Source organism: Musca autumnalis, unplaced genomic scaffold (genome assembly GCF_047663935.1).
Source record: "Musca autumnalis isolate F117 unplaced genomic scaffold, ASM4766393v1 scaffold_1, whole genome shotgun sequence".
Classification (NCBI taxonomy): domain Eukaryota; kingdom Metazoa; phylum Arthropoda; class Insecta; order Diptera; family Muscidae; genus Musca; species Musca autumnalis.
In genome coordinates, this window is record NW_027411644.1 from 226,224,667 (window position 1) to 226,296,755 (window position 72,089).

Here is a 72,089-nt window from a genome sequence, read left to right on the forward strand (position 1 = left end):
AATTTTTATCGCATATTTAAATTTTTCATCTAAAGTCGAAAATTACAAAAAAGTCGATTGCGTGGATATGCTACCTTTGATAAAAAGTAATGTAGTACCTCGAAATATTGATCTCTTTCATTGATCAAATCGGATAAAGTCATCAAAACCTAATGCATTTGGTATTTTTTTTCTTTCTAAATACATTTTTTTTTAATTTTTTGAAGAAATATATATGTATGTATATGTAGTCAAAATGGTCTATCTGCCTATTGCGATATAATAAAAATAATATGTAACGGATCGCAATCATACACATATTCCCACAACATCCCTGTAAGAACCATGGAGACTTCGCAATCATATAAATAAATTCCGCGGAAAACTAGTGCCCAGGGGAAGTGGTGTAGGGTATCACATGGTCGGCCCCGTCCGGCTATAGCCTTCTTTTACTTGTTTATAAATTCACTAAAAACTAGAAAATAATTTTTCTCTTAGCCTCAAAAAGTATATTCCTCTTCATGATGGGATGTCTCAAATAAAACGCTTGCACTTAAATTAAAAATTGTGACAAAATTAAATGACAAAAAACAGGACAGGTATCATTTTAGAGATTCCATCATTAAGAAGAATATACTTATTGGATACTCTCGTCGACAGTTATGGTGCGCACCATTTTAGAGAACACTTTTGAAATTTTGTAAGGGAGGCACCGAAAGTAATAGACTGATATGGCCCATTTTCTAACATAAACTATTTACAAAATTTAATTTTTTTTTTGTAAATTTGGATTCCTTAGTTAGCTTTACAGCCTAAATTCCGTGGAGTCATAATAAATTTCTTATTTCGAAGGAGCAACTTTAGTTCATTCCTAAACTAAATTTTGGTCTGGAAAAAAGCTTATGCCCAGGGATAGTGGCGTAGGTTGTCAGAATTTTGCTCACTTGTTCTTTGCTTTTTTTAAAAACATTCAACAATTTTGCATAATTGTTGTATGTCGACAGAATGTTTATTCGTTGTCCGATGCATACAAATCTCCTTCTGTTCTTACCAACCAATGAACCAAATGAAGTGCATGTGTGTCCTTGTCGTTGACATTCATACATCATGAAGACACCACTACCGACTTGTCTTTAAAACCAATGTTTCGATATTGTCAGATTTTTGCCAAAGTAAAGAACATGCCATTGTTGTTTTTGTCAGTACTTAAACCTTGACACTGTCGAGATGTAGTTAACATTTACAGGCACGGGACATGTTATAAATATTTAAAGAATAGGTGAACTGTGCATGGGTTCCAAGCCATGTTGTGAGTTTTTTAGGTTTTCACCGAAATGGGATTAAAAAAATTGTAGCTATGAAAATTCTCTACAAGATTGACCTTTATTTTATTTTCGTAGGTTTTACCGTTATTGAGATATAGAAATGGGAAATTGCAGTCATGACATTGTTTTATAAGGAGACGGTACTGTCAATGCATTGTCCCAATTTGAACTTCTATATCTCAATAACGGTAAAATCTACGAAAATAACATAGGGGTCAATCTTGTAGAGAATTTTCATAGCTACAATAGTTTCTTCAGTCCCATTTCGGTGGATCTTGCGCTTTCCAAGCAAAATCGTGAAAACCTAAAAACTCCTAAAAATGTCAACTGGAATCGCGATTTAATTAAGAAACGCTGCGGCGTTTCCCAGGTGTAAGCACCTTCTATCTAAAATTGGTTTAAGAGCACCGTGATAACCAATGGAATTAACATCCCAGGAAAATGTTCGATGACAAATCATGAGTTGAATCATAGGTGCAAGTGACATGTCATAGGTGAAAATTTAGGTGAATCACCAATGACATTTACAAGGGAGTGACACATGATTTCACGAATTCATTGTCATAGCATTTGCACCAGTTCATTGTCATAGCATCTTACACCAGTTCATCGTCATAGCATCTTGCACCAGTTCATTGTCATAGCATCTTGCATTAGTTCATTGTCATAGCATCTTGCACCAGTTCGTTGTCATGGCTTCTTGCACCAGTTCATTGTTATGGCTTCGTGCACCAATGCTTTGGATCCGGATTTTCGCCAATCAGAAATAAAATTCGCAATACAATTATATAATTTGTTGAATTAATAAGAATACAAGGCGCAGATGATTTGTATCGCCAGATGTTATTTTTCTTTATTTTGTATGTAATTTTCAAAATTATATGTATATTATATTAATCTGCAATACCATATTTATCTCTTCCGATGGCTGCAAGATATTTCTTTCAACTTGGGGGGTTCCGTTTTCCAATATTCGATAAATTATGTGTCAATCTCTGAACCAAGCTCATCGTTTGGGAAATCTAGTATAAATTTGAATTCTGTTATTTTATTTCAAAAGAAAAAGCTTATCCTGTAATAGTTACCATGTTATGGTCTCTTTTATACTTATTTTACCGATCTTCTACTTTGCTTCTCTAACTTTGCATGCCATGTTTTGTGATATCGTGATCTTTCCATTGGAGTTTTGTTCCCTCGGGTCGCATAACGTCAAATGGCTCGTATTCATATGCCGGTGGCATCTTTATCCATCCTGTTAACATGGCCCAACCAACCCAATAATTGCAGCTCGATATGTTTTACTATATCGGTGTTGGTCGGCTGGGGAAGCTCGTGGTTTATAGACCGGGTCTTTTTCATACTTCTTTTTAATATCCACAAAACGAAACAGGTTTCCAAACACAAAATATATTTTTCTTTTGTTTTATATCAATTTACATTGTATTTTTAATTAAAATATATAAATTTTGCCACTATCGACCACTTTCATCTGACTTTTATTTTAATTTTAACAATTACTTTTGCAAGTACACAATTATTCGGGTATATGAGTATTTGATAATTTATTGTGCGGTTACTTATCAATTTATTTGAACTCATGACAATATTATGACAAAGATCGGATCTTTCACCACTTCAATTTCATTCATGAAAATTCGACGAAAAATATCGGATCTTTCACGACTTCAATTGCACTCATGCAAAAGAACCAGTGAAATCATGATTTCACATGGAATCACTTCCATTTAATTTTGCTGGGATTTGAAACCCAGTGGGTTTTTTAAATCCGGTTATATACATATAAACGTAATATTACTTAGTTACCTACTTAATCATTAAGTATGAATTATAGATGATTTGCATGGATTCTAGAGGTGCATCCATAAAAGGTATACCAATGCTCCGAAGCATTCGAGCCTGTGGTATAGCTTGCTGTTATAAGGTCCATATCTAAATGTAGAATGTGCATGCTCGTACTGGTCGAATGTCTGTTACAATTCAATGACCCGATACATATCCTACATAATTGTACATATCACATTGTTGTTTTTGCCATTTCTCTCAATATAAGGTTGAATATACACACACGCCCTGAATGGATGGAGCAAAACATAACGATTCCATGGAACACTGTCAACACCAAAAATTACACATGTAAATTTTTGCAAATAGCAAAAATTGTATTGTAACAAACTTCCTCCTTGCTGCCCTATTCTGCCAACATTAGAGTCCTTGAGGCAACGTCTGTTATACTCTTCAGAAAGTCTCGTCCAGCTTTGTACACATTACGGATAACTACAACGATGGACAAATGTCAATGCTGATAATTTTTGAAAACAACACAATTCGTCGTCGTAACATCATTCACTACGAATGTCCATTTCCATTTGCAATGGAAATTCATTTCGATTTTTCCGCAACATCTTCCTTTTTGACTTTGATTTGATTACATGTAACCATTTAAGGAAGAATTTTGCATGTCATGGAGCTGTTGAGATACTTACGTATAAATGAATGTATGTCTCTGAAGGATTACAATGGAATATGTGTGGTCCTAATGTGAAGGAGTTCATTTGCCCATAGGCAACTATAATGACATTTAAATAACCAGATCATTTGCATTGTAATGTCGATAAAAAATTTTAATTGAAAGAAAGAAAAAAAAAAAACAAAACAGTACAATTGTCATTAAATGATGTCTCTGATAAATGCGAGGATTGTTTTATTGGATTTTGTTGCTGTTTTAAAGTGAAGGGTTCGGATTTATGTTATGAAGAAATATTATAATGCCCAAAGTTTGGATCAAATTCGAGAGTTATTGTGCAAAGATTTTTTATAGACTTTGGTCACTATCTCAAAAAGTGTGTAGTAGCTAACGGCAAAACGTTATACATATACTGTTTATACGAAACAGACTTTATTAATACCAAAACGTATGTGGGTACTAAAAAATTATTTCGCTTAGACATATATTCTTATTACTCATAAAGTTGAGGATACAACAAATACAAAATCGTTAAGATAAAATATTCTAAACTAAATTGGAATAATTAGTTTTTTTTCCTGTCACAATTTTAGATGCAGATATTTTATGACCCCGGTTGCTAAATTAGGGCAGACAAGTAAAAAAGTATCAGTGGGCTTCGTCGACAGAGATATACCCGCATTTGAACTTGCCGACAGAAAATTAATTGAAGGCATGGTCCGGCATACTCCATTATGGAAGTGGATCTTATTTTGGGGGAGGACCGATATGGGGCATTTTAGAAGTTAAGCTAAATTTGGACAAAATCTTAGGAGATCCAAAGTTTGTACCAAATTGGTTTCCCCGTTCAAGACACCTGAAGTTATGTATCGGTATTTCCGATCTTCGAACTGAAACTAAGTTTGGACAAAATACACTCCCGATCATCGATCGTTCTTTTGCTAATATTTAAATTTTTGCCATTTTGAAGTTACCCAGAAGATGCTGTTGCATCATTTTTGAAACAATATGAACAAAATCGGTATATCCCCCTGATAGCGGTACCTCCAGATTTTCGGAATTTTTTGGACTAATTTCACACCACATTTTTCTACTAATTTAGCTATAATATGGTACATAGGGTTCCTGGTGGTCACAACACTTTTCCAACCAAAATTGTGGACTTGTGTCCACGTTTGGGTATAGCCAACATATAACGGTACCCCACTTTTTTCAGGATTTAAGCTACATTTACCGAAAATTAATTATTTCGCCTGAAATATTTTATAATTTAATATCCTATATGACTGCAAGACACGCGTGTGTCATCCAGAATAAAGAATAAGCAAAGAAATATTGATTTTTTGTTCCTTAAATTGGGGGGTGCTTAATTTTTTTTACTTATATTTGCGACTTAAAATGTCATAAAATGACTCTAACATAATATAACTCTGCTAAACACGCTCCAATTTTTTGGATTTTTTTTAATATAGGTGTAATTTCGCTCTTCAAGGAAACATATATTTTTTGGGGTGACAGACCCGGATAGTCCAGTTATTTTAGCCGTTTCATCTGAGCATATTTCCCTTATAAGTGCATATAAATGATGTGTTTTTTAGAACCCCTATATTTAAAGAATGGTTCTTTCAATTTTTGATTAAACCCACTGTTTTCAGGAAAAAACCCGAAAACCTAAAAAATCCCTCAATTTTGAGCATTTACCCTGAATAACTCTTTTTGTACACATGGGATTGATGGCGACTTTCAGGACATTGCTTCTAATGGCAAACTCTCCACCATAATTCAGCTTTGTTGGAATTTTTGCTATTTCAATGTCTATTTTGATACTGGACTAGAAAATCGCGGTTTAGTAAACGGATTTTTCGTAATATATTTTTACAGATTTTCCTATTTTCATGTTATCTATATCCACCGGTTTAGTGGATGGTAACTAAATTAATGCGGGGTTCCAAGGAAATTGAATGACATTTATAAATATTACTCGCATGAAATAGTTTATTTAAGGGATTTTTCATTATTATTTATTTTCATCTGAAAGATCACCTTGAGCTACTTTTGGCTTTTTTTTGTTGAAAAATATTGCACAGTGTTCTGACAAATGGCCGCCTACGAAACACTATTTTTACTGTAGCAATATGGTGTTCCCACTGTAGCTCGAAAAGGAATAAACCGATCAGCATATGTGTTTGTGGGATCATTAAGAACCTAATATTCTTGTCAGTAAGCGAAAGGGAATAAAAAATATCCGTTTAAAAAATATGGTCAACTGTTTAAATCAAAATTTCAATTTAAAAAAATATAGGTTTCCGTCATAAATCCGTTAATTTTTTTAAAGCCTCTCGCTTAAATAAAATCTTTTTATATGTATAATAATCCCACAAAAACATATGAAGATCGGATCATCCGTTTTCGACCCAGCAAAATGTTCGATGACAAATCATGAGTTGAATCATGGGTGCAAGTGATATGTTATAGGTTAAGATTTAGGTGAATCACCAATGACATTTACAAGGGAGTGACACACACTTTCATCAATTCATTGTCATAGCATTTTGCACTAGTTCATTGTCATAACATCTTGCACCAGTTCATCATCATAGCATTTTACACCAGTTCATTGTCGTGGCATTTTGCACCAGTTCATTGTCATAGCATTTTGCACCTGTTCATTGTCATGGCTTCTTGCACCAGTTCATTGTCATGGCTTCTTGCACCAATGCTTTGGATCAGGATTTTCGCCAATCAGAAATAAAATTTGCAATACAATTATTTGTTGAATTAATAAGAATACACTGCACAGATGATTTGTATCGCCAGATGTTATTTTTCTTTATTTTGTATGTAATTTTCAAAATGATATATTATATTAATCTGCAATATCATATTGATTAGGATTAAAGATCACAAGTTTTGCGGAGGATATACTAAACGGAATGGATCGATATTGACCAATATGGAAGTGGATCTCCAGCCACTACATATGGTGCCATATGGGGTTTTCACACCCTTCGGGCTGTTTGCTCAAGAAGTATGAACTTGCCCCTGAAAAAAACTTTTACCATCGTAATTGAGGCAGCGAATGCAAGTTGCTTCAACAACTAGTAAAAAAAGTATCAGTCGGCTTTGCCGACAGCCTATGTGAATTGAAATATTAATCTACGGACAGATCGAAGATATTTCGGGTCTTTTCAGATTTTTGTGGCCATTTTTTACTTTTGAACTTGCCGACGATAATGTGGATTAGGATTAAAGTTTTGCGGAGGGGCTAATTAAAGGAATAGGCGACATAGGAAGTGGATCTGATTTTGAGAGTCATATCTTTTTGATATATATTGGGCACACTAGTCATTCCAGTGGGTCATCTTATAACTTTTGGAAGTGGAAACATTTTTCCGAACATTTTTGAACTTTTGTGGTGGAGGTTCCTGAAGGAGTGGACCGATATGGCTTATCTTCGAACCGGCCATTTTCTCAGGAAGTATGGACTTGCCCCTGATGAAGCTTGTACCGTCGTATGGGGGGAAGTGAATGCAAGTTGCTAAAACAAAAATCAAAGCTATTCGAGAGCAGGTCCTAAACTGAACTCATCCGAAATTTTGTGTGAGAGGTACCCGAAGGAGTGGGCCGATTGAGTCCATATTCGAAACTCATCTAAGTCTTGTAGAAATTTCACGATGTGCAAAGTATGGTGCCCACAAATTTTCCGAAAATTTTGGAATTTTTGTGGGGGAGGTACCGGAAGGAGTGGACCGACATAGCTCATCTTCGAACTTAAACTAAGTTTGGACAAAATATTACGAAAACCATAATTTGAACCGAATCGGTTCATCCGTTCGAGAGTTATCGTGCGCACCAGCCAGACGGACAGAGAGACGGACGGACATTGCTAAATCAACTCCAAACTGTCTGAAACACATTTCGTCCAAACATACTTGGGGTCTAAAACCATTATTTCGATGAGGCACATTTTGCCCGTATGAAAGTGTATATACCCTTTCTAGGCTAAAGGCTGAGGGTATAAAAACTTATCCTGTAATAGTTACCATGTTATGGTCTCTCTTATACTTATTTTACCGATCTTTTACTTTGCTTCTCTAACTTTGGATGCCATGTTTTGTGATATCATATTGAACTTGATCTTTCCATTGGAGCTTTGTTCTTCCCTTGGGTGGCGTAACGTCAAAAGGCTGGTATTAATATACCGGTGGCATCTTTATCCATCCAGTTGACATGGCCCAGCCAACCCAATAATTGCAGCTCGATATGTTTTAATATATCGGTGTTGGTCGGCTGGTGAAGCTCGTGGTTTATAGACCAGGTCTCTTTCATACTTCTTTTTATATCCACAAAACGAAACAGATTATATTGTTCCATGAGCCGAACTAAGAATATATTTCCAAACGCACTGATCTGCTACTTTACTTCTCTAATTTAGGATGCCATGTTTTGTGGTATCACATTCAATTTGGCCTTTCCATTGGAGTTTTGTTCTTCCCTCGGGTCGCATAACGTCAAATGGCTCGTATTCATATGCCGGTGGCATCTTTATTCATCTTGTTAACATGGTCCAACCAACCCAATAATTACACCTCGATATGTTTTACTATATCGGTGTTGGTCGCCTGGTGGAGTTCGTGGTTTATAGCCCGGGTCTTTTTCATACTTCTTTTTAATATCCACAAAACGAAACTGGTTCCCAAACACAAAATATATTTTTCTTTTGTTTCATATCAATTTACATTGTATTTTTAATTAAAATATATAAATTTTGCCACTATCGATCACTTTCATCTGACTTTTATTTTCATTTTAACAATTACTTTTGCAAGTACACAATTATTCGGGTACATGCGTATTTGATAATTTATTGTGCGGGTACTTATCAATTTATTTAAACTCATGACAATATTATGACAAAGATCGGATCTTTCACCACTTCAATTTCACTCATGAAAATTCGATGAAAAAGATCGGATCTTTCACGACTTCAATTGCACTTATGAAAATTCTATGAAAAAGATCGGATCTTTCACGACTCCTTTCGCACTCATGCAAAAGAACCAGTGAAATCATGATTTCACATGGAATCGCTTCCATTTAATTTTGCTGGGGAGCTACAGTGGGCACCTCTTTCAAAAATGTCATTTCGAGAAAACGGCGTTTTAAACTTCGATATTAGATACAAATATATAACAATGAATTTTAAATAAAAAAATAATAAATAAAAAACTTTGGATTTTGTAAAATTTGCAAGTGGCCACAACCTCTTAAGAAAATTTAAGCATTAAATTTTGGCATTTGGACTTCAATTAATAGGATGCTGTACGGAGCACAGTCATGTGATATACATTAAACATACTTGGGTTATTTCGATCAGACACATTTTTGCTCGTAGCAAAGTGTATAGGTATAAAAATGCAAAAAAACCCGAAATTCAGGCTTCAAAGTGCAATCATCACTTTTAAGTAGATGCAGCGGATATAAATGTGAAATGTAAGGATAAGCCAGAAATCGGAAAGGAACATAAAACAACTTGTTGGCTTCAACCCATTTTTACACTTTTTTTCTACATTGAAGCCAGCGCAGCTTCCACGTAAATTATTTTTAATTAATTAATTTAAATAGAAAATGTCAACAGTAAGCGAATTCTGAAAGGGTGAAACTCGGATTCATAGATTGCATTTTTTTTCACCGAAAACAAGGACGAGATATATTTTGCGCTTAGAAAAAATATGAGCTGTGCCTAAATTTGAAAGGAGAATATCTTTGGCGCAACAGTCGGGAAATTCAGCCTACAAAAAACATGGTTGTTAGCAGCAGCTGGTTATCACCAGATCAGAAAAAGAAACAAATTAATCATGTTGTGGTAGATGGAAGACATTCATCGAGCCTGTTGGATGTACGATCGTTCCGAGCAGCAACATCGACCCGGATCACTACCTTGTTGCAGTAAAGATACGTAGCCGATTAAACGTAGCAAATAAAGTACGAACAAATACATCACGGAAACTGTACATCGAGAAGCTGCAATCACAATAAATAACCGGAGCATTTTCCACTCAACTAATCTACAGTGGCAAAGTATTGCCCATTCCATGCCAGCAGTTGTAAAATCCTTTCTTGGATGAGTGATTTTCAACTACCGAAGAAAAGTATGCGACCGAATATATTTTTGTCATGATTGACAACTAAAAAATATGATATTTGTTCTTTTTTTTAATTTCCATTAGAGTTTTTTCATGTGCAATAATATATTTTTCACATTTTAAGTTAAAAAATGTCATTACTGACTGAAGTTAAATAAAACAATTTGAAGATAAATTGAAATAAATAATTATATGTTATTTCAAACAAACAATCATGTAAACAATTATTTGTGGGTTTAACCTAATATTTTATTTGAAATAAAACAATCGGATTTTACACTAATTGAATGTTTGGCACTACCACATGTAATTGAGGAAAAGGGCGGGTGGGTGTGTTTGATTTTAAACTATTTTTATGATTGTAAACGCATTACCGTTTGTTTGTTTGTTTCATGCATTTACGTCGTGCATCATTGCTTTCGTTTTAACAGTATGCTATCGATAGCTGCGCCGTGAAGTAGAGCTGGCCGTGAACAAAGTTTTACTGAAGCGATGAAAACGATAGTCTGACTATCGATAGTTTGCCAACTCTACCGTGAAGTCACTAAAGCTGGGTACACATTGTCAGTTGAATGTGTTTGTTGGACGGTTGGATAGCTGTTGATAATTGCGAAAAATCGACAGTCAAAACCAGGGCTTCAAAGTCGAGCCATTTTTGGTCAGACTCCGACTCCAGTCCATGTATTTTTCATTACTCCGATTCGACTCCAACTCCGGAGAAATTGCTGTCCAATAACACTGTTTGAAATGTTTTGAGCTTGAAAATAACCCCATTGTAACATCGCAGCATGATAAAAGACCAAAAAAAGAATATGTGTGTCCCGGCGTATTTCCCCATCACATGCACATTCACCGTTATTAACCCATTGAAATAGCATACATTCGCACAAGGCTGAATTTTGGTGGAGAATTAGGGTTTGCCATTAGAAGCAACGTCCTAAAAGTCCCCATCGATCCCATGTGTGCAAAAAAATTTATTCAGGGTCATATGTCAAATTTAAAGGGTTTTTTATGTTTTCGGATTTATTTTTTGAAAACGGTTGGTCTAATCAAAAAGTGACTAGACTAAATATTGTAGACAGAAAAATTCTCTACAAAATAGGCCTGTATATTTTTTTTCTTAAAGGAACCATTCTTGAGATATAGCGATTCTAAAAAACACATCACTTTTATGCACATATAAGGGAAATATGCACATACGAGAGTCACTAAAAAACCTTCTGGCCTAGGCAACAGGCAGTGTCGACAGACGTCATTTGACATTTTTTTGGAAAGCTTGACAGTTCTTAGCCTAAGCGTAATCAGGACAGTTTCATATAAGAACATGTGTTGTGTTCTTTACAGTGACTTGAAAAAATCACTTGGCATAAAAAAGCAAATTTACTGGTGAACATTTTCGTCCGATAATGTTTCACAACTTTCGACGTGGATAATCACGGTAAGAGTGGTTGATCAAATTAAACTGGTCTAATGAATTCAATCCTTGCCGACACTCGCCAAAAAAACGAAGTTGGTGAGGGTCGTCTAAAACGGTCGTTGTGCCAGACAAAATTAAGCCGAGCGTGAACGGATAATGCAAGATCGCCATGTTATGTACCGTGAGATAGAGGCGTCCATGGGTATTTATTTATTTTTCATGATTTTTTTACAAGAAATCTACCAATTGTTTTTTTAGAAGATTTTGTTTTTCATCTGATGGATCACACCTTGAGCTACTTTCGGAATTTTTTTTGTTGAATAATATTGCATAGTTTTCTGACAAATGGCCGAATACGAAACACAGTTTTTACTAAAGCAGTTTGCGGTGCACACTGTAGCTCGAAAACGAATAAACCGATCAGCATAAGTTTTTGTGGGATCATTAAGAACCTAATAATCTTTTACTTAAGCGAATTTCGATTTTTGCTATTAAAATGGATAGTTTTTCGCCATAAAAAAATATTTTATTAAATAAAGTCGCTCGCTTAAGCTTTTTATATGTATAATAATCCCACCAAAACATAAGAAGATCTGATTATCCGTTTTCGAGCAACAGTGGACACCACGTTCCAAAGCGCCATTTTGAGAAAACCGCGTTTCAAACTTCGATGTTACATACAAATTACAATTAATTTTCTCTTTCTAACGCTTATATCTAAGCTAATGTTTGTCCGATCGACTCGAAATTTTTGCAACATATTCTATTCTTCCTGTAGTTTAAAATAAGCCAATAAAAATTTTTCGATTTTGTAAAATGTGTAAGTATAACCCTTTAATTTCAAAAGGGATCATTTTGTTCAAACCGTTAAGAATTTTGATTTACTATTGGAGGCAAAGTTGTAGCTCTTCATCTTCAAGGTCAAAATCGCCAAAGTCAAATTACTTTAAAATTTTTCTGGGATTTTGGTCTGTAGAAACGGGTTTTAAAGGTCAAAGTAACAAAATATAACTACTAAGTCCATACTTACATTAGGCAATTTTCCTTGCGGCAATTGTCAGTTTGTCGGTGAGAGAGGGTGTTGAGAGACAAAGGGTTACCACATGCCTCACCTCTCTCTGCTTCAAACTGACAATTGCCGCAAGGAAAATTGCCAAATCTAAATATGGACTAAGCGATTTTGTATTTAACAAGAAGAGCATAATTTTTGAATATATATGAACAATAGGGCTATAACCAAAAAAATACCACCACATTGCCGTGTAGAGCATGGAAAACTATTATGAAATATGGTGTTAATTTTTCTCTATCGCGAAAAAAGTTTCCGCACCAAATGCATGGAAGTTCAGAAATGCATTTTTTAATTTTATCTGTTATAACAACATATTTGCTTTTGATTAAAATTTTTATTTTTTAGTAATCTAATTTAAAATCATTATCAAAGCGTTCTGGACCAATTTGTTCTCAAATCGCGCCATTTCGGACCATTTTAGGATTTTTTGACACTATTGCAATTTTTGGTTTTTCTTTATAAACTCGTGAATTTTATGTTTATATTTTTTGTACCTATCGGACAACAGAAATTGGGGTCATTTGCAACGAATTCGCGAAAGTTACAGGCTGTTTTTGTTGACCTTGCCTGTGAGAATTGTATTTCTTTTCTACAAAAATACAACACCAGTACCATGTGGGGAATTTTGTCCTAATAATGAAAACGCGTTTCTAAGATCGATTCGATGAAAAACGTTTCAGCACCGACCGCAATTACTAAAACTCTTTTGATATTTTGTCTACTTAAAATTTTAAATTTGCTTTGTTTGAATAAATATTTATAAACAAAAATACATTTCTCACAGGCAAAGTCATTAAAAACGGTCTGTAACTTTCGCGAATTTGTTGCAAATGAGACCATACTCTCTTGTCCGATAGGTACAAAAAATATAAACATAAAATTCGCGAGTTTATAAAGAAAAACCAAAAATTGCAATAGTGTCAACAAATCCTAAAATGGTCCGAAATGGCGCGATTTGAGAACAAATTGGTCCAGAACGCTTTGATAATGATTTTAAATTAGATTACAAAAAAATAAAAATTTTAATCAAAAGCAAATATGTTGTTATAACAGATAAAATTAAAAAATGCATTTCTGAACTTCCATGCATTTGGTGCGGAAACTTTTTTCGCGATAGAGAAAAATTGACACCGTATTTCATAATAGTTTTCCATGCTCTACACGGCTATGTGGTGGTATTTTCGATATCTGCAAAAAAGTGCAAAAAGTTATATCCCTAATGAACAATATCGGCTACTACTGTTTTGGTATAGCCCACTTATGCCCGTAATTTCTAGCCCTAGGTAACCGGGTAGGTAGCTACCTATTAGTTATATTTACCTACGCGTTTGGTAATTTCTACGTCCCATTTACCGAGGCGTGTAAATTTTGAAAACATGTGGTAAAATGGGTGATTTTCATTCATGAAAACATTGCCACATATAAGTGTTTTACAATTTTTAACACATTGGCAACGATCAACCAGGCAAAATCCTTGGTGTAATGCCCGTATTTTCTACGCGTAGTTATCTATGAGTTCATAGATATTCCCCGTGTAAGCAAAATTTCATAATTTCAATCCATAGGTAACGTTACCGGGTCGAAAACGGCCGTGTTACTTACACCAATGATTTTGCCTGGTTGATCGTTGCCAATGTGTTAAAAATTGTAAAACACTTATATGTGGCAATGTTTTTACGAAATCATGAATGAAAATCACCAATGTTACCATATGTTTTCAAAATTTACACGCCTCGGTAAATGGCACGTAGAAATTACCAAACGCGTAGGTAAAGATAACTAATAGGTAGCTACCTACCCGGTTACCTAGGGCTAGAAATTACGGGCATTATAGCGGTACCTCCCGATTTTCGGAATTTTGAGGATTTAAGCCAAATTTTCCTACAAAATTAGCTGTAATTTTGTACTTAGGGTACATAGTGGTCACAAAATGTTTCTACTATAAATATTGGATCCACGTTTGGATATAGCCCGCATATAACGGTACATCCCGATTTTCAGGATTTAAGCTACATTTTCCGAAATATAATTATTTCACCTAAAATATTTAATAATTTAATATCCTCTATGCCTACAAGATGTGCGTGTGTCATCCAGAATAAATGATACGCAAAGAAATACTGATTTGACTAGTTTTTTTGTTCTATAAATTGGAGAGCGCTTTAGTTTTGTCCCCTTATATTTGCGACTTAAAATGTTTTTTGAATTTTAACTTTTTTATTAAATTCAGAATTCCACTAATAAGGATATAAATAAATAACAAGTAAGAAAAGCGTTAAGTTCGGCGGGCCGAACTTTTTATACCCTCCACCACGAACTGTATTGAAGTGAATACGAACAATTAGTTTTATTTCGTTTATAAAAGTACTCAACTCTTCCTTTTATTGCAGGAGTAGTACATACATATATCTCAACTGAAAATAAATATAAAAACATGAAACAATACCGGAAATTTTCAGGTGGGAAATTTTATAGCACCAACGGAGATTAAATATTGAATTTCATTCGTTTCTATGGGATATTGATGACACAACCTTAAAATACCGAAAATCGGGAAGTACGCTTCTATGGGGTTATTTGAAGAAAAAGGTTTATAATGATAATTCTCTTCTGCAATATTTTATACACCCATGGCAATTTAAATACTAAATTTCAGTCATATCGGTGGTATATTGAGGCCACAACTTTCAAAATACCGTAAATCGGAAGGTACGGTCCTACGGTGTATTTGAGGACGTCGTCCTATACTGGCACATATCAGCTATTTTGGTTGAGAACGAGTTATATGTAGAAAATCGGGAAGTACAGTCCTATGAGGGCTCAACGAAGACTAAGTACCATCTTGCAGCCATTTCCGTGTCATAATGAGGCTAAAACCTTCAATATACCGAAAATCGGGAGATGTCGTCCTATGGGGTCTATATCAAAACCTGGACCTATATAAACATTTTATGGTAGAAATATTTCTTAGCCTGTAGAAACAGACAATACAAACTTACAACCGATTATGTGGACAAATGGGACTAATACATTCAAAGATTTTAAAATGACGCGTACTATATAAGGGGCGTTATATGGGGGCTATACCAAAAAGTGGACCTATGTAAACATTTTATGATAGATATGTTTCTTAGCCTCTTGAAACACAAAATGCAAAGTTACGACCGATTCTGTGGTCAAATGGGACTAATACATTCAAAATACATATCTTAAAATGACGCGTGCTATATATGGGGCCTTATATGGGGGCTATACCAAAACGTGGACCTATATAAACAGAATATGGTAGAAATATTTTTTAGCCTCTGGAGGCACAAAATACCAAATTACAACAAATTCTGTGGTCAAATAGGACTAATATCCTAAAATTTCCTTAAAACGACGACGCGTCACTTTGTATGGGGACTATATGAAAACGTGGACCTACATAGCCCGCTTTCAATACCAAAAGTCCTACATACATATGATAGATTTTACCAAAATTTCATCCACCTACTTCAATCCGTTCGGAAGCTATAGTGATTTCCACAGACGGACAGACGGACGGACATGGCTATTTCGATGTAGAATTGCACGCTGATCAAGAATATATATATATAGTTTGAGGGGTGTATAATGATTATTTTGAGTAGTTACAAACGGTATGACAAACTTAATATACCCCCCATCCTATGGTGGACGGTATAAAAAGAATAATACAACATTGTTTTCTTACAAAAATATTATTTTAAAACAAGTGATCAAAGGCTATAGTCCGGACGGGGCCGACTATGTAATACCCTACACCACTACCTCTGTGCATAAGCTTTTCACTGCTAAACATATTTTAGGGAATATTATCCGACTATTACCAAATTCAATATGGGACCCCCGTAGACCAAACAAATTTCATGACGTCTGATAAAAATTGCGACGTGTAGCGTAATTACAAAAAAGATGGAAAATTGGATGCATTACGGACTATTGCGATATCTCCCTTTTTTGACCACCTACCTACTTTGCACCACGGTGCCACCGTGGTGCAATGGTATGCACGCCCGCCTGGCTCGTAGAAGATCGGGGGTTCGATTCCCCGGCCAGGCAACATCAAACATTTTTCAACGGTGGCAAAATACCCCTCAGTAATGTTGGTGACATTTCCTGAGTATTTCAGCCTTGAAAAACTTCTCCACAAGTGGTGTCTTATGACACGCTGTTCGGACTCGGCGATAAACAGTAGGTCCCATATCATTGAGCTAAATATGAATCGGGGTGCACTCATTGATATGAGAGAAGTCTCCCTTGTCCCATATGGGATGTTGTGGAACAATGTTTTTGTTTTTTTTATACCCCATTAGAAGCCAAGATATTCGTAAAATAATACAACATTCAATTTTTCTCCAGATGCATTTTTGTGCATTCCGACCTCTGCATATTATCCGACCATCACCAATAGACTTCTTCCTCTGTGGCACTAGCATCAATTCCCAAAATTTCGTGACGATTCGATCAAAATTTTGAACTATAGAGTGATTAAAAAAATGGAAGAATGGAATTCACTACCGACTTTTCCGATATCTCAATCTTTTGAACACATACGCCAACCTAGTTTACATCAATGTAAAGGAGAACTTTTCTTCTTCCATTGACGAGCTTTCCTTTTAGGATACCCTACTGGAAGCGGAGATATTCGCATATGAATAAAACTTGGAATTTTCTACACATAATTTATTTACCCACTCCGACCCCTGAAAATTACCTGAGCATCACCAAAATCAATAGGGTTCTTCCTCTGTGAGACTCCCATCAACGTCAAAAATTTCGTGACTATCCGATCAAAATTCCGACTTAGCGTGATTACAAAAAATTGAAAAATGGTATCTATTACAGACTATTGTGATATCTCCGTTATTTGACCACCTACTTCGCATAGTTGTATACAGTTTGACAAGAAATTGTTTTCAAACTGAGAAAACGAACACTTTTCATGCATTAATTACTAAAAAATGACAAATAGTTGTGATAAAAATGTCGGGTTTTTTGCAAAAATTAGTTGGTCGACTTATTTAAGACCAAATGGAATGGATAAATAAAAAATTAACCCGCTTAGTTCAACAATAATAACACTGTGATACAAAAGTGGACAAATTTTTTTGCAGTATTTCTGATGCACAAATTCGGTTTTGTGGGAGTCCATAGAAGACGAAAATACCTTTGGTTTCTTTGGGTCACTTCGGGTTTTGATTTTATAACGGTAAATGTAGTGAAAAATGGGCTTTCTTGGATTTTCAAATTTAAACGGACATTACTTCTTTTTTCCACAACCGATTTGCACACACTGTATTTCATTATAAAGGGGAGAGTAAAGCATTTCGAACAAGCCATAGATTTTTAAAATCGGTTAACAAATGGCTAAGTAATAGTGGTTTAAGTGTGACAAAAACGCATTAAAAAACAGTAAAATGTTTTTCCTTGTGCTCTAGGCTGCGTAAACGACATCTAACAGTACAATTATTTACTGTTAGCAAGTAGGAAATTTAGTTGGCTTTCCAAAATGGAGAAAACCAACGAAATCGGTTGAAAAATGAATGCGTTATGGCATTTTTTGTGTTTCAACTTTTTGGTTTTTTTCATATTTTCCTTTATAAAAGATGGGTAGCTTAGCATGTATGATTCTAATTGTGATTATCCTGCTTAACAATTACGCACAAGGTATCAATGTTTTATAAAGGAAAATATGAAAAAAATCAAAAAGTTGAAACACAAAAAATGCCATAACGCATTAATTTCTCAACCGATTTTGTTGGTTTTTCCCATTTTGGAAAGCCAACTAAATTTCCTACTTGCTAACTGTAAATAATTGTACTGTTAGGTGTCGTTTACGCAGCCTAGAGCACAAGGAAAAGCATTTTACTGTTTTTTAATGCGTTTTTGTCACACTTAAACCACTATTAATTAGCCATTTGTTAACCAATTTTAAAAACCTATGGCTTGTTCGAAAGGCATTATTCTTACCTTTATAATGAAAAACAGTGTGTGCAAATCGGTTGTGGAGAAAAGAAGTACTGTCCGTTTCAAGTTGAAAATCCAAGAAAGCCCATTTTTCACTACATTTACCGTTATAAAATGAAAAACCGAAGTGACCCAAAGAAACCAAAAGTATTTTCGTCTTCTGTGGACTCCCACAAAACCGAATTTATGCATTAGAACCCCTGCAAATTTTCACTGTAGCACAGTGTAATCAAAAGAATAATTAACATGTAATGCAAGGTGCCAAGAAAATGTTTTCAAAATTGAATTAGGGTTTCAAAATACCCCATGTTTTCGGTAAATGCTTAAAAATCATGACATTTTATGAATTTTATTCTTAACAAGGATTAGTTTCTAACAAGTATCAACAATATTAGGCATGAGATATCCCCACTAAGATGGTTACCATATGGACCAAGGGTGTATCAGATCATATTGCATGTAAACAATGTCCTATAGGTCTCAAGCCGAGAATATCTAAAAACTAAGAAGTTTTATGAGTATTTTGGTTTTCCAAGATGGTATGACATCAATGACAATGAATATTACCTACAGCAGAACTTGATCAGGAGGGTTGCCAGATCGACTAAAAATGTACCAGGTCTTAATAACAGTAAACTGGACCACCTAGGCCCACAATTAAATCTTAAAAGTGGTTAATTTAACTAAAATTGAATTTAGGGATAAGGATATTCACTAAAACAAACCAAAATATAACCAAGATGTACAAAAATCGGTTAGAAATGCATATGGAAGATATTGCTAAATTATACTGAGCTTGCTATAGACATCCGATTTTATCTATTAACAGCCAGATTGAGGAATTATCGTAAGCTTTTTGGCTTTGATGGTATACCATGGTAACATTGTAGCATTATTTCCCCGTCACTTAGAAATTTTTGTCACAGTATTGCTTCACAGTACACGAAATGTCTCCAGTAGATCATAGTAACCATTTGTGAAAATTGTAGAAATCTGTACCCCACAAATTCCTAAGGTATATTAGTCTCCAAATGTGTTATTTTTGACTGTTTCATGAAATATTCTTATCTCTTAATTGATTTAGAGTTAAATAAACCACCTGTAGGCCCTGGTTGTGAGCCTAGGTGGCCCCGTTTACTGTTAGTAAGACCTGGTACTTTTTTAGTCGATCTGGCAACCCTCCTGATCGAGTTCTGCTATTGGTAATATTCATTGTAATTGATGGTAGTCCATCTTGGTAAACCAAAAAACTCATAAAACGTCTTAGTTTTTAGATATTCTTGGCTTGAGACCTATATGACATTGTTTACATGCAATATGATCTAGTACCCCCTTGGCCCATATGGTAACCCTCTTAGTGGGGATATTCCATGCCTAATATTGTTGATACTTGTTAGCAACTAATCCTTGTTAATAATAAAATTCATAAAATATCATGATTTTTAAGTATTTACCGAAAACATGGGGTATTTTGGAGCCTTAATTAAATTTTGAAAACATTTTCTTGGCACCTTACATTACATGTTAATTATTCTTTAAGTTATTATTGTTGAACGAAGCGGGCTACTTTTTTATTTATCCATTCAATTTGGTCTTAAATAAAACAACCAACTAATTTTTGCAAAAAACCCGACATTTTTATCACAACTATTTGTCATTTTTTAGTAATTAATGCATGAAAAGTGTTCGTTTTCTTAGCTTGAAAACAATTACTTGTCAAACTGTATATGGAATTTTCTACTTTCTTGATCATACTTTGTTTTTGGAAAGTCCCCAACCAAAGCTGTGATATTCGTCATTATAATTAAAATCTCATAAATGCAAAGTTGGGTTTTATTTGCGACTATTGTGATATCTTCGTTGTTTGACCACCTACGATAACCTACTTCACATTGTTAGAAAGGTGATATTTTCTACTTTCATTGTCATGCTTTTGTAAACCCCTTATAGAAGCTGAGATATTCGCTTTAGAAAAGAACGATGACTTTTTTCCATTCAGCAGGTTTCTTCCCCATCAACACCCAAAATTTGGTGACGATCCGATCAAAATTGTGACCTGTAACGTGATTACAAGGTTTAGATGGACAGACGGACGGACGGACACACATAGCCAGATCGACTCAGCTCGTCGAAACAATAATTTTGGTATATGTATATAAGTACGAGGCAACGACCATTATTTCGATGCGTTAAAAACTTTTTGGCCAAAACCAACTTATAATACCCTCCCCACATAGTGGTGTAGGGTATAAAAATGTACTGAGGCGGCGCTTTAGTTTTGGTCGACACTGTAGCATGCTGGCTTCAATTTTGTTTCAGGGTAAAGTTTATTTTAGATATACATTCGTTAATTGTTGTATCAATTAAAAATTGCATGGAGTTGGAAATCCATTGTCAGGAATGAATACCTATTCTAATAATTACAGCTTTATTATATAATCATGTGTTGAATGTTGAAAAAAAATAATAACAAAAGAGTTATGAACTTTTAATTACTACGCATTTTGTTGCTGTAAGAAAAATGATAATAATGATCTCCCTATGTTTTACAAAGTGGGAACAGTATAATTCTCTGATACACATTCACAGTAATGTACCCTATATCATCAGTTGGAACATGATTTTTGAAATAATTACATTTTGACTAGCAACAGCAATTACAGCATCAATATTTCACCCTTAACAAATTTAATACCGTTTCCACCTCTAAATAATTTGCATAGCTTACTTCAAAATAAATTGAACACTTTGGTATTTACAGCACTTTAGATAAAAGCTTTTGGGATGCACCATGTGAAGATTCAAATAGTAGTTTTTGAAACAATAGGGTGAGGTTAGTTCTGCCCATACAATTAACTTAGTAGTCTGCATCATGCGTCCATGTAATGTAAGTGTGTGTTGGTTTGTATCAGTGAATTAGCAAAAAGTCATAAACAATGGAAAATCAAATAAAACAAAACAAATGACCATTTAAAAAAATCAGTACAAATTGAAAAACATTTAACAAATTGTCAACACACACCTTACAACTTGACAATGTGCATTACCAACAAACCGACCAACTAACTAACTGACAAGCACAAGTCATACACAGCGATTTCGTAGTCAATTGTTGTTGGTATTTTATTTTTTTATTTTTTTTTTATCTCGTAATTGTATTAACAAACAGTGTATTGTAAATACCGGAGTGCAACAACAGCAAAAACACGAAGCCAGGATAACGTCATTGATCAGTAGGAGCCCGTCCGGGTGAGTGGTAAAAAGAATGATGAAATTAATTTGAAAAACTCAGTAAAAATGAAAATGCTGATGAAGTGAATAAATTCTGTTGATTTTTGTTTGTTTTTATTTAAATATGGAAGTTTGTGCATCAGCAAGAATAATGCAACATTTCGAATGTAGAACAATTAAATGTGGAATGTGAAATTTGCGAATAAAACAAACGTAAATTGGACCTAAATATGTTGTTATTGCTCTAAGCGTTGGTTACTTTTTAATATAATTAAAAAAATAGAACATCAAAATAATTCAAATTTCATCTATAGAAGGTCATAACCACAAGCAAATCAAGTAAATATTTAATGCATTTGTTGTGGATTGTCATGCTGCTGGGAAATATTTGTATAATATGTATGTATATGCATAAGTTAAGAGATTCTTCGTTTTAAATGAAACATTTTGTTAGTTTTTGTAGGTGGCCAAATAACGAATAGTCGGTAATACATCCCATTTTTATACCCTCAGCATTTATGCTAACGAGAGTATATACACTTTCATACGGGCAAATGTGCCTCATCGAAATAATGGTTTTAGACCCCAAGTGTGTTTGGACGAAATGTGTTTCAGAAAAAAATTTGCGTTGATTTAGCCATGTCCGTCCATCTGTCTGGCTGGCTGGAGCGCACGACAACTATCGAGCGGATAAACCGATTCGGCCCAAAATTTGGCTTTCGTAATATTTTGTCCATACTCAGTTTAAGTTCGAAGATGGGTTATATCGGTCCACTCCTTCCGGTACCTCCCCCACAAAACTTAGGAAATGTTCGGAAAATTCGTGCGCACGATTACTCTTGAAGGAATTAACCGATTTAGTCCATACTTTGCATATCGTGAAATTTCTATCAGACTTAGATGATGTTCCAATATGGACTCAATCGGTCCACTCTTTCGGGTACCTCCCACACAAAATTTCGGAAAAGTTCAGTTTAGGACCTGCTCTCGAATCGTTTTGATTTTTGTTGTAACAACTTGTATTCACGGTCCCCCATACGGCGGTACAAGTTTCATCAGGGGAAAAACCATACTTCCTGAGAAAATAGCCTGAAAGGTTCAAAAACCCCTACGACACCGTGTGTAGTGGTTGGAGCGCAAGATAACTCTCGAACGGATCGGCCGATTCGATCCAAAATTTGTCCTTTCTAATATTTTGTCCAAACTTAGTTTAAGTTCGAAGAAAAGCTATATCGGTTCACACCTTCAGGTACCTCCCCCACAAAAGTTCAAAAATATTCGGAAAAATTGTGCGCACTATAACTCTTGAAGGGAAGGACCGATTTAGTCCATACTTTACACATCCTATGATATCTACCAGATATAGAACAGGTTTGAATATGGACTATATTTACCCATGCCTTCAGGTACCACCCCCACAAAATTTCGGATAAGTTCACTTTAAGACCTGCTCTTGATTAACTTTGATTTCTGTTGAAGCAACTTGCAATCGCTGCCTCAATTACAACGGTAAAATTTGTTTTCAGTGGTAAGTCCATACTTCTTGGGTAAACAGCCCGAAAGTTGTGAAAGCCCCTATGGCACCATATGTAGTAGCTGGAAAGCACAATAACTTACGAACTGATAAACCGATTTGGTCCAAAATTTGGGCTTCGTCATATTTTGTCCAAATTTAGTTTAACTTCTAAAATGGCCTATATCAGTCCACTCCTTAGGATACCTCCCCCACAAAAGTTCAACATTTGTGTCCAAGTGCAGTTTAGTGTCTGTTCGGAGATCCTTTGCAAATTTATACCGATGATGTTTTGTGTGATCCTGTTTACAGCCATATATGTTTTAGGTGGACAAATCCATGCTTCCTGGCATACTGGTCCAACAGGTGTACAATAACCCACAGAAATGACTAGTTTGCGCGATATCTATCGAAAAGATATGACTCTCAAAATAAGATCCACTTCCGTTATGCACTATGTCGGTCCATTCCCTCCTCCGCAAAACTTTTGAACTTTAATCCAAATCGGCAAGTTCAAATGTCCAAAAAGTGCCACAAAATTCTGAAAATACCCTAAATACATTCGATCTGTCCGTAGATGAAAGTTCCAATTCACATATGCTGAGGGTATATCTCTGTCGGCAAAGCCGACTGATACTTTTTTACTTGTTTTATATAAATTTTCTGACCAAATTTTCGCATTTGGGGTATCCGTGGTCACGAAATATCTTAATCTAAAAATGTGGACAATACTGATAACTAATTATTCCTTTTAAATTCATAATATTTTACGGTGGAGTGTAAATAAGTTGAGTCCAGCCGAACTTAACGATGTTTCTTTATCATAACAGGATGCTTTTTGTAGGTGTGAGTTACTAATCTTATTAACAACCGATGCTGTTATAGTACGCGCGACTCATTTTAGCTCACACCCTTTAACTGGTTATGAAGTCAGTTCATTTAAGATGAAGGAGAGACCAAGAAAAGTCGTGGGCTTTGTTATGTTAAAGACGGACAATATGGTTCACTGATATCTTTCGTTCCATACGTCTCCTGATGACGACAAAACGATTTCACTTCCCCAAAAAAAATATGAACTACTCAAAATAAAATGTCTAAAAAATTACAATTTCGGACCGGGGAACCCGACTGACTACGTCGTTGCATTATGCCAATATACATGCCCATCACAGCAAGTGTGGATTGTAGTGTGTTCAGGAATGTGGAGAGATAGAGCATACGGACATGCCTTTGGAACTTCCGAGAGATAGCAATTAATGCTGCACTGACGCAATGCAATTTCCAAGCGGGAAAGAATTGAATAATGGATCGTCACTGACGGGTTCTGATTCTTGGGTTTGTACTGAGCAAAAAAGTCCAATGTGCCCGTTTAAATTAAATCGAAAACTCCATTTTGAGTTTCAGTTTTTTTTTTTTTTGGAAAATTTGCAAATGCTTATATTTCGTAAACTATTTCGAATTTTGATTCATTTCGAAAGAAGTGTCGTAACGATTGTCTCAACATAGAATTTCTGTGAACATATTACTTATTGCCTGTTTCACTAAGACGATTCGAATTTCTTCCAAACTTCTGTTTTTTTTTTTTTTTTAATATATTTGACTCATTTGTGTTTTCAGTCAAACACTTCATTTTCATGGCACAAAAGTCGAAAATGTTTAAAATTCACAATTTTTTCACGTTTTTTATAGTTCGGGCTATAACAGACAAAGCACAGAGATTTTTGATGCAATACTAAGCCAAAAAGCCATGACAATAGTTAAGAACTCTCTAGTGCATCGCAAAAGCATTGAAACGGTCCATTGGAATTATTTGAAATGTTGACTTATTTACAAAAGAAAAGTTGTACCTCAAAAAGTCGAAAATGTACAAAATTCACATTTTTTCACTTTTTTCATATTTGGGTCTATAACAGTCAAACCATTGAGATTTTCGATCCAATACTAAAACGAAAATTGTAGCTAAGACAATAGGTAAGAACTCTCTAGTACAACGCAAAAGCATTGAAACGTTGCTTAAGACAGTTTTGGCCTTGTGAAAGTGCAAAAGTTGCGTGAAAATATTGATAAATTCCAATATTTATACTTTCACAATGCCAAAACTGCCTGATGGTGGGTTCCAATGATTTTGCATTGTGCTGGACAGTTCTTATTTATTATCTTGGCTACAATTTGTTTCTTAGTATTGGATTAAAAATCTCAATAGTTTGGCTGTTATAGACCCAAATATAAAAATCATAACAAAAAGTGGTGAATCACATTTTCGCCTTTTTGAGCTACGACTTTACTTTTGTAGATAAGTTAAAATTTTGAAATAATTTACGTAACATAAGCTAATGAAAATTTGCACATTTTCCAAAAAAAAAAAAAAAAAAAAAAAAACTGCCAGTCATCATCGGGAAGCTCGATTTTTATTCAAGATGTATGGTCTAGTGGACCTTTTTGCTCAGTGCAGTCCCAAAAATCTGAAACGCGAAGGGTCCATTATTACTAACTACACGGTGTAACGACATTTTGGGGCAGAGATAATTCCTTATGAGGATGAAAGCCTTTGGTGAGTATATTAAGAATCTTGAAAGACAGATCCGCCGTGATTCGAAGTTCCGAGTTGTGGCGTGATGAAGTTTCTGCTGAAGACCCTGTAAGGCGTCTGAAATTAGCGTTATATCTTTATTAACTGTTGGTTTAGCTTATTTATGTGATGTCATATCTTCAATCAAATCGAATGAGGATTCATTTCGTCGAGCATTTCGACCTTCTAACACGCTTCCTTCAATGTAATTTTCGTCCCTTATTTTAAGAACCGCTATATAAAGTACCACAAGATGACGTTTTACAGCTTCGAAATGTTCTGCAAAAATGTCGGTCAGATAATTTTAGGTACGACTCTCATTGACGACTAATAGATTTTGTGGCGTTTTCGTGGTCATTTTTGAAATTTACCCTGTTTTGGCTCAGAAAAAACTATGTTTTGTGTCGAAAAGTCGAAAAGTTCTACGAATATAATCCCCATTGGATTTGACTGAAGACATGTCATCTCATAAATAAGCTAAAACAACAGTTAACAAAGATATAACGCTAATTTCAGATGCATTACAGGGTCTTCAGCAGAAATATAATCACGCCATAACTCGGAAGTTCGACTCACGGCGGATCTGTTCTTGGGGATTCATAATACACTCACCAAGGGTTTTCATCCCCAAAAGGAATTAACCCTGCCCCCAGATTTTCACCCCCATTTTGTGACACAGTGTTATTATTAATCGTCTCACACTATTAGAATCGGCGGAAAATATATATTGGAGCTATGTCTAAATTTGAACAGATTCGCATTAAAGGCAATAGTGATAAAGAAAAATTATCGCCTCCAATTTTCAGCAAAATTGGAAAATAAATGCAAACTGTAGATTGCGTACGTACAAGTGGAACCCCTATGCAGTGGATCACCTTTAGAAAAAGCCTCTTTGTATTTACCAAGTACAACCATAAGTCCGTAAATTGCACTTACAGATCGTGACCCTAAAAATGTTTGCGAGGTCGCCAATATTAGGCGTGCCCTTTGGCATTGTTTTCGCATTTTCATAGCAAAATTTTTGTCTTGAGTCGGCACCAATCCAAGTAGTTTTCCGTTCAGGAATATAACCAGAAATACCACCTCAGTACCATGTGCGGAATATTGTCCTGACGATAATGAATTTCTTAGTTTGATTTGGTGAAAAATTCCGGAACCAATTTCTAAAGGATTTTGCGTAATATTATCGTTGTAAAATTATTTATTTTAATTTTTTTAACAAACATTTATATTTTTAAGTATTTGAATTTTAACTTAATCACGTGTTTTATTCCCCGATACGATTTGTACCAAATAAAACGAGGGTTCGTTTTGGATTACGTTTCTACAATGTTTTATTGACGTTATTCACTTCTTCATGCAAGACTTTTTTCTCTCTCACACGCATATAACACTAGTAACTAGTAAGCATACGTCTTTACTCTATTAAGTTTTCTTCTTTATTTCCACTCTAATTGAAGATTTTAAGTAGCGGTTCAAATTACAATTGCCGCTCCCACCGTATTTATATCCGCCTGCGTATAGATTGTTCTAGCATTCTTCATCTGGGAGGTTCTCAAATGTTCAAGAGAGATCCAGTTGCACATAGGTACATAGTCGTACACAAACAGCAAATTACACTGTGCAACACTGGAAATGCAAACAACTTCTAATGGGCATTTTCTGAAAGTACATATTGAAAGTACAAAAACCTTAATTGGGTTTTGTGTTCTTAGATCGGGTTTAGATTTTATGGCCTCATCTAAACCGACCTAAAATGAGCCTTTTTTCCAGTGATCGGACCATTATCTCCGAAACTAATAAGAATTTTGCTTTGCAGTCTTCAGCAATAGTGTAGCCCTAAAGTAGTAGAACTTATGTGTCAAACAGATGAACTAGGAAAAGCTGCATTTAGCGCATCAAACTCGTTAAAATATATAAAAGTATATAATTTCTGAAATTCTGGTCAGTAACAACTAAACTGTTGGAAGTTGAAACAAGTAACCATTCTAAAAATGTTCCAAATAAAGTGACCATCAATTCTTCAGAACATTCTGAAACTCTAAAATTGTTATTTCACGTTGTTTAAGGGGTATTTCATAACATACCTTTTACAAAACTTATTTCAAACAATGTTCACACAGGCTGTTTATTCTCATGTTGGGGATTTCAATGAATTATTGAAATATTTACCAAATTGTTGTTGAAAAATTTGCTATAAACAGGGCGATAGAAGCATTTTACAACAATATAATGTTCCGAAGAGTTGTGTGTTACATTCCAGAGAATATTTTCCCTAAAGGTAACATTAAGATGAATTTAATATTTTGGGAGATACGCTGCGAAATATACGCAAATTATAGAATTTTTAGATAGATTATAAATTTTGAGGCAATAAATGCAGTTTTTCTAGTTCACTATTCCTCCAAATATTTTCTTCTCGCTCTTATCTACAAGTTCGCTGCAAATGTCAAAACAAGATTCGTATTGGTTTCAGAGATACAGCCCCGATTTGTTTTAAAAATTCGATCTTTAACCATGTTTAGATGAGGCCATAAAAACCGAACCCGATCTAAGAAAACAAAACCCAAATATGGTTTTTGCCTATTGGTCCTCTACTTTCATAAAATTCTGGACATAAGTTGTTTGCACGCGATTGGCTCAAAAATGTTGCACAGTGTTATTGTAAACAACTAATAGGGCAGTGTTAATAAATTCGTCAGAATGTAAGCTACAACTGAATGCTCAAAACAAATTAAGAGAGGGGGGAACTGAAAGCGTACAACAAGAACAATCGTTCTATGGGGGCTATATGAAGGACTGAACCTAAACTGACAAATTTTAGGTGGAAAGTGGCTTACCCCCAAGGAAGACTTAATACCAAATTTCAACTATTTCGGAAATACCGGAAATCGGGAGGTACCCTTCCATGGGGTCTATATGAAGACGTGGACCTACACCGACAAATTTCAGGTGGAAAGTTTTATACCCCCACGGAAGATTTAATACCAACTTTCCGCCATTTCGGAGGGATATTGAGGACACAACCTTCAAAATACCAGAAATCCGGAGGTACCATTCTATGGGGGCTGTATGAAGACTTGGACCTACACCGACAAATTTCAGGTGGAAAGTTTTATACCGCCAACGAAGAATTAATACCAAATTTCAGCCATTTCGGAGGGATGTTGAGGCTACAATTTTCACAATACCAGAAATCCGGAGGTACCGTTCTATGGGGGCAATATGAAGACGTGGACTTACCCCCAACGAAGACTAAATGCCAAATTGCCAGAAATCAGGAGGTACCGTTCTATGTGGGCTATATTAAAGTGTGGATCTGTGCCTACAAATGTCACGTTGAAAGTGGTATACCCCCAACGAAGGCTAAATACCAAATTTCAGTCATTTCGGTGGGATATTGAGGCCACAACCTTCAAAATTCCGAAAATCGAGAGGTACCGTTCTATGGGGGATATATGAAGACGTTTCCCTATACCGACAAATTTCAGGTAGAAAGTTTTATAATCCCAACGAAGACTGAATATCAAATGTCAGTCATTTCGGTGGAATATTGAGGTCATAACTTTCAAAATACCAAAATCGGGTCGTAATGTTCTATGGGGCTTATATGAAGATGTAGACCTATACCGACATTTTCAGGTGCAAAGTTTTATACCCCCAACGAACACCAATTTTCAGTCATTTCTGTGGGATATTGAGGCCAAAACTTTCAAAATTCCGAAAATAGGCAGGTACCGTTCTATGTGGGCTATATTAAGGTGTGGGTGGACCTGTGCGAACAAATGTCTCGTTGAAAGTTGTATACCCCCAATGAAGACTAAATGCCTAATTTCAGTCATTTTGGTGGGATATTGAAGCCACAACCTTTAAAATTCCGAAAATCGGGAGGTAACGTTCTATGCGGGATATATGAAGACGTGGACCTATACCGACAAACTTTACTTTCAAAATACATACCGAAAATCGGGAGGTACGGTTCTATGGTGCCTATATGAAGACGAGGACCTATACCGACAATTTTCCGCCGTCTATTGATGTAATAAGACGTAAAGTAATTTATTATGAAGATTCCCAATGAGCGAAGTGATAATATCTCAATTTACTGTTTATTATACAAAACATTTACCCAAAATATTTACATAAATTTCTGCCAAACATTCACACTTGACACCTTATCGAAATCATCTTTTATTTATTTAAAGGAATTTTAGCGGGACATTAATATCAGCACTTCATATCACAACATCGTTTGGAAATCAAGTGGAAAAACGAATTGAAAGAAGGAGAGTTGCGCTCAACAACGGAAGGGAGAACGCTCATCGTTCTAATACAGTGTCGCATTTGAAAAATCGAAATGTCTTTCAATGCCATTTGGCGTAGCGGCGGCCGTACACAATTGTTGTACACAATTTTAATTGTCCTATCGTTGTTGTCCTGTCGTTGCCAAGCTCAACAGCCCAGGCGTGATGCAGAGGTATTGCAAATCAATTGTTACATCTTTTGTGTTTTTTTTTTTGTTGGTGTTGTGTTTGGTGGCATTTGGTTGGGGAATTTTTTATTTTGTATTTCTTTTTTATATTTTTTTATTTGGAATGACGATGATGATGATAACAAAAAATTGAATGTTCTACATTTCTTTTGTTTAGTATCCCCCACCGGCAATTTTGAAAATGGCAAAACCATTTCATGACATATGTGTAGAAAAAACTGGCGTAACTGATGGTACGTACACAAGAACAATCAAACCAGCAAACAAACATTCATACCGATATACACTTACATATATATGTATGTATGGATATATGAATGAATGCCTAAGCCCATGGGTCCAAAACAATTTTATGTTGCTTTTGTTTGTTTGAAACTTATGATGTGCAGCCACCTAAATCGTTTGTTGTTTTGGTTGTCATTGTTGTTGTTGTCGTTGTTTGCACTGCTGTAAATGCTACAATTCATTTTTCGTTTTTGGTTTTTGAAATTTAGCGGCCATTAAGGAATTCAGTGATGGTGAGATCCATGAAGATGAGGCTCTCAAGTGTTATATGAATTGCCTTTTCCATGAATTCGAAGTAGTCGATGATAATGGCGATGTTCATTTGGAGAAATTGTTTGCAGCCATTCCCGCTTCTTTGCGTGAATTACTGGTAAATGCTTCGAAAAATTGCGTACATCCGGAGGGTGATACTCTGTGTCACAAAGCTTGGTGGTTCCATCAATGCTGGAAGAAGGCAGATCCGGTGGTAATTATTTCACACAAAGGTGATATACTTTTTTAATGACATTTCCCCCCTTTGTATTCTTTGTATATTTTCAAGCATTACTTTTTGGTTTAATTGATGCGGACCCATCGTAAAATCGAATCGAATGAGAGGAAATGTAGCAGAAAAAATTGTTTGCTTTTATTTTTTTAATTTTTATGTTTATTATAGCAGTAAAAAATTAAACAAAAAAAAATAACCTGAAAAATATTGTATATGTAGCTTAGATATTAGTATAATGTTACTAACCAATAAATAAAGAAGTAAATTGTGCTCTCAAAAATGTTGTGTGAAATAAATTTTACTTGAACATTTCAAAGTCTTTATTGAATTGAAGTGTTAGCCTAATTCCAAATGCAATTATATAGTGACGATCTTAATAAATCAAACTTTATTCCACCAAGACAAACAAATTTCGGCGTAAAAAAAGTATGTTCGTTTACTGAGTAAATGTTTACGAGTGTCGACCCAACGTTGCCCCCAACTAAATACTTAAAAATATATTATACCCAGAAAGAAGCAGGATTCTTGGTAAAAAAACATAAAATGTTTTAATTCGAATAAATGTGGCTAGCTTTAAGGTTCAACTCCCTGTACAAAACGCAGACTTAAAACGCTAAGCTGTATTATTCATGGCCTAGGCAATTTTTATAACTGTGTAGGTGATACAAATTTGGGCAACGTTCCTTCTGTCCTACCTTTAGGGTTCATGAACATCAAGAAGGGCCTATTGGAGGTTTTATTTAGGTGACTCTCAACTGAACATTTTTCTTCTTCTTCCATTCTTCGTTTTATATCGGCAGAGACCCAAAAAGTACATATATATGTTCTTGATCGGCATAAAATTCTAAGTCGATATATGTCCAATCCGTTCGCTTGTTGAAATCATGATACAACTCGCAATATTTAAGATAAAGGGTTATAATTGGTATAGCCGTTTGATATAGCCGTGTTTGATGACACCGTGTGTAGTGGTTGGAGCGTAAGATAACTCTCGAACGGATGTGCCGATTTGGTTATATGTCGTTATATTTTGTCCAAACTTAGTTTATGTTCGAAGATAAGTCATATCAGTTCACTTCTTCAGGTACCTCCCCTAAAAAAGTTCAAAAATGTTCGGAAAAATTGTGCACACGATAACTCTTGAAGGGAGTGACCGATTCGGTCCGTACTTTACACATCCTAATATATCTACCAGATATAGATCATGTTCGAATATGGAATATATTTGTCCACTCAGTCGGGTACATCCCACACAAAATTTCGGATAAGTTCACTTTAAGACCTGTTCTCGAATCACTTTGATTTCTGTTGAAGCAAGATTCATTCGTTGCCTCATTTAAGACGATAAAAGTTTTTTCAGAGGCAAGTCCATACGTCTTGAGAAAATAGCCCGAAAGATGTAAAAAATCCCTTAGGCACGATAACTCTGGCTGGAGGGCACGATAACTCTCAAACTTATCAATCGATTTGGTCCCAAATTTGGCTCTCGTCACATTTTCCCAAACTTTGTTTCAGTTCGAAGATGGGCAATAAATACCGGTCCACGACTTTCGGACCAAAGTGGTTAAAAGGTGGCAACCACTTTGGTCCAAACTTTGGATTTCCTAAGATTTTGTAAAAATTTAGTTTAACTTCTAAAATGGCCCATATCGGACGTATCCTTAGGGTACCTCCACCACAAAAGTTCAACATTTGTGTCTAAGTGCAGCTTAGGGTCTGTTCGAAGATCCTGTTCAGATGTATACCGATGCCGTTCGTTGTGGTCCTGTTTACAGCCATATTATCTTTCCATATATACTGGTCCCTGTCATACTGGTCCAAAAGTTATACAATGATCCACTTAAATGACTAGTGGGCGCCATATCTATCGAAAGGATATGGCTCTCAAAATAAGATCCACTTCCATAACGGACTATATCGGTCCATTCCTGTAAGTATCACCTCCGCAACAATTTTGAACTTTAATCCTAATCTACATTCTTGTCGGCAAGTTCAAATGTACACAAAATCCTGAAAATACCCTAAATACATTCGATCTGTCCGTAGATGGAAGTTTCAATTCACCTAGGCTGAGGGTATATCTCTGTCGGCAAAGTCGACTGATACTGCTTTTACTTGTTTGATATAACCCCATAGAACGGTATCGCCCGATTTTCGACATATTCAAGGTTTTATCCTCATTATCACACTGAAATGGCTGAAAGCTAGTCTTAGTCTACTTCGTCTTGGGGCTAAACAACTTCCTCCTAAAAAATTGTCAGCACCGGTCCACGTTTGGTAAAGTCCACATAGAACGGGAACTCCCGATTATCGGTATTTTGTAGGTGTAAGCTTCATTTTCACACCGAAATTTCCCCAGAAATTTGTCTGTACTGGCCAAAGCCACGATATATTTTCAAAAAAAAAAAAAAAAAAATTCTAGTACAGGTCAACGGTTGATAAAGCCCCCATTCAACTGTACCTCCCTATTATTTCAAAGGCTTCAGCCTCATTATCATTCCGAAATGTTTGAAAATTGGTATTTTTGTCTTCTATGGGGCCACAAAACTTTTTTCCCCAGAATTTTGTCAGTGCAAATCCAGGTTTTGATATTGCCCCAAAAGAACGGCTTCTCCCAATTTTCAATATTTGTTTTACCCTCATTATCATTCCGAAATAACTGAATATTTGGGCATATTAAATTTTCCCCAATAAATTTGCAAATACAGGCCCAAGTTTTGATATAACCGCCGTAGAACTCTAATTCTGGATTTTAGGTATTTTGAAGCTTTATCATTCCGAAATGTCTGAAATTTGGTATTTAGTCTTCTTTAGGGCTATAAAATTTTCCCAACGAATTTGCCACATACATTTCCGCCCGATGCACAGTGGATCCACTTGTATGGAGAATGTGGCCAAAAATATTTAGAGTGTAAAAATCAAGCCAATGCGCCAGTTACAGCTTTGTGCTGCTGCGAAGAGTGTTTTAAGTAACCACGAGCGTAGCATTCTCCCCCCTTTCCCCTCTGGAGGGGGTATATGGTAAGAATTGTTTTATGCTGTTAATACAAAATGACATAAACAAAGGTCCCGTTTATCTTATGATGCAAAAATAGGCTTGGGGAAACAAATCGTCTCCAAAACAACATAAAAACCAAACAAATTAAGCGGTTTAAAAAAAATCAATATTTTTGTCTGAAAATTGGTAAAATTTTTAATATAGATCTTACAGCGTTCTTCCTGGAAGGCACGTACCGCCAACGTAAGACCAATTTGGAAGAAGATTTCTTTATCTTGTCACTGATGCCAATTATGTTAATTTACGTGGTCAGATGGCAGCTGATTTTAATACTGAATAATCTTAAACCCATGACCTACTTTGGAAAATTATTCCCGAGGTGGGCACTGGTGGGCATCATGACTAAAATCTTAAGTCAAATTTAAGTATATGATCGAATTAGCATTACAAAATACACTAAGAAAATATGCAGCTAACTAGAATTCCACAACACCCTCAAACACTATTTTTTACTGAAAATTAAGCTATTACCTCCTCCTTGAAAATCCACTATAATATTTTGCAATACGTATTAGTTTCGCGATATTTTGAATATATTTACTTGCACTTAAAATTTAGGTTGTATTTACAACAAAAAATATTACTCAAATGTTCTGATTTTTGAAGCTTCCTTAAGAAGTTCGCGTTCGAATGAAACAAAAACTAATATATATATTTAAAAAGGTCCATGTCATAGCTGTCAGAGGTGCCAGATGTGGTACCAAAATTTTGACATTCATTTTTTTATTTTTGGCTAATGGGTGGATCCACTGTGCGATGTATGGTATGTCCCAATTTACATTGGGCGAGTTTACTTGCGGCAATTGTCATTTTGTAGGAGAGAGAGGTGAGGCATATGGTAACCCTTTGCCTCTCAGCACCCTCTCTCACCTACAAACTGACAATTGCCGCAAGTATACTCGCCTAATGTAAATTGGGACTATTTTAAAGGTTTAAACCTAATTTCCCATCGAAATTACAGAAATTTAGTATTTGGATTTCTTTGGGTCTACATAATTTTTCCCCATAGGACGGTACATCGCGATTTGCTGTATTGTAATGATGTTAGCCTCATTATCACACCGAAATGGCTGAAGATTTGTATATAGTCTTCGATATGGGAATACAACATTCTTGCAGAGAATTGTAGGAATGGAATATAGTATACCCCATTTTTGGTATTTTTGAGAATTAAAGCTTATTTTTCATAGAAAAATATCAGTAGTTTGTTATTTAATGTTCCAAGGGATCAGGAAATGTCTCTACAAACAATTGGCGCCATATGTCTATATATAGGTATTACCCCCTCCCCCTATTCACGGTACCAAACCAACCGACCAATATAGCTCTAATTTGTAATTTAAGGTTTGTAGTAGTTAAAACACTTATCCACAAAAATTTTAGGTATACGTAGGTCCACATATAGCGATTCCATCCGACCGATGTTTCTGTACAGCGGGTTCGAAATACCGATACTTCCCAATGTAAAGTCTTTTAGAGGATTTGTCTACTGTCTGTATGTCGGATTTTAAATGGGTAGAGAAGCTATACGCATCAAAATAGGCTTACATTTTTTTATGTAGCCCATAGGAGGGTTCTTCCCAATTTTGCGCATTTTGAAAGGGTATAAAACGTCTATTATTTCTCATTCGAATTAAACCATGTTTAAAAGAAAGATAATTTCTTTAGTTATCATATTCGACTTCCCCTGGGAATATGTCTTGACATGACGGAATACTTTCCATATTACTTCAGTATAACTCGTGGTGGAGGGTATAAAAAGTTAGGCCCGTCTGAACTTAACGATGTTCTTACTGTTATACCCTACATCACCCTACATCACAATGGTATTATTAGTTTATTTTTTTTCGAAAATTTATGTAACACCGTGAAATATTCATCGTTGACCCCCCATGTGGTATACCAAAATTCATATCTCGACGAGATAAAGCGATTTTGAGATGTGTGTCCATCATCTGTCCGTCCATTAAAAATTTTAATGAAACTACAGGCCGCAATTATGGACTAATCGTCACAAAATGTTGTATGGAGTTCGGGTTCTGACCAGAATAGAAACGATTAATTTTTGGTTTGGTGATCGTAATATTAAGGGGGTGGTGAAATGGACCAAAAACAAGTATCAGTCGACTTTGGCGACAGAGATATGCCCTCAGCCTATTTGAATTGAAACTTTCGTCTACGGTCAGATCGAATAGTATTTTGTGGCCTTTTTGGACATTTGAACTTGCCGACGAAAATGTGGATTTGGATTAAAGTTCAAAAGTGTTGCCGATGAGGTACTTAAAGGAATGGACCAATATAGTCCATTAAGGAAGTGGATCTTTTTTTGAGAGTCATATCTTTTCGATAGATATGCGTCCACTAGTCATTTCTGTGGGTCATCGTGTAACTTTTGGACCAGAATGCCAGTAAGCATGGATTTGTCCACGGAAAATATAATATCGCTGTAAACAGGACTACAAAGAACAGCATCGGTATACATTTCCAAAGGATGTTCGAAGACTTTAAATTGCACTCAGACACAAATGTTGAACTTTTGTGTGGGAGGTACCCTGGGAGGTACACTGGGTTTCAAATGTCAATTCCTTTGCGTGTACGTCAAATAAATCCTCATTAGGAAGGTTAACCCTTCAAAAGGCTATAATATAAACATGGTCTTTAACTAAATTTGGACAAAATATTATAAGAATCCAAAGTTTGGACCAAATTTGTTCATTTAAGTAACATTTTTTAAATATTTGGGGGAAGTACCGGAAGTTGTGGACCGGTATTGCCTATCTTCGAACTGAAACTGTGACAAAATATGACGAAGGCCAAATTTTAGACCAAATCGCTTGATCAGTTTGAAAATTATCGTGATCTCCAGTCACTACATATGGTGCCATAGGTGCTTTTTACACAGCGAATGCAAGTTGCTTCAAAAAAATCAAAGTGATTCAAGAGCAGGTCGCAAAGTGAACTTATCCGAAATTTTGTGTTATAAATAACCGAAGGAGTGGACAAATATAGTCTATATTCGAAGTATGGACCAAATCGGTAACTCCTTTCAAGAGTTATCGTGCGAAAAAGGTTTCCGAAGATTTGTGAACTTTTACAGGTACCTAAAGGAGTGGACCTTCAGCTTATGTTCGAACTTAAACCATGTTTGGACAAAATATTACGAAGACGAAATTTGGGACCAAATCGGTTGATTAGTTCGAGAGTTATCTTTCACTCGAACCACTACCCACGGTGTTATAGGGACTTTTTGCACCTTTTAGGCTATATTTTCAGAAAGTATGGACTTCCCCCAGAAGAAACTTCGATGAGGCACATTTGTCCTGTATGAAGGTGTATATACCCTCGTTAGCATAAATGCTGAGGGTATAAAAATATCAACAAAATACAACATAGAAAGTTTTTGTCAGTTTTACCTTTTTTCGCGGGTATATTTTTGAAGAAACTTTTCCCCTTGCGAAAATCTTTACGCCTTCAAAATATGTGAAAATTAAGGGCAATACAAATAAAAAACTACACGCCGTCAATATTATAAGCTATTCATGACCAGGTTTTAAAATAGATGTTAGCCAACATTTTACAGTGCTTCTAGAGCCTTAATGATGACCCCCAGTTGAAAAGCCAGTTTTCGTAGAACTTACGAGTCTTTTTTTGGTAGATTTGTTCTTCACTTGAAAGAGTAAATTAATATGTTTTATGAATGTTTTGTTGAAAAATATATGTGAAGTGTTTTTGACAAATCGCCGTCTACGAAAACCTGCTTCCATAAAAGCTTTTTGTGGTGATAACTTTAGCTCGAAAACTAATAAACCGTTTGTCATACATTTTGTGGGCTTATCAAGGACATACAAACCTAGTCCCATAGCGATCCATTTTGTAACAATTTCTAGATATTACTGAAATGGTGGACAGAAAAAGTCAAAATTTAAATTATTTGTTTAAAAAACTGATGGGCAAACAAATTTGGGAAATAAACTCGATCGACGACTTACTAGATTTTGATGATCTTACTAGCCTTTTTTATACCCTCCACCATAGTATGGAGGGTATATTAAGTTTGTTTTTCCATTTGTAACGCATTGAAATACTCATTTGCGACCCTATAAAGTATATATATTTTTGATCAGGGTAAAATTCTAAGTCGATCTGAGCACGTCCGTCCGTCCGTCCGTCCGTCCGCCCGTCTGTGGTAATCACTCTAGCATCCACAAAAATAGAGATAGGACGCTGAAATTTTGGGAAAATGCGTCTTTTGTTTGCAGGCAGGTCAAGTTCGATGATGGGCTATATCGGTCCACGTTTTCGTGTAGCCCCCATATAAGTGTACCCCCCGATTTACGGTATTTTGACGTTTTTAGCTACATTTTCAGACCGATTTGGCTATAATTTGACATTTAGGGTTCTTAAGGGTCAACAAACATATATAACGAAACTTGTGGACATAGGTCCACGTTTTGGTATAGCCCCCATATAACGGTAACCCCGATTTGCGGTATTTTGACGTTTTTAGCTACATTTTTAGACCGATTTAGCTATAATTTGAAATTTAGGGTTCTTAAGTATCAATAAACTTATATAACAAAAGTTGTGGACATAGGTCCACTTTTTGGTATAGCCCCCATATAACGGTACCCCCCGTTATACGGTATTTTGACGTTTTTAGCTACATTATCAGACCGATGTAGCTATAATTTGACATTTAGGGTTCTTAAGTGTTAATAAACTTATAAATTAGAAGTTGTGGACATAGGTCCACGTTTTGTATAGCCCCCATATAACGGTACCCCCCGATTTGCGGTATTTTGACGTTTTTATCTACATTTTCAGACCGATGTAGCTATAATTTGACATTTGGGGTTCTTAAAAGTCAATAAACTTATATAACAAAAGTTGTGGACATAGGTCCACGTTTTGTATAGCCCCCATATAACGGTACCCCCCGATTTACCGTATTTTGACGGGTTTAGCTACATTTTCAGACCGATTTAGCTATAATTTGACATTCGAAGTTCTTAAATGTCAATAAACTTATGTGACAAAACTTGTGGACATAGGTCCACGTTTTGGTATAGCCCCCATATAACGGTACCCCCGATTTACGGTATTTTGACGTTTTTAGCTACATTTTCAGACCGATATAGCTATAATTTGACATTTAGGGTTCTTAAGTGTAACTAAACTTATATAACAAAAGTTGTGGACCTAGGTCCAAGTTTTGGTATAGCCCCCATATAACGGTACCCCCGATTTACGGCATTTGACGTTTTTATCTACATTTTCAGACCGATTTAGCTATCAATTGACATTTATGGTTCTTAAATGTCAATAAACTTATATAACTAGTGGACATAGGTCCATGTTTTGGAATAGCCCCCATATAACGTTACCGTCCGATTTCAGGTATTTTTAGAATTTTACCAACAAGTTTTAACCGAATTATCTGTAATTTGAACATTTGACATTTGAAATTCTTAGTGGTCACCACACCTCTCCACCAAAAATTGTCAAGAAAGCCCCCATATAACGGTACCTCCCGATTTTCAGTAATTTGATGATTTTAGCTACAATATTAAACCGAACAAGCAGTAATTTGACATTTGAAGTTCTTAGTGGTCACAACACCTCACCATCAAAAATTGTCAACATAGGTCCATGTTCGGATATAGCTCCCATGTAACGGTACCTCCCAATTTTCAGTAATTTGGCAATTTTAGCTACAATTTTTAACAGAACTAACTGTAATTTGACATTTGAAGGTTGTAGTGGTCACCACACATCTGCATCAACAATTTTCAACACAGCCCCAATATAACGATACTTCCCTATTTTCGGTACTTTGAGGATTTCATTTAAAATGTTTAACCGAACGTAGGTCCATGTTTTTGTATAGCCCCAAAACAAACCTCCCGATTTTCCGTACCTTAGCTTTATTTTTTGGACGAACTTTCTGTAATTTGAAATTTAAAAGTCAACAAAAATTCTGCAACAAAAATTCTTCATTTAAGTTCATATTTTCGTATAGCCCAGATACCTCCGAACTAGCTGTTAATGACATTTGATGTTCCCACGTTATGTACCGATTTTCGATATTTTGAGGATTCTAGCTAAATTTTTTAACCGAATTAGGAGTTATTTGACATTAAAGGCTCCCATCAAAAACTGTCAACATAGGCCCATGTTTTATTATAACCCCTATATAACAGTACCTCCCAATTTCTAGCCCACCAAAAATTTTCAACAGTTAGATATAGGCACCATAAAAAAGGGCCTCCCGAATGAAGCATTTTATGTACATTATCTGACATTTTAACGTACTCACTTAAAGTTGGGGACAGGAATGAATATTTTATGGTGGAGGGTATGAAAAGTTCGGCCCGGCCAAACTTAATGCTTTCTTACTTGTTTATTTTTATTCACGAACAACAAACTCTGCTTCTACATCCATTTGCAAGTATTTTCGGACTGTCAAATATAAACAGATAAAAAAAAACAAAATTAAAATTGTTTACTGACCTCGAGCCAAACTAAGCTAAAAAGGAAATCTGAGTTCAAAGATTCCTCATTCTATTTAACTGAAAACATGTCATCTCAAAATGATGAAGCAATATCGTCAAACAAACCTATAAAGCATTTTTTTCAGGCGTTGTTGGGGGCCTATAAAAAATCATTACGTCATAACTCATAAATATCAGCTATGGGATCCTTTGGGTTACTTAATTTACTCAATATTGGCTTTCATTCCAAAAGGGAATTTTTACCCTAGACCTTGACTTCCATTTGGTGTCACAGTGTAATCAGTAGAATGTCTTTGGACGGAGTCCACCAGGTCCTTTAATAGAAGACAAGGATGATTTCTCACAAAAGGCAAGATGAAAAAACCAGCAGACCTTTGTGAGAAGACTAGTAGTTCTTCTGACAGAAGACTTGTAGGACTTCTGACAAAAGACTTGTAGGACTTTTATAGAAGACGTAAAATGTCCCAGCAAAATGTTCGATGCCAAAGATGTCATTCAATCATGGGTGAAAGTGGTCTGGCATGTCATCTTTTTAGCATCTTCATCGATGAATTTTAATGAGCGTGGACCCCAAAAGATGCTATTCATTTTTGGATCCAAAGCATGTCATTTACACCAATGCTTTGACATGTCATTTTCACCACCCTTTATGACATTATCATTAGGATGAGAGTTTTGACAACGTTGGTTGTGATTTCGAGTCTTCGACAACATCAAGCCTATTGTAAACAATTATATTTATATATATGTATATATATATATATATATATATATATATATATATATATAAATATGTATATAAATGTGTATAAATAAAAACACAAAATTCATCTCTATTAGATCGATGGAATGGGTTCAAATGCTGATGAAAAGATCGGATCTTCCACGACTTCCTTTGCATGGGTTCAAATGCTGATGAAAAAATCGGATCTTTCAGGACTTCCTTTGCATTGGTTCAAATGCTAATGAAAAGGTCGGATATTTCACGACTTCGTTTGAACCAATGCAAAATATGCCATGAAATCACGTCATCGCATGGAACCTTTCCTTCAAATTTTGCTGGGGAGTTGAAAGTCTACACTTCAAAGGATAGTAAATATCTTGTGAATCGTCCTCTAACTGCCGTTCGCTTATATGTTTTCTTACAGATTTCCCTTCAAATAAATAATATTTTTAGAAAAATTTTGGTGTGCCGAATTTAGTGTTTCATTTCTATAATGTAGAAAAATTTTCCCGGAGTCGAGTTATTTTTTTCGACTCCGACTCCAAAACCTTGATTCAAACATATAAAAAACATAAAAACACTCATATTTTGATGCCAAAACCAAGTAAAAAAGTATTAGTCGGCTTTGTCGACAGAGATATACTCTCAGCCTGTGTGGATTGAAATATTTTTTTCCAAAAAAATGTATGTATTTAGGGAGGTTTTCAAAATGTTGGACGTATGAACCGACAAAAGTATGGATAAGATTAAGGCTCAAAAAATTGCGGCTATATCGATAGATACGGCTTTTTATCACAATAAAACCTTCGGTAAAAATGTCCAAAGGATCCTCGAACAGACCCTTAACCACACAAAAATGTTGCACATTTGTGTGGGTGGTACCGCAAGGATTGGACCGATAGGGCCCAAATTTGAACACAAACTAAGTTTCGACAATACTTAGAGATCCAAAGTTTGGACCAAATCGGTTGCTACGTCTATGAGAAACCGCGCGTGCCATTTTAGCGAATATTTTCGAACTTTTGTGGGGGAGGTGCCGGAATGAGTGGACTTATAAGCATCACATTCGAATTTCATCTAAGATTCGAAAAAATATTATAACATCCAAAGTTTGGACGAACGTAGTATTCGGTTCGAGCTCTCCAGCCACTACATATGGGCTGTTTTCTCAAGAAGTATGGACTTGCCCCTGAAAAAACTTTTACTGTCGTAATTGAGGCAGCGAATGCAAGTTGCTTCAACATATCAAAAAAATGTTGTCACGGCGTGTTAGCGTTCAAAGCGTTCATAACTTCAAAGGCAGCGCAGAAAAGCATTTGTCGTGAAGAAAATACATTTCAGCGGCCAAATATCCGCGTATATGTATAAAACACATTTGCATTTGAAAAACGAAAAGTTCTAGGACAGAGAAGTCACTACATAGTCGATACGTCCGAAGATCTGTTTTACCACCAGTGAAACCAGGTAACGTAATTTGGAGACTATGTGGGTTCGAGTCCTTGGCTTTCCTTTTTCAAGCTTAACTCTAAACGAGAAAATTAATATAAAATCAAGGTGATTCGAGAGCAGGTCTTAAAGTGAATTTATCTAAAATTTTGTGTGGGAGGTACCCGAAGGAGTGGACAAATATAGTCCATATTCTATACCTGGTAGATATATTAGGATGTGTAAAGTATGGACCAAATCGGTCACTCCCATCACAATGTGCACAATTTTTCCGAAAAATTTTGAACTTTTGTGTGGGATGTTCCTGAAGGAGAGGACCGATATGGCTTATCTTCGAACTTAAACTAAGTTTGCACAAACTATTACGAAGGCCACATATTGGACCGAATCGGCAGATCCGTTCGAGAGATATCTTGCGCTTCAACCACTACCCACGGTGTCATATTGGTTTTTTTTTGTATCTTTCAGGCTATTTTCTCAGGAAGTATGTACTTGCCCCTGATGAAACTTGTGCTGTCGTATGGGTGGCAGTGTATAGAGGTTGCTACAACAAACATCATCGCGGTTCGAGAGCAGGTCCTAAAATGAACTTTTTCAAAATTTTGTGTGTGAGGTACCCGAAGGAGTGGACTCATTGAGTCTCTATTTGAACCTCATCTAAGTCTGGTAAAAATTTCACGATGTGCAAAAGTATGGACCAAATCGGTTACTTCCTTCAAGAGTTATCATGCGCACAAATTTTCCGAACATTTCAGAACTTTTGTGAGGGAGGTACCGGAAGGTGTGGACCGATATAACCCATCTTCGAACTTAAACTAAGTTTGCATAAAATATTACGAAAGCCAAATTTTGGACTGAATCGGCTTATCAGTTCGAGAATTATCGTGCGCTCCATACAGCCAGACAGACGGACGGACATGGCTAAATCAACTCCAAATTTTCTAAAACACATTTCGTTCAAACATACTTTGGTTCTAGAACCATTATTTTGATGAAGCAAATTTTGCCCGTATGAAAGTGTAAAGTGAGCATAAAAACTGAGGGTAAAAATATACTTTGATCTCGTATTTCTTTATATCTACCAGACCGAATTTGATCGTTCTTGATTCATCGGAAAGCTGATTGAGTTATCTGTCGAATCAAAGTTACAGAGTTTTGACCAGGAAAAAAAACGATTCTGAAACACTTTTCGAAGTAATATTTGAACGCAGCATCGAAAAAATTTGAAACCAGGACTTTTGTGCTCGCAAAAAATTGTATTTTTTTAAATGGAATTGTAAAAAAAATTTGAAATTTACCACATGAATGGTATATTCATATGTTCATATATCCACATACATTGTAGGTACATATGTCATATGTTACATTTAATTCTTGAATCGACTAATTGACGAATTTGCAAAAGTTATGTTCTCATAATTTCATCCAATTCAAATGGTTGTTTAACCGAAGTTATATGTTGCCTCAGACTGTTGGTTTGTATAAGTTTTTGCATATTTTATACGTAAATCAATTGTATGTGTATTTTTTGCTATTATTTCATCTGTCACATTTTAAGCCTATTATTGACAATTTTATTTATCTATCACTTCAAATACAGACCAACAAACTTGTGTTTTTTATCTGGACATACATATTTTTTTGGTATTAATAATTCATGCATAAATATGCCGTTTTTTATTATTGATGGCGGAATATTTGTTTGGTTATTTCGATGGGATTTTTAACACGCCAATGTGAGTATTGGCAATTTAACAACATCATTTGTTGTTGCTGCTGTCGTCTCTCTTTTTTTATTCAATCGAAACACAATAATAATCAAATGACTGTAAAACCATAATTTTTATTTTTTTGTTTTGCAAACTCCTCGAATAAATATGACATTACTTTGGCCACTCAATCAATATGGAGTTGTATGGTGGTTCTTCAGTAAGCATTTATAGGAGTTTTTTTTTTTCAAATTTAATATAAATGCAAATTATCTGCCAAAAATGTTTTCCCCATTTCCACACAACTACGTTATAATGAAAGTATAATAAAGTTAAACTAAATATGTATTTCGCTATGAAATATGATCTGCTCTCGCAATACATATTGAAACTTATTCATTGCTTACTTCATCATCACCATCATCTTTGGAGAGTGCGAGAAAAACGAATCTTTAAGCCGCCATATCGAATGCAAAAAATGTTGTGTGTTTTTTCAGCACTTTTAATAACGGATGAGAAGAAATGAAAGGCAACGAACGATAAGTGGCTCCATTGTCGGCAGCATTAGCATTGGCTGCTGTGAAATCTCAAGCAATTTCAGTCATTACAGTCAAAGTAAATGCCACACAAAAATGCGGCAAGCTCAACTATATCTTCGAACCGCAATAAGGACGCAAATAATAAGGAAAGCATATTGTGCCAAAAAGATGAAAAAAAAACATCCCAACACCATACCAAATGTAAAGAAAAACTTTTCACATAAATTCAAGTATAAATGTTATTTAAACTTAATTTATTGATAAATCGAATGGTGGTGGTTGGATGGATGATGTATGAACGACGAGCAACAAGTAAGAAATGGGTTTTCTTTCTGAGCTTTTTGAGAAAAAAACGACGATGAAAAGTAAATCAAAAATGGGCAATTAGGAGGCTGTGTTGAAAAAGTTTGAGAAATTAACAAGCTTTTTGTTGAAGGCAAATGGACTGGAGAAAGGGTTTTCCCTGAGGTTGACTTTAATAAAGACTTATACCTGGTTTATACTTATGCTCCGAAATCCACTGGATTTCACGAAATCCTGAAATACACCCCGTTGTCTACACTTATTTTTGTTGTTGATTTCAAACATATGTATCACAATAATAAAGGTAGATGCATAAGTGCAGCTGATCGAACATATATTTTCAAAACAAGTTCTTGCAATTTTAATGTTTCGTTAAAAAATATACGAAAATATAGAAATTGACTGCTTTATTCCGAGATTCATCGTAAAATTGTGTATATGTACATTGGCCTGTTCCAGTACTGAATGAATCTACAAAATGTTACTATTTTTTCGATAATATATAGGAAAAATGTATATCGTAGTAAAAAATTTTAGATTCTTGTAGGTTCTGGAACAGGCGTCATATGTCATAGTTCCTGTGTATAATACTAACAAATGTAAAAAAAAAAAATATATATAAATTTTAATTGATAAATGGTCTGTTCCAGAACTGAAAGAATCTACAAATTTTTATTTTTTTATTTATTTTTTTGATAACATAAAGGAAAAATTTTTATCGTAGTAAAATTTTGTAGATTCCTTCAGGTTCTAGAACAGGCATAAAGTTGTGTTCCAGAACCTGCAAACTAGTACTACGTGCATTATTTTTGTCCCGTTTCTTTACTAAACTCGCACTTCTCTTCAAACAAAAATGTAGCAGAATAAAATTTTCTGCTATACAAATTCGGTCGTGTAGAAACTAGCAGCTTGTTTGCAGTCATCGAATTGCCTTATACGTTGATTTTGACATTTCAGCTAGAGTTTTTGCAATTTCTGCCATTTTTTCGTTCCCGCACTGTTTGAACGAATTTGTATAGGAAAGTATTGTTTCACATTTCGCTTATTTGCTAATTTTACAACGAAAAAAGTAGGGAACACAATGCAAATTTAATATTGTAACAAAGTAATTTAATTTTTTACTTTGTTTAACAATTTTGATATTAAATTTTTTGTTGTTGCAGCAATTCTCCATCTACCTTGTTTATTGTAATACGTGAAAAGTGTTGCAACTTTTGGTACTTTTTTTTGACAAAAACAGGGATGTATATCATGAGTACTGTGATTTGGATGTTGATTTCGCTGAAATCACGAAATGAGATGATTTCATTTTTATACCCTCAGCATTTATGCTAACGAGGGTATATACTTTCATACGGGCAAAATGTGCCTCATCGAAATAATGGTTTTAGACCCCAAGTATGTTTGGACGAAATGTGTTTTAAACAATTTGGAGTCGATTGAGCAATGTCCGTCTGTCTGGCTGGTGCGCACGATAACTCTCGAACGGATGAATCGATTCGGTCCAAAACTTGGCTTTCGTAAAATTTTGTCCAAGCTTAGTTTAAGTTCGAAGATGGGTTATATCGGTCCACTCCTTCCGGTACCTCCCCCACAAAAGTTCGGAAATGTTCGGAAAATGTGTGCGCACGATAACTCTTGAAGGAAGTAACCAATATAGTCCATACTTTGCTGATCGTGAAAGTTTTACCAGACTTAGATGTGGTTCCAATATGGACTCAGTCGGTCCACTCCCTCGAATACCTCCACACAAAATTTCGGAAAATTAGAAACATTGTGGCGTTTTTTATTGGGATAGCGTTTGCAATTTTGTTTTTTCAAAATAGTCTGGCTTAATCCCATTGTTGTTGTTTTTATATTTTAAAACAACTATTTTATTAGTGGAAAAGATTTGGCATTGTTCACCAAGGGGTAAGGCAGGGAATACTATAGTTTCAATCCACGCCACTGGATCTCATCAGTTCCCTTGTGCATTCGTCGAAATTCGACGACACATACTAGTGGAAGAGGTTTGAATTGTTTTAGCAGACACTTTCGTCGGAGTTGTGTGAGGTTGCCAAGGAAAAACTTCTCATTGAACTTTTTTCTTTGCTTACCTTTATACTTCGAGCTGACGATTGATGACAACAACAATGGGATTAAGCCAGACTATTTTGAAAAAACAATTTCGGAAAAGTTCATTTTAGGACCTGTTCTCGAATCGATTTGATTTTTGTTGTAGCACCTTGTATTCACCATACGACGCTATAAGTTTCATCAGGGGCAAGTCCGTACTTCCTGAGAAAATTGCCTGAAAGAACTAAAAGCCCCTATGACACCGTGAGTAGTGGTTGGAGCGTAAGATAAGTCTCGAACGGATCTGCCGATCTGGTCCAAAATGTTGCTTTCGTAATATTTTGTGCAAACTTAGTTTAAGTTCGAATATAAGCCATATCGGTCCACTCCTTCAGGTACCTCCCCCACAAAAGCCCAAAAATGTTCGGAGAAATTGCGCACACGATAACTCTTGATGGGAGTGACCGCTTTGGTCCATACTTTACACATCCTAATATATCTTCCAAATATAGATTAGGTTCGAATATGGACAATATTTGTCCACTCCTTCGGGTACCTCCCACACAAAATTTTGGATAAGTTCACTTTAAGACCTGCTCTCGAATCACTTTGATTTTTGTTGAAGCAACTTGTATTCGCTGCCTCAATTACGACACTAAAAGTTTTTTGCGGGGGCAAGTCCATAATTCTTGAGAAAACATCCCGAAAGTTGTTAAACCCCCCTATGGCATCGTATGGAGTGGCTGGAGAGCTGGAACCGAATACTGCTTTCGTCCAAACTTTGGATATTATGATAAAAAAAACATTGTTCCACAACATCCCATCCCGGGACAAGGGAGACTTCTCTCATATCAATGAGTGCACCCCGATTCATATTAGCTCAATGGTATGGGACCTACAGTTTATCGCCGAGTCCGAACGGCGTGTCCTACGACACCACTTGTAGAGAAGTTTTACATGGCTGAAATACTCAGGAAATGTCGCCAACATTACGGAGGGGTATATTGCCACCGTTGAAAATTTGATGTTACCTAGTCGGGGAATCGAACCCACGGCCTTCTGCGTGCAAGGCGGGTGTGCATACCATTGCACCACGGTGGATATTATGATATTTCTTCGAATATTTGATGAAATTCGAAGGTGGTGCTTATAGGTCCACTCATTCCGGTACCTCCCCGACAAAAGTTCGAAAATATTCGCTAAAATGGTACGCGCGATTTCTCATAAACGTTGCAACCCATTTGGTCCAAACTTTGGATCTCTAAATATTGTCGAAACTTAGTTTATGTTCAAATTTGGGCCCTAGCTGTCCAATCCTTGTGGTACCACACACACGGATGTTCAACATTTTTGTATGGTAGAGGGTCTGTTCGTGGATCCTTTCGACATTTTTTCCGAAGGGTTTTCTAGTGGCCCTGTTTACAGCGATATTATGTTTTTCGTAAGCTATTGTGATAAAAACGACCTATCTAACATTATCCCCGCAAATGTTTGAGCTTTAATCCAATCCATACTTTTCTTGGTTCATACGCCCAAAATTTTTAAAACTCCCCTAAATACATAAGTTTTTTTTTTTTTTTTTTGGGAAAAAAGTATTTCAATCCACACAGGCTTAGGGTATATATCTGTCGGATACTGATACTTTTATACTTGTTGTATGCAAAATCATGGTAAATTCTGCTGGATTTCGCGCGAAATCACGAAACGCCTGCGAAATCACGAAACGATGCCGAATGTAAACCAAGCATTATATTTGTATGGGTTAGTGACGCCAATACTTTGCCTCTGCTGCTGTTAATCGAGATTACCATGACAACAAATCTTACATAAATACCGTGACAGAATTTGTTGGAGACGCTGTCGACCATTAGAGGCTCTCTAGAGATAGAAGATCACTTCAATGCATCTAAAATAGCAAACATTTGAGATCCCATATGGTCGAAGTCGCTGATCTAGCGGTTTTAAATTTTTACTTTTGAAATAATTTAAGATATGAGTTTCCCACGGAACCAGTCTGTATCTGAATTTGGACATCCAATTTTGATATATCCCTATATATGGTAAAAACCAAAAATATTTTACTATCGATGAATCCGAGTTTTACCCATTCAGAATTCGCGAACTGTTAACATATTCTATATAGTGTGACTGAAATTCTTTAAAATGAAGTGTTTTAGGAGGGATCCCATAATGTAGACCAATAAAATTAATTTTCATTGAAGCTGTGTTGGCATCAATGTAGAAAAGTGTTGGTTGAAGCCAACACGTTTTTTATGTTCCCTTCCGATTTCTGGCTTAACCTTACATTTCTTAGACCTATTCCCAAAGAAAGAATCACAGAATACTCCATGGACAGCATAATACTAGTGTATGATTTTTCGATATAATCACTGATCCACCTTAAATTTATGCTGATATTTTGAAGCCAGAATTTCGGGGGTTTTTGAATTTTTTTAATAACACTGTATAACAAAATCGAACTTTTTTAAAATTACAAGAAACCCCGCACAGATTATGAAAGAGGGCCGAAAAAAAGAAGACATGTATATCGGCGTTTTGAAAGTTTACGTCGGGAAGTAACCTAAATAGGCGTGGCAAGTTCTGCCCATTTCTACAGGTTTTGAAATATTCGACATCAGATTCCATGGAATCCTTGCATTTTAGTTATAAAGTGTCTTTGGCAATATTGCTGACAACAATGCGGGGTAACTTTTTATGAAAAAATTAACCCTAATGCGAGTCACTAAAGGGGTCTTTTTGATCACTTTTTTTAAAAAAAAATTCCTTTTAAATGTGATCGTATCGGATCAAAATTATTCTACAAATTATTTGTCATAAAATTTTACTATAGGGCCCCAAATACAACAAAACTCTAATGATGGCAGCTACTCCTGCTCTGATAAAATTGACTTAACTTAATAAACTCAGATAAAGTACAACATTAACACTAAAACGTGATTTTACTTTTGGCAGATTCCTGGCGTTTAGGTACGATTTAGAGTTTTGGTGTATTTGGGGACCTATAGTAAAATTTTATGACAAATAATTTTGTAGAATATTTTGATCTGATACGGTCACATTTTAAAGAAGAGTTTAAAAGTTTTTAAAAAAGTGGTCAAAAAGACCCCTTTAGTGACTCGCATGAGGGTTAATTTTTTCATAAAAAGATACCCCGCATTGTTGTCAGCAATATTGCCAAAGACACTTTATACCTAAAATGCAAGGATTCCGAGGAGCCTTTACCGAAGGCGAAACATACATGTCACATAGTGGTGGGTGTGTGAGTTCGAATCGTCGGCTTTCTTTTTCACTTGCATTATAGATCATAAAGCTCGATTAATAAATTAAATAATTAATTCTAAAAAAATGATCTTCGCCTAAAAAGGCAAAATTTTCAAATACAAAAAATATATATTTGTAATAATATTTCAACAATAAGTGTTTCTCTTTTGTTTTTGCTGTAATATGCACTTTATACACCCAAGCTCTTTAGATTTGGTTTCATATTTTTCTATTTCAATGAAATATGTGATACCCTACACCACTACCCCTGTGCATAAGCTTTAGACTGGTAAAATTAAAAATATTAAAATTGGGATAGCTTAGCGCCTTTGCTCTGAATGTCTTCAAATTTCGTCCCCAAAATTTCGTGCCGATCCGATCAAAATTGCGACCTGTAGCGTGATTACAAAAAATGGAAAATGGGATGTATTACCGATTATTGCGATATCTCCGGTATTTGGCCACATACGCCAACCTACTTTGCATCATTATAAAGATGGGATTTTCAAATTTGAAAAGGTGATATTTTCTACTTTAATTAGCAGGTATTGCTTTTGGTATACTTTGAAATAAAATTTTGACTTTTTCTCGAACTAAGTTTTTTGCCGGGACCTTCATCAACACCCAAAATTTTGTGACAATCGGACTAAAATTGCGACCTGTAGCGTGATTACAAGGTCACACATAGCCAGATCGACTCAGCTCATCGAGACATTAATTTTGGTATATATATATGTATGGGTCTATGACCATTATTTCCATGCGTTACTAACTTTTTTGGCCAAAACCAACTTATAATACCCACCCCCACATAGTGGTATTGGGTATAATTATTGAGCTAGAACGTTATATGTTTAAAATCTAGCGTCTTTTTCCATAGGCAGTTCAAGTTCACAGATGGACTATATCGTGTTCGTATATCCCCCATATAACCGTACATCCCAATTTTGGGTATTTTCGAGGATTTTAGCTACCGAACTTTTAATCGACTACCCCTTATTTAACACTGGAGGTTCCCATTGGTCACAATAATGCTTAATTCTGCTCCCGTAAAAGGATAACTCCCGATTTCAGAATATTCAGAGGTTTGCCCCGCATTTGTTGACATAACTACCCGTAATTTCAGGTGGCATGTCATAACGTCCAGGGTCATTAATGTCCATGGACGATATGACACCAAAAAAGTGTCATATCGTCCATGGACATTGTGACACTTTTGCAAATGTCATAATGTCCATGGACCTTATGACACTTTAAAAATAAAAAATATGGTATAAAAGTTTTATTCATAATTTCTTTGATAAATTTTTAAATTTGTTTCAACAATTTGTCTGCAATAAGGGCAAAGCAAAGGTGATCGATTTGTTTTGGACTTTGTATCTAACTTTTCAAAACAATACGAACAAATCTTGAAATGTTTACATGGTTGAAGCAAAATATTTCTCGGTTCCTGCACACAAATAACACATTTAAGGACCTCTGTAGGTTGACTCGGAGGTGTTTCTGCATCCTCCTGAGTCTCCGATTCAGAAATATCTTGGCTATCAGCATCCTCTATGATGTCATTATTAACAATGTTGTTTTCCTTGTTTATAATAGCTTCGAAGAACTCAGATAGAGTCATAACGCCTTTGTTGAGTTTTTCGGTAAGACAACTGATCTTACAGTTTTTACTATCTAGAATTCGTCGTTTTTTGGCAAAACATTCAAATTACCCGCCGAAGCTTGCGCCAAAGAAACAGAATATGAGAAATCCTCATCGCGAATAATATCGAGGAACTTTAAAAATTGACCGTGTTTTTGCAATTTCCTTGATAATTTCGAGTTATAGCCTTCGAGCGCATTAGTAGTCCTCACATGCTCAAGACTGACAGAAAATCCATAAGGTGTAACCTAAATAATTTAAGAAGAAGGTAAATGCAATTAGCTTCTGTATTTCAAAACATAGAGACGATATTGATAAACGATTGTTTAAAACGATATGACGAATAAAGACGGACGACACTGTGAAGAAGTCGGTGCGGAAACCCGTAAATGCAAATGTAATGAAAAATCGGCGGCCGATTTTTCATTACATTTGCATTTACGGTTTTCCGCACCGACTTCTTCACAGTGTCGTCCGTCTTTATTCGTCATAAACAAAGGGAATGAAAAATCGGCCGCCGATTTTTCATTCCCTTTATCCTGCTCACCACCACCGAGAATAATTTGTCATACCTTTCTCATCCACTGTTTTTCGAAGTATTTCAGAAATGTATTAAAAATTTCCTTATCGTTTTGGGAAAAATTCTCTAATTCATTTTTAAGTGTTAAAAATATCTCTTCAATTTGCTCCGGATTTGCTAATGGTAGACTTAAAAATTTTCTGTACCACTTTCTGCATTCTTCTTTGCGCTACAACATTTCCGAAGCCCTTGATTTTATGTACTTTACGCACAATAGCATGAGTGTAGTGGAACCAACAGCCTTTTTGGGTGACTCCTGGAAACACGCATTCCAAAGCTTGTTTCAAAGCGACTTAATAGTCACAATTTTCTACCGCACTATTCAATTGACACTTTCAGAATGAATCTCCAATTCAATAGCACATCACAAAACAGCTTCTTAGTAAACTACTCACTAAATAACGGTTTTTTTCATCGAAATTTTAAGTTTCGATATTTTTGGACATTATGTCACTCCAAAAGTGTCATAATGTCCATGGACGTAGTGTCGCAAATTTTTAGACTTTATGACACTCCCAAATGTGTCATTATGTCCATGGACGCTACGACTCTTTTTTTGGTGTCATAGCGTCCATGGACATTATGACCCTGGACGTTATGACATGCCACCGTAATTTCACATGTGTGTTTCCCTAGGGTCACAAAATTGCTCCAACAACGATTTTTGGTATAGCTCCACCAAAAATTTTTGGTAAAGCTCCCATATAAAGGTCCATTCCGATTATCGATATTTTAAGGCTTTTGCTGCATTTTTTGACTGAACTACCCGTATTTTGACATTTGAGGTTCTCTACAACTACAAGACTTCTGCATCAAAAGTTGCCAAAATAATGGTTGGACAATTTTGTACAATTGTTTTATCTGTCTTGGTAGTTTTCTAGTCAGCGATGCATGAGGTCATTTTGTGATTGGGGTTTACATCTATTTAAAGATAAGACTGGTAGGAATAAATTGTGTAGTTTTATGACCCACGACGCATTATGCCTGCTGTGTGCATAATGCATTTCTCGGTACAGCGTGCATTTCTAATGTGCGTGTAAACAAAATGTATGTGTATGTATGATATTGTTAAATTGTAAGGTTTAGGTTTAAATATTTTGTAGTAAATAAAGAGTCTCTCTAAATCAAAGAAGCGAACAACATCGCTCGCGCGTGTGTTTTCATTTTTCTTAGTTTATTTTCCTTTGGTTTCTTGGGTGCATTTGTGATGAGACTAGGAGTCGTCTCATCAACGGTACCTCCTGATTTTCTGTATTTTGAGGATTTTTTCTCATTTTTTTCTCCGAACTACATATTATTTGTATTGAGGTACTCAGTGATGTAGCCTTCATTTAAAGTTAGCGCCGATTGACGAAATTTTTAGCTCAATTTTCTGACGTAACTTGGACATTTGGCGGTCTAAAGAATTCTCCACCAAATAGTTAAGACAGTAAAGGAAACTTATTATGCCATTTTAGTTCAGAATATGTTAATGGTGAAAGGTATAACAAGATTTTTATTTGTTCTTGTTCTTTCTCCCTTAAAAAATGTTATTTTTTTCTCTCGAGTGCCCTACTTATGTTTAGAAACATGGTTTTGGTACTCTTGAGCTTTGGAAAATACCCTTCTATATTGCTTTAGTACATCATCTTTCCACCCTCGTATTTTACGAAGTTAAAACTAAGGACACTTCTACAATACCACATTTCTTTATGTTGTGTGTTTTTTCGGGGAATATAAATAAACCGCTAAGAAGAGCAAATTTAATGTGTCGTCATATGGCAAACGGGCAAACATAAACATTGCCAACCAACAACCAACCAAAAACTGCGAAACAAAACATTTCCCAAAGAAGTAACGATAATAAAATTGTTCTACCATATTGAAATTGTTACGACCAAAGACAAGGGAAATATTGTAGACAAATACCAGTGGAATGGAGGGCTTTTTCAGTGGTAAGACAATGACTGAACGAATGGGCCCCGCCACCCAGAGGGTGACAATGAAAAATTGAAATAATTTCTTTATTAGAATTAATGGTGGGCTAAGAAAAAATATGAGTGCAACAGTTTTTCATTTCGAACCTGGGACCCCAACAACCAAGTGACACGGTTGCAGGCGTCTTAGCGTTTTAAGCCACCATCAACTTGTCAAAGATTCCGATGACAAATATTGATGATCAAAATCTTCTGATACAGAAGAACAAATAAAATAAAGGTGGAAAAAAGCTGCCTTAGTATTTGTAATAAAGCATTGAAAAATAGGGTTACCAGCCAAGTCGGACTATAGGAAAGGTTTGGAATTAAATGACTAACATTAAAATAAATAAATAATTCGAATATACAAATTTCGAATGATTTGTGATATAAATGCTAGTCTCCAAGCTTAGCCTTCGTCCACCCACTAAAAAACACCATTCAATATGCCTGATGATCGGTCTAACCACCCGTGAAACGTAGCATAGTGGTTGAATGTGTGGGACTTCGGTGGATTCCTAATTTTTCAATGTACCTATTAGGTCTAAATAGCTCAACTCGAAAGAGAATTAATTCAAATATCACTCTAAAAATGACCTTCGCCTTAATAAGGCAAAACAAAAAAAAAAAAAATGATTTCAGCATGAGCCAGGCTGGGATTCGAACCTGGGACCCCAACAACCAAGTGACACGGTTGCAGGCGTCTTAGCGTTTTAAGCCACCATCAACTTGTCAAAGATTCCGATGACAAATATTGATGATCAAAATCTTCTGATACAGAAGAACAAATAAAATAAAGGTGGAAAAAAGCTGCCTTAGTATTTGTAATAAAGCATTGAAAAATAGGGTTACCAGCCAAGTCGGACTATAGGAAAGGTTTGGAATTAAATGACTAACATTAAAATAAATAAATAATTCGAATATACAAATTTCGAATGATTTGTGATATAAATGCTAGTCTCCAAGCTTAGCCTTCGTCCACCCACTAAAAAACACCATTCAATATGCCTGATGATCGGTCTAACCACCCGTGAAACGTAGCATAGTGGTTGAATGTGTGGGACTTCGGTGGATTCCTAATTTTTCAATGTACCTATTAGGTCTAAATAGCTCAACTCGAAAGAGAATTAATTCAAATATCACTCTAAAAATGACCTTCGCCTTAATAAGGCAAAAAAAAAAAAAAAAAAAAAAAAAAGTTTTTCATTTCTGTTGGCTGTCGTCGGGGGAGTGAGATTTGAAAATGTGGTATCGTTGTTTGTTATTGGTTTTGTTTTTTTTTGTAATATGTGGTTTGTTTGTTTGCCTTTAGACTTTGCTGTGGGGAATACTTCTAAGAAGTTTGTTTTTTTTCAGTTTTAAGCCTCATAGACATTTTCTATGATTTATACGAAGAATATGAAAGGTCGCAAAACCAATATCATTATAAATTATATGTAAATATTATCACTTATATTGATATATATATATATATATATATATATACATATATATATACATATTGTTGTTGCTCTTTTGCAAACATTACACATCATAGCTTACAAACTGTTGCAATTCTCACAGCGATCATATTCATAATCGAATTGCTTTCCATACATTTCTTTAAGGAGCCAAAAAGTGTGCATTTAATATAGACGCAATATTCTATCTGCGGATTTGGGAAGTTCCGGAATAAATATACTAGTATTGCATTCATCTTGAAAAAAAAAATAAGAATTTAGGGGCTCATCATTGAGTTAGTACAAAACGCATCTCACTCAATGTTGAAGACTGCCGAAAACGTATTACGGTTCGCCAGAACCGAATTCTTCTAAAAGAGTATGTTGGGAAGGACTATATTATAGCTGCCGTGGAAAAATACAAGAGTTTTGTTGTGGAGTAGGTGGTGAAAACATAGTTGTTTGACCACGGATAACAGTTTGTCCATTCCCTATAGTTGTATGCCTTTGACATAATCAAGCAAATTTGGATTTGTTATCTTTATGTCAACAAAGTTCAAAAGCTAGCAGAAGGTATGTAAATAAGAAACCCCCAAGCTTTTACAACAAATCCTATTTTCAACATAAAAAAAAAACACACCCACAAATTGTGATGAGGTATAAATTGAAATAAACAGTTATTTCCCTTTTCTTAAATGGTATTATTAATCTCCCCAAAGAGGGCAGTGACATTCAACAAACATCTAAATTATTCGAGTGTGAAACATATAACGTTATGATTTTTCTCTTTTCGAAAAAAAAAAAAATATTCGCCTCATTCCTCATTTTAATATTTTCTGAATGATTTATTTCAAATATCCTAAATCATACACATTTTTATTCCCAAATGCACGCACGCACACAAGCAAACGAACCCTAGTAAAATATTTGTTTGTGTGTGTATGTTTGCGTACATACTATATTTTTCACATATCCTTTGGGTAGACGGACGCACCCGTTCGTTCACATGTACGATAAATTTTTATTATTTAAAAAATATTACATTTTGCGTTTTTATATTCTGGCATTTATCCAGACATAGAAATAGTCGTTGTTGTCGCAATGTTGTTAAATTTGAATTTAAACTTGAATTTGGGTACAATAAATGGTGGTGTGAATTAGGGTTGTCATCATAGAATTGTATTCCAAGTAATGTCGTAAAACTCATTTCTAGAAAGTTGAATAATATTTATTCTTATTTTTTCAGTAAGTGGTACATTGAACTCTGATCAAAAATAGTATCATTTTAAAATGAAAAAAAGTGAAAAAGGTATCAGTCGACTTTGCAGACAGAGATAATTTAAAATTTTAATTCAGCCTATGTGAATTTAAATTTTCATTTGTGGACATCTGAAACTTCCGACAAAAATAGTGTTGCGCAGAAGGTACTTAAAGAAATGGACCGACTTGGTCCATTATGGAAGTGGATCTTATTCTGGGAGTCACATCTTTTGGGGATATATCGTGGACTTGTCCACGGAAACATAATATCGCTGTAACTATGACCACTAAGAACAGCATCGGTTTACATTTCACTTAGACACAAATGTTGAACTTTTGTGGGGGAGTTACCCTAAGGAGAGGACCGATATGGACCAAAACTAAATTTGGACAAAATATTAGGAGATCCAAACTTTGGACCAAATTGGTTGCCCCGTTCAAGCATACCATTTTAGCAACATATTCTAACTATTGGGGAGGAAGTACCTGAAGTTGTGGACTGGCATTGCCCATCATCGAACTGAAACAAAGATTTGAGAGAATATGACGAAGGCCAAATTTTGGACCAAATCGGTTGATCAGTTTGAGAGTTATTGTGCTCTCCAGCCACTATATGTATATGGTGCCATAGGGGTTTTTACACCTTTCGGGGTATTTTCTCAAGAAGTATGGACTTGCCCCATACTGTCGTAATTGAGGCAGCAACTTCAAATCGCTTCAACAAAAATCAAAGAGATTCGAGAGCAGGTCTTAAAGTGAACTTATCCGAAATTTTGTGTGGGATGTACCCGAAGGAGTGGACAAATATAGTCCATATTCAAACATGATCTATATATGATCTATATATAATAAAAATTTCGAGAGTTGTCTTGCGCTCCAACCACTACACACGATGTTATAGGGTTTTTTTTTACACCTTTCAGGCTATTTTCTCAGGAAGTATGGACTTCCCCCTGATGAGTCTTGTATTGTTGTATAGGGGAATATGGTGAATACAAGTTGTTACAACAAAAATCAAAGCGAATATAGAATATAAACTGAACTTTTCCGAAATTTTGTGTGGGAGGTACCGGAAAAAGTGGACCAATTGAGCCATATTGGAACCTCATCTAAGTCTGTCAATAAACAAGAAACCAAATTGATCACCTTTTGATAGATGGAATACATTTATTTGGCGTGTTAGATATACAATCAATGTGAGGAACAAATTTCGTCTCGGATCACTACTTTGTTGCAATAAAGCATTGGTGCTCGCTTCCTTACGGTAGCGTAAAAACAAACCACATGTATCCTCTCTTTATTTCGGCTTTGCCATTGCTTAGCAGTGTGTCTTACCACTACTAATACACCAACTATTCTGAGCACGCCTGCAGTAAACTTAGCTTTACTCAGCATTGATGCTCAAAATAAAAAAGAGAGTAAAGTGGCGAGAGCATAGACCACGGCTGAGCACACCTGTGTGCTAGCACATAAGCAAGTTGTAGGGATTTTCTCTTTGTTTATTGAAACCTTCAAAAAATATAATCGTTTATACATCTTTTTTATATATATTTTTATAATTTATTTCTTGGATTATTTTAGACAACATTTATGTTACAAATAAGTTAAAAAATGGAACTTCAAGAAAAATTTAATATTAATTCTCCCTTAAATACTCTCTTTTATTATTTTGCTCAGCATTGCACAATGGTCCCAAATCCAAATTTTCTGGCCAAAACTATTTCAACGTCCATTTGGTATTGAAATTAATTATTATTTATAATAAATGTGTACAAACAGCAATTCTTACGTTTTATCGACCAAAATGACCAAAAACAGCCAAAATTTGTTGAACATGGTGGTTCCGTTGTGTGGGGTCTAAACCAAAACATTGACCTATGTTAATAATTTTTGGTACGAAGGATTCATATCTTCCAAGAGGTCAAAATACCAAATTTCAGCCGAATCGGTCATAAAGTGTCGCTAAAATCCACAAAATATCTAAAATTGGACGGTACTTTTATGGCAAAAAATGTACCTATTTTCAAAAAAATTTTACATACTTGTTTTCTACACTCTGAAACCCCTAAATATGAATTTTAAGGAAAATCGGTTGATAGATGTGGGTATTACCGTTCTATTTCAATTGGATACTACGTACAGTCACAACAGGAATTTACAAAAAATTCTCCCATCTTAAAATAGAAAAATCCACTTTATTTTAACTGTGGCAAATTTGAGCACGATTTGACTTCTGAATTTATTAGTACAGACCCCCTGCTATCTTTCAAATTCGATTTGGAGGTGGACATATTTGGACATTTTTTTAAAAGTTTAAGTATATTTAAAAAATATTTCTAAAAAATAATTTTTAATATATATATAAAAACATTGATTTTATTACGCTAATTTTAAAAATTTCATCGTTCTTTTTGTAAATATTATGAAAGCACTCATTAACAGCTTCCCTATTCATAATAACTTTGATCTCACTTCTGTATATTTATGCAGCGACGCAATACAACAAAAATTTTATATTTTACAGCACAAAGTCTGTTTTATTTTTACATAAAAAAGTGTCAACTTTGGTACTGCGCTAATCAACGAATACTAACGTTATTTACAAAAACTAATTATTTTCAGATGACTTGATGTGTTTTTAATTATTCTGTACAAAAAAAATTTAAATTTCGAAACTTCAAAAATAGGGTTTTGGCCAAAAATTTCCTGATTGAAACCTATGTGCATTGGCATAGACTAATAAATTAAAAAAGCAATGGAACATCAAGAAAAATTTGGAATTTAGGGCAGCCAAGATCATCCACAGGGACGTACGCAGGGGGGGGGGGCACGGGGGGCCCGGGCCCCCCCCGAAATGGTTTGGTCCGATAAAATTTTTTGAGCTACTTTAACAAATTATTACGATTTTTTCTCTAAAATAATTTTTGTATTTGAAATTTCAAATGAAATCTGATATTGTTCTGAAGGTTCTGTACTGAAAATGTACTTTATCAACAAGTTGTCTGAAGAAATATTGAATTTTTTTTGTTTGAATACGCTCTTTGAAACAAACTTCCAGTAAAAATGAATTCCTCCCTTATGCAATGGCTGTGTTTTGGAATTCGTATTCAAAAGATTACAAATTCATTATTGTGCGGATTAGAAGTACATAAAATGAAGTGCCTATTGGACAATATGTACGACATATCAAAGGGTTTCCGTGGAGTATATCTCGAAAACCAATTAGCAAATTGATATACTGCCTGTATCAAAATTTTGTATTCCTATTTTATACTACTTATTGCAAAATAGTGGGAGAAAATAATGGAGACAAATTTATTGTTGTGCATCATAAAGTGATGATATCTGCTATAAATAGCATGCCCATCTGAATTTTTTCCTATCAGTAACAAATTCGTAGCTGAAAGCAACCGTGAACGAAATTAATGCTCAAACTTGGTTATTTGGTATTGTATTAAAATCTGCTGTTATTTGTATTGTATATTACGGTGCTCTCGAATCAACTTTAAACGAATGAAGCTTACACCTGGGTTTATAGATGAAAAAAATAAAAAAAACGCATTTTTAGGGTTTTTCAGGTTTTGACCATTTTGTTGGAAAACCACAAGCGTTATCCAAATGGAAATAAAGAAAATGTTGTAGCAGTGAAAATTCTTGTTCTTTTATGATATTTTCCAACGTTTTACTATTTTTGAGATATAGAAATTCAAGTTGGGACAATTCACTGACTGTATCGTCTCCTTATAAAACAATGTCATGACAGCAATTTCCCAACTTAAACTTATCTCAAAAATGGAACAACCTAGAGTTATGTTTATGAGTTCGAAATGACACACATTATTTTAATATTATTCAAAATTTTATTGATATTATAATTATTGTATTAATTACGGATGAAGCCTTAATATCCAACTCGTAATTATTTAAACAATATCAAATGAGATCCAAATACGAACTGAACTCTTACTTCTAAAACATCTTTGAATAAGAATTAGAAATTAGAGAGTGTTTATTTGTGAGAGTAGGTTTGAAAGAGATTTAGATCTAAAATGAAGATTTAGAAATTCAGAGTGTTTAATAAGAAAAATAGAGAATAATGTATTATTTACGAAACTGGGATGAAGTGGGACAGTGTTAAAACAGTGGTGGACATATAATATGACTCTAGGAGCCAATTTTCAAAGCTACACCATTTTCCTTAGCCCCATTTCGATAGGACTTGCATTTTCCAAGCAAAGTCGCGAAAACCTAAAAATGTGAACTTTGACCGCGATTTATTTAAAAATCCCTCCAGCGATTATTTTTTGTTTTTGGATTTTTCTCGTCTATGAATATTGCTGTTTCAGAATCCGCAAGAACTTCCCGGTTTAACGTTGGTTCAAGAGAACCCTCAGCTGTTAGGCTAATGATAAAAATGTAACCCGCGTTACAATTTGGAGTCGATTTATCCCAGTTCGTCCGTCCGTCAGTCTGTATGGCTCGAGCGCATTATAACTCTCGAACAGATCAAAAGATTTTGTCCAAAATTTGGATCTCGCAATATTTTGTTCAAACTGCCTTTGGACACTTCCCCAGCCAGACTTCAAAATGTTTCCCTAAAATTGCGAGCAAAGTCCAATTCGATTTTTTCGATACCTAGAGTACTTTCGATTGGTTGTTGGAAACCATTGATGTATCAGATGGAGTTTTTCGACTCAACCTATTTTTTCAGGATTTAGCTAAAATATTTTTGCAAAGTTTCAAGCAGTACTACGAGTTGGATTCGGAGTCAATGAGTCGTAGATTGCATCGCCCAGCTCCTGATAATTTTATTTAATGTAACTTTCTGAATGTTTAGTTGGATTTCATTGACTCTATCACTTCTGGTAAAATAGTAAAGCTTTGGTGTTTTATGCACTTAAAGAATGTTATTTTCTTACAATGAAACGTTTTTAATGGCACTGAACTTAGTTATAGATGGTAATATGCAAAAATGTTTTACAATCGTTGAAGTTGAGGTTCACCATTTAATAAGTCGCGAACTGTCAATATATTTTATACAATATGAATATATTTATATTAATTGAAGTGTTTTAGCTGGGGTTGCATAAAATGAACCATAACAAATAATTTATATGGAAGCTGTGTTGGTGGTAATATTAAAAAATGGGTAAAAATGTGTTGATGTTTACAAGTTTTTTTTTGTGTTCTTTCTTGATTTCTGGTCAAACCACGGAAAATTCAGACCTGAGATCAAAGAAAGAATTGAAGAATACCCCTTGGGCAACATGGTTATAATGTATGACTTTTCGATATATACACTGCATCCCCCTAAAATCGATGCCGGCCTTTTTGAAGTTTTGAAATATGGGTTTTTTGAATTTTTCTTATAATTGGAGGGCGCAACCAGATAAATACCCAAACTATCTATTGGATTGTAGAACTCGTGATTCCACGTCGTTTGATGTATATCTCATGAGTGTGCTTCATACAGTTCCCTAGTAATAGGATTTTTTTGGTGCGTAAATTTTCTTTAAAAACCTATTTTTTGGCTACAAAATTTACAACTGTGACTCAGGTACCCTTGAACCCCGCGTGATTTTAGTTTTTTTACGCGCCACATCTAACGAACCCTCACGCTTTCATATCCATCCACTAAAACGGCGGTTATAGAGATACCTTGAAAGTAGGAAATTCTGCAGAATTATATTTTGATGGTTCCGCGCATTGAACCTCGATCTTCTTTGGTTATTTTTACATAAATGTAATCCTTTTCCAAAACCGTGTGGCATAAATTACCGAGATTCTGGAGTAATATTCGTATTTCGTATAAAATAGAATTTGGTAGCACATCCGCGGTTCTTGACGAATTTGTTTAAAATTTGTTATAATGACGTATTTTTATAGGCGGTCACTGAAATCGGATGCGCCTTATAATCTTATGTACATCGCGCAATTTTTACCCACATTAAGGTTTTTTGAACAGTAAAATGCAGCTGACGGCACACTTTTGCCGCTGAATGAAAAGTGGAAAATCGCTACATATTGATAGAGATGCACTCGCTGTATCTGAAAAGCGCATGCGCCTTAATAAATTTTAACGAATTCGCGAATTATACGTTTTTTAACTTGTATGTTTTTTCTTTGGTTGTAATTTCAATATTACTTTCTATTTCATTATCCTATTGTTTATCAAAGTACGCAAATACACTTTCGGGTTTGTCATCGCATTTACCCTGAAGAAGTTTCAGCGAAGTCCGTCAGTCCTTGCATCGAAATTTAGCGAAGTAGTAGAATAACTCCCAAAAATTTGTTTCTATTTTTCGTATTAAACAAAAAATATATTTTTGAAATAATATTTCAACAATAAGTTTTCGTCTTTTGTTGTTGCTGTAATATAGCAGTTATAAATCCTATCGTTAAAATTTTGGTCTCATATTTTTCTACGCGTTGTCTAGAATCTGTACGTATTTTTAATTTATTTTTCGAGTTTTATTTGGACTCTAAATTAGAATAAATTAAATTTACTCCAAGATTTTTTCAGTATATCCTGATTCTCCGCGAAAATAGAAATAAATTTAGTAAATATTTAGGCATCTACGGATAGATATTAAATGCTGTTAACGCTTTATATATACATTTTCTTATTACAGCAAAAATTGAATTTTTAAATATTTGTTCCTTATAAGGAAATAAAACCCCCCATAACTTTGGAGCGCAGCATCCAATTTTGTGAAAGCGAAAAGGTTTGAAACCACAACTTTTTTCTTAATCTATGTTGCAAAAATTGCGGATGTGCTCGGAAAAAATTTTTAAAATTTCTTCCAATGGAATTGCAAAGAAATTTGTACTTTAAAGAATAAACGGCGTTATGTTCGGGTCGAACTGTTTATATCCTCAAAACACTGTATATATCTATTCCATATATTCGCACTTTTTGCATGGATGTTCTTCCACCAAAAGGATTTCCAAAATCAAAATTTTTAAAAATTATGCTAATAGCCTCAACAACACAACACATGGTCGTATGTCAAACTGTCCTGAGTATGCTTATGTCAAATGACGTCTGACGACACTGCGTGTTGCCTAGGCCAAAAGGTTTTTAGGGCCCCTCATACATAAAATCATAAAAAACCCTTTAAAATAGCTTTACGTAACGATACATAACATTTTTAATTTTCATGATTTTTGGCGAAGTTGGGCCCCCCCCCCCGAAATGAAATCCTGCGTACGTCCCTGATCACCCATATACGTTAACGTGACTGCAACAACATATTTTCTCTTTATTCTCATCTGTCGTGGTTAAGCAAAGGAGAGTACAAAATATTTTGAGCACCACCGATTTAGGGAGAATTAATATTAAATTTGATTACACCAGTGCTGAGCAAAATAATAAAAGAGATTATTTAAGGGAGAATTAATATTAATTTTTTCTTGATGTTCCATTCCTTTTTTAAGCTTTGTTCCCTTACTGTTTATACCCTCCACCATAGGATGGGGGTATATTAAGTTTGTCACTACGTTTGTAACTACTCGAAACAATCATTGTAGACCCCACAAACTATATATATTCTTGATCAGCGTGCAATTCTACATCGATATAGCCATGTCCGTCCGTCTGTCCGTCTGTGGAAATCACTCTAGCGTCCGAACGGATTGACGTAGGTGGATGAAATTTTGGGAAAATCTATTATATGTACGTGGGACTTTTGGTATTGAAAGCGGGCTATGTAGGTCTACGCTTTCGTGTAGCCCCCATACAAAATGACGCGTGACGCGTCGTCGTTTTAAGGAATTTTTAAGATATTTGTCCCATTTTACCACCGAATTGGTTGTAAATTGGTATTTTGTGTCTCCAGAGGCCAAAAAACATTCCTACCAAAGTTGGTTTATATAGGTCCACGTTTTGGTATAGCCCCCATCAGGGACGTACGCAGGATTTCATTTCGGGGGGGGGGGGGGCCCAACTTGACCAAAAATCATGAAAAATGCAGATGTTGTGTAGCGTTACGTAAAGCTATTTTAATGGGTTATGACCATTTATAAGAATCAGAAAAACTATTTTCATGCATTTTTATAAGAAAACTATTCAACCTTGAGTTACCTTCTATTTTTTTTTTTTTTTTTTTGAAAAATCGTTCTGACAAATACCCACCTATAAAGCACTGTTTTTACTAAAGCAGTTTGCGGTAACCACTGTAGTTTGAAAAAGAGTAAACCGATCAGCACATATTTTTGTGGGATCATTACGAACCTAATAATCTTTTCCATTATCGAAACGGAAGTAAAAAAATAAATTTTTAAAAATGTTGAACAGTTAAAATCAAAATTTCGATTTTAACAAAAAAACTCTAAGAAAATTGATATTTTTGTCGGACTCCGTCAGCAGTTTTTTTAAAGACTCTCTCGGTTAATCACATGCTTTATATGTATAATAGTCCCCCAAAAACATATAGAGAGTCCCACAAAACATACAGTGAGCACCGCTTTCAAAAGTGCCTCTTCGAGGAAAATGCGTTTTTAGTTTTTATGCTACAGAATTTTACAACCACAAAGAATTGCCTTTGTCGTTGCTATAGCAAGATTTTCACTATTTCGGTGATCATAGCTTAATTTTTAAGAATATCGTCTGTCGTTGTCGTTGATATGTTTCCAAAAGAACACTTTAAGCAAAATTTAACAGTTTTGGATATATGGTGCGAAATGTATACAAATTATGGAATTTTTAGATATATTATAGCATTTGAGGCAATACATGTAGTTTTTCCAGTTCATAATTTCTCCAAATACTTTATTCTGGCCTTTATCTACAAATTTGCTTCAGAGTTCAGAAGCAATAAAAATTCAATATTTACCAATGTTTAGATGAGGCCATAAAATCCAAGCTGGATCTGACTCAACAAAACGCAACTAGGGCTGTTGTATTTTGGGTCTGTACTTTCACAAAATCCTCAGTTCGAATTATTTGCACAAGATCACCTTAATAATGTTACATAGTGTTATTTACCGGAAGAGATAGGGTCTGATTCCTGGATTATTTTTACTTTTAATATAAGTTTACAAAAGAATCGTTATAATTGTTTTCGTAATTGTACGATTCGAAGTTTTTGGACTCGATGACAAACACTTTGATGGACAATTGATCCTTATTGAACCCGACATATTCGCTAATAACACTATGTAACATTATTAAGGTGATCTTGTGCAAATAATTCGAACTGAGGATTTTTTGAAAGTACAGACCCAAACGACAAGAAACCCTAGTTGGGTTTTGTTGTGTCAGATCCAGCTCGGATTTTATGGCCCCATCTAAACATGGTTAAATATTGAGTTTTTAAAGAAATTCGGGGCTATATCTCTGAAACCAATGCGAATCTTCTTCTGACCTCTGAAGCAAATTTATAGATAAGGACAAGAATAAAATATTTGGAGAAATAATGAACTCGAAAAACTACATTCATTGCCTCAAATTTCAAAATATATGCAAAAATTCCACAATTTTTATACATTTCGCACCGTATCTCCAAAACCGTTAATTTTTTCTGAATATTTTCTTTTGAAAAAATATTCCCTGGAATGTAATACACAACTTTGTTGTTTGTTGTTTTCAGTACATTTTTCAACGACGATTTAATAAAAATGTCAATAATGTAGTGAAATGCGAAATTCGAGAATAAACTGCTGGTGTGAACTGTGTTTGAAATGCGTGTTGTAAAAGATATGATGCAAAATACCACTGAAACAACATGAAGTAAGCATTCTAGAGTTTCGGAATGTTCTGAAGAATTGTTGAGAACTTTATTTGGAAGATTTTTGCAAAAGGTTACTTGGTTCAACTCCCAATAGTTTAGCCGATACTGACCAAAATTTCAGCAATTATGTAAAATTTTCTATATTTTATAGATTTTGATGCCCTAGATGGAGTTTTTCTTATGTGGTTTCTGCAAAAGATAAGTTCTACTAATTTACGGCTACAATATTGCTAAAGACAGCAAGGCCAAATTTCTATATGTTTCTGAGATAAAGGCCTGATAAATGCAAAAAAGTGTAGATTTAGCCCGGTTTAGATGAGGCCATAAAATCCGAACTGGATCTGACAGGACAAAACCCTACTAGGGTTTTTGTAGTCTAAATATGTACTTTCAAAAAATGCATACTAGAAGTTGTTTGCATTTTCAGTGTTGCATAGGGTAATAAGCTAATTAATTTTGGAAATGGATCTTATTTTGAGAGACACCCCTCTCGATAGTTATCGCGTCCATAAGTTATTTTAGTTGGTCACCGTAGTATTTAGAGCTTTGTCAGGAAGCATGAACTTGTCCACGAACAATAGGATATCGCTGTAAACAAGACTACACAATGTCCAAAGGATCCTCAAACAGTCTTTAAACTGCAGTTATGTTAGACTTGTATGAGGGACCTGAAGATGTTGTCCAAACATATTCTCTTGGAACTTGATCTACTTTTGGAAGTAATTTTGCGAGTGGAACGAGATAGTCCATATCGACGCCTCCAAACAATAGTATGCTAAGTCGACTTAGCATGTTTTCAAGTTCTTTACATTTTTATATTTAACGTCCTTTTACTTAAATTCTGTCAAATTTTGGTAATGATCGGACAATCCGAACAGAAGTTATAAAAAAATATTTCCTTAGCATAGTACTGAAGGTCAAAGATATTTCCAAACTTTAAGAGCTTGTCCTGCAAAACTCGCTTTTCAGAATTAGCAAACTATTATTTGGAGGTGTCGAACGTCCTTCAACTTAAATTCTGTCTAATTTTGGTAATGATCGGTCAATCCGAACAGAAGTTATAAACAAATATTGACTTAGCATAGTACTGAAGTTCAAAAAAATTTCCAAACTTTGAGAGCTTCTCCTGCAAAACTCACTTTTTAGACTTAGCATACTATTATTTGGAGGTGTCGATATTAGGTTCGATTTTAGACTGAATCGGTTAGTCCCTTCGACAATTTTAGTGAATATTTTTTAACTTTTATAGAAGAGGTACCGATATGACTTAAATTTAATTTGGACAAAACATTACGAGATCCATATCTTGAATCAAATCGGTTGATCCGTACGAGAGTTATCATAAGTTCCAACCTGCCAGACAAACAGAGATAAAGACGGACGGTGGTAAGTACTTCCATCTTGTCTGAAACGAATATCGTCCAAACATATGTGAAGTCTTAAATCATTATTTTGATGAAATCTATACGATACAATCCTAGTGTATATAATCTCGTAATCTAAAGTCTGAGGTTACAATTATACATCGGTAATGATAAGTAAAAATCGAGTGACGCACAAAAATTCATTTGTCTTCATTATTTTCTCATACTGTTTAGCAGCAAATTTGTCTAAAACAGAATAACAAAATTTTGGCGATGGCAGTAATACAAATTTCTAATTGGCTTTCAATATGTAGTCCACGAAGGACCGACCCTTCATACATTTTATTCAATAGATTTTTTTATATATTTCCATTCCCATAATACTGAACTCGTTATTTTTGTTATAACCGGATGAGTTTTAAGCCTCGAGAGCACTATACAGTTCGAATAAATAATAGACATGGGGTATATTCATTAAGGAATTAGCATTTGATAGTGGTATGATATGACATGAAGAAGTAATTCAGATTTTATTGGAAGTTTCTCTCAAAAACAGCTTACAAACAAAAATGTTTAAAATATTTTCTTACAAAACTTGTTAATGATGTACATTTTCTGTTCAGAAACTTAAGAAAATATAAGTTTTAATTAGAAATCTTCAAATATACAAACATTTTTATGAGAAAAAAAAATATAATAACTAGTTACAGTAGCTTAAAAAATTTTGTTCGACCAAACCATTTCGGGGGGGGGCCCGGGCCCCCCGTGCCCCCCCCTGCGTACGTCCCTGGCCCCCATATAACGCCCCATATAAAGTACGCGTCATTTTAATATATTTTGAATGTATTAGTCCCATTTGACAACAGAATCGGTTGTAACTTTGTATTTTGTGTTTCCAGAAGCTAAGAAACAATTCCACCTTAAAGTGTTTATATAGGTCCACGTTTTGATATAGCCCCCATAGGACGATATCTCCCGATTTTCGGTATTTTGAAGGTTTTGGCCTGATTATCACACCGAGATGGCTGAAATTTGGTATTTAGTCTTCGTTGGGGGTATAAAACTTTCCCCCATAAATTTTAAGGTATAGGTCCACGCCATCATATAGCCCCCATAGAAAGGTACCTTCCGATTTTCGCCGAAAGGGCTGAAATTTGTGGTGGGGGGTATAAAAAGTTCGGCCCGGCCGAACTTAACGCTTTTTTACTTGTTTAATGGTAAAAGTGGTAAAAGAGAAAAGGGTAAAAATTGCTCTCTCATGAACATTTTTACCAGAAAAGTAAATGAACGGAAAAATGGTAGATCTGGTAGCAATGTCAAAAAGAAACATAAAACATCAATTTTCGTCTTTTATTTCACAGTTTTTAATTCAGTTTTGTCAGCGTTCGACTTTTTCTTCCATTTTTTTCTTCATTGTGAATTAGTCGTCAAACAAAAGTCGAAAAATTAGTTCTACCATTTTTTACCTGCAGAAATTTGTGGTAGAAGTGAAAGGCATATGTGCTTTCTCTCCTCTCTCACTCTCTTAAGGAACGCTTTGCAGGTTAAAAATGGTATCAAATGGTAAAAATGGTAACCTCAGGTAAGTAAAGGAACACAGCTTTAATTTATTTGTAACATAAATTTTATCTAAAATAATCCAATAAATTATAAAAATATATATAACAAGTGAGCCAAGGCTATAGTCGGGTCGGGGCCGACTATGTGATACCCTACACCACTACCCCTGTTCATAAGCTTTTGACTAATAAAATTCAAAATATTAAAATTGGGATAGCTTAGCGCCTTTGCTCTGAATGTCTTCATTAACACAGGTAATTTTTTTTTTGAAACGCATTTAAGTGCATCGACAGTACAACCCAAATAAAAAATGAAAAAGTGGGATGTATGCCAACCATCAATAGGCTTCTTTCTCGGTTAGACCCCCATCAACCCCCAAAATTTCGTGAGGATCCGATCAAAATTTCGTAGTGTGATTGCACAAAAATGGAAAAAGGGATGCATTACCGACTATTGCGATATCTCTGTTGTTTGACCACCTATGACAACCTACTTCACATCGTTTTAAAGGTGATATTTTCTACTTTCCTTGCCAGGTTTTGCTTTCGATATACCTCCTACAGAAGGGAGATATTAACTTTAAAATAAAAGTTGGTCTTTTTTCCAAATATTTTTTTCACATTCCGACCCCTGAATAATATCCGACCATTATCAAAAATCAAAAGGTTTTTTCCTCTGTGGGAACCCCAATAACACCCAAAATTTCGTGACGATCCGACTATTGCGATATCTCCGTTATTTGGATACCTACGCCAACCTGCTTCACATCATTGTAATGATGGAATTTTTTACTTTCATTGTCAGACTTTGCTTTTGGAAGGTCCCGAACCAAAGCTGTGATATTTGTCATTATTATTAAAATCGCAAAAATGAAAAGTTGTGTTCTATTAGCGGCTTTTGCGATATCTTCGTTGTTTGACCAACTACGATAACCTACGTAACGTCGTTGCAAAGGTGATATTTTCTATTATCATTAGCAGGTTTTGCTTTTGATATACCCCTTTTAGAAGCGGAGATATTCGCTTTGAAATAAAACGTTGACTTTTTCTCCAAATAAGTTTTTGCCCATTCCGGCCGCTAAATATTATCCGACCATCACCAAAATCAATAGGCTTCTACATCTGTGTGACCCCCATTAACCCTCAAAATTTCGTGACGATCCGATCAAAATTGAGACCTGTAGCGTGATTTCCAAAAAAGTGGAAAAATGGGATGTATTACCGACAATTGCGATATCTCCGTTATTTGGTCACCTACGCCGACCTAGTTTGCATCATTGTAAAGACGGGATCTTCTACTTTCATAGCCAGGCTTTGCTTTTGGAATATCCCCAACCAAAGATGTGATATTCGTCATTATTATTAAAATCGCAAAAATGAAAATTTGGGTTTTATTTGCGACTATTGTGATATCTTTGCTGTTTGATCACCTACGAGATCCTACTTTACATCATTAGAAAGGTGATATTTTCTACTTTTATTGTCAGGTTTTGTTTTTGGTATACCCCGTATGGAAGCTGAGATATTCGCTTTGGAAAAAACGTTGTCTTTTTATCCACATAAGTTGTTTGCCCATTCCGACCCCTAAATATTATCCGACCATCACCAAAATCAATAGGCTTCTTCCCCTCCGGGACCCCCTTAAAAATCCAAAATTTCGTGACGATCCAATCAAAATTGCGACCTGTAGCGTGATTACAAGGTTTAGATGGACATACGGACGGACGGACGGACTGACGGACGGACACACATAGCCAGATCGACTCAGCTCGTCGAGACATTCATTTTGGTATATATAAGTATGAGTCTACGACCATTATTTCGATGCGTTACAAACTTTTTGGCCGAAACCAACTTATAATACCCTGCCCACATAGTGGTGCAGGGTATAAAAATAGAAAAGTGGGATGTATGCCAACCATCAACCATCACATTC

At 35.2% G+C, this 72,089-nt stretch overlaps 1 protein-coding gene across 1 annotated transcript; it reads left to right on the forward strand.

Annotated features, from left to right (window-relative positions):
* The first annotated feature begins 21,008 nt into the window (after nucleotides 1-21,008).
* On the forward strand, nucleotides 21,009-31,273 carry LOC141389186 (pheromone-binding protein-related protein 6-like). Its single transcript, XM_073960317.1, has 5 exons — nucleotides 21,009-21,664; nucleotides 29,934-30,205; nucleotides 30,378-30,453; nucleotides 30,715-30,971; nucleotides 31,047-31,273. The coding sequence occupies exons 2-5, from the start codon at nucleotides 30,086-30,088 to the stop codon at nucleotides 31,062-31,064; spliced, it is 471 nt and encodes a 156-aa protein (XP_073816418.1). The 5' UTR covers nucleotides 21,009-21,664; nucleotides 29,934-30,085; the 3' UTR covers nucleotides 31,065-31,273.
* The last annotated feature ends 40,816 nt before the right edge of the window (nucleotides 31,274-72,089 follow it).

What these genes read in the sequence shown, in the direction of transcription:
- LOC141389186 (XM_073960317.1), top strand. Translation starts at nt 30,086, where the DNA reads ATGTCTTTCAATGCCATTTGGCGTAGCGGCGGCCGTACACAATTGTTG. An exon ending in AGCCCAGGCGTGATGCAGAG is followed by an intron (nt 30,206 to 30,377) that starts GTATTGCAAATC and finishes TCTTTTGTTTAG; the next exon opens with TATCCCCCACCGGCAATTTT. An exon ending in AAAAACTGGCGTAACTGATG is followed by an intron (nt 30,454 to 30,714) that starts GTACGTACACAA and finishes TTTGAAATTTAG; the next exon opens with CGGCCATTAAGGAATTCAGT.